This window comes from Aptenodytes patagonicus, unplaced genomic scaffold (genome assembly GCF_965638725.1).
Source record: "Aptenodytes patagonicus unplaced genomic scaffold, bAptPat1.pri.cur scaffold_82, whole genome shotgun sequence".
In the NCBI taxonomy this organism is placed as follows: Eukaryota; Metazoa; Chordata; class Aves; order Sphenisciformes; family Spheniscidae; genus Aptenodytes; species Aptenodytes patagonicus.
In genome coordinates, this window is record NW_027472030.1 from 149,441 (window position 1) to 221,529 (window position 72,089).

General features: G+C 45.6%; 1 non-coding gene and 1 gene segment (V, D, J or C); both read left to right on the forward strand.

The window, feature by feature from the left end:
* The first annotated feature begins 2,347 nt into the window (after positions 1-2,347).
* LOC143173460 (T cell receptor delta constant-like) lies at positions 2,348-33,364 on the forward strand. The segment is given in 5 exon segments: positions 2,348-2,516; positions 30,571-30,855; positions 31,535-31,597; positions 32,062-32,181; positions 32,650-33,364. Coding segments are annotated over 4 exon segments (540 nt in total).
* Positions 33,365-61,784: 28,420 nt separating this feature from the next.
* On the forward strand, positions 61,785-61,857 carry TRNAT-CGU (transfer RNA threonine (anticodon CGU)). The gene has a single exon. It is a non-coding gene; the product is annotated as a tRNA-Thr (tRNA).
* The last annotated feature ends 10,232 nt before the right edge of the window (positions 61,858-72,089 follow it).

Here is a 72,089-nt window from a genome sequence, read left to right on the forward strand (position 1 = left end):
AGCTTTGGAGGAAACTGGTACAGGGAATGCCCCAGAAAAAGCTGAATTGGTTGTGTCTCATTTATTGAGATGGAGATGCAGGATATGACCCATCCCTCAAAAAATTTAATCCTCATTCCCACAGTACCCTTCACCAACCAGATCTCCCTGAATCTGACCCTGCACCTGTACTCCCAGAGCCCTGCAGATCCAACTACCTACCACTGTCCAGACACAGGGTCAGGGACATAGAGTCCTGAAGGGCTGTGACAAAAAGAAACAACAGAGCAACCCTGCTCAGTGCTCTTAGAAATCTCCTTTTGTCCATGTGCCAGTGCGCTTCCCTCCAAAATGGCAGCCCATTACCCTTCTCTGGTGCAATCCATATCATTCCCCCTGCCTTGCTCCTCCCGGAAAGCAAAGGAGGAGCATTCTCCCTCTTTGCCAATCAAGTGTCACTCTAAGAAGGCAGGAAAAGAATGGAGGGGCTTCCCCTGTGGATTCATAGTGCACTGCACAAAGACAGTAAACCTGTAAACCCTGTAAACTATGAGGCATGCAAAAATATAATCTCCAGTTCATTGTCAGTTACAAGTCCTGGTTCAACCTGTCCTGGTATTTCTTTCTCTGCCTTCCCAACTACAGCAGAATGAAAGATCAACCTGTTAACCAACCAGTTAAAAAAAAAGCAGAAAAAATAAGTAGTTACATCTTAATATAGTTTTCTTATTTCATGGCCTTGGTTTTAGAGGAAAGCTGGAAATAACTCACTTCGGTTGCTCACAAAGAAATGCAGCCACACAGACCAAGCATGACAACAGAACCAAAGAAAAAATAGAGAAAGGAACAATTCAATGTATGTCAAGGTAGCCCTGCCCAGCAAGCTCTTTTGAAAAGCCCACCTAATTTTCTAGAAATATTTTATTCCTAATTGAAGGCCATAGCCTCTCTGGCTGAAGATTAGCATGCCCCTACACTGATGGCTGCTATTTCAGCTAACAGCTATGGGACACTCATCGTTGTTTTGTATAGGACTTTCTCTGACTACACAAGAATGTGGGAGGAGTATGCAGAAAGGTGACTGCATGTTTTAACCTGTGAAATTGAATGGTGGTATTAAATGGACATGAGTTCATCCTGGTTTATATCACACATGAGTGTGGCTGGAGATGATTCCATTACTGAGGCTGAGTCACAGATATTTTGTTTTGTTTTTCTCTTCCTTTCTCTCTCTGCACCTATGGACATGCTCAGTTAGCCCCTCCTATCGCTTCTTCAGCCCTTATAAACTCCTGATATCCTGCAGCTAGAACTGTGAGGAGGGTAGAGATCCACTGCAGCAACTGGGTCCTTCCTGGCTTTGCCTCATTCCTACACCAGGACCCAAGAGCAGGATTTAAGCAGCCTGAGGGGGATCTTCAACATTTTTCATGCCCCCTAAAGAGCTCCAAGTGCTCTGTGCTAACCCACGAAAGAGCTTGCCTCCAGCCCCTCTAACAGCTCTTCTTGCTGCCCCTAAATCCCTTTGGGTGTTTAAACCACCTGGAGCAGCTCTTCCTGTTCCTCTAGCTCCCCACTCAGCCTCTCTGTGCTGGGTGAAGTGGAGCAGCGGAGACAACCCTGTTTTGTTTCCGAATGAAATTCAAGTCAGCCTGCGCACTGAGCAGTATGGGCAATAAGCAGGTGACTGGGGAGCTCTCTGATGGAGTCACAGATCTGAGGCCTCTCGCATTTATCAGCATTAGTACTGGAACATCCCTGTGGGCCCCCACAATATGTGGTGGGTGACAGGATTCTCCCTCCTATGGCCACATGGCCCATTTTGCCCAGGGTTCCTCCCAGGTGGGGATCCTGCTCTTCACCACGCAGGAACAGGAAGACTGCCTGCTCAATTTCAGTGCTTTGGGCACAGCTCACAGTGATACAGACATAGAGCAGCCAGAAGTGAAAATCCTCCTGCTCCCTCCCAGATCTGGTAGCTGTGGCCCTTGGCTGGGGGTGGGGCAACAGGTCTGGGCCATGCTGAGGGAAGGAGGATATCACTCCCAGGGAGAAGACCCTCTCCACATTACCATGCCTGTCCCCTCACAGCCATCTACATAACCACAGCCATCTGCAGGGCCACAGCCTCTGACAGGAGGTTCAGAGATACTGGTATGAGGGGCCCTGGGGAGACAAGAGAGGTCCCTGTGTTTCCTGTGCAAGTTGAGCTGTACAGAAAAGGGAATGTGGTTTCCTGTCCCCACCCAGGCCAGCAGTGACGAATGTATCCAGCTCCCCAGTGTATGAAGTACCTGCAACTGCAAAGGGGTTGCTCAGAAAAGGCTGCAAATCTGCCTGGAGTTACAAGGAAGTCTGAGCCTTCAGCGCTGGAAGAACAGGGCATTTCTCTGCTGTCTCAAAGAGAGGAAGGTCTGAGCCCTTCCCAGCCCCACAATTTTACTTTCCTACTTCACGGTGCACCATGCAAATTCCTCTGGGGAAGCCTGCAATGCTCCTCTGGATCCTGGTCATCACCTTTGCTGCAGCCGTTAAAGGTGAGAGGCCCCCCCTTTCCTGGGAAGAGAACATGGGCATGGGTTTTTTGTGTTTCCCTCTGCCTGGGACCTGTATCATTCCTGAAATACTTTGCCCTTTCCTGCCCTCCCATAGGATGTGTGGAAGTTGGATGACCAATAGTAGGATGGAGATCTGACATAACCCTGCAGTACCCCACTGCAAGGCATAGAAGAGATGTTCACCAGCCCCAGGGCTGGAAGGGATGGGAGCCCAAGCTGGCTCTTCCTGACCTGGGTAGATCTGAGCTCTGTCCTCCCATGGTATCTTGACCCCTCTCTCCAGATCCCCAGAGCATCGCTCAGCCCTGCACTGTCCTGCTGTGGGTGGGAACGGGGGGAGCCAGGCTGGCTCTGGGCTTATCTCTGGCTGGAGAAGAAGGAGCAAGGGCAGGATGGTCCTGATGCTGTCACGTCTCCTCTTGGCAGCAACTGCAGGAGGTAAGGCAGGTCCCAAGAGGGGTCCCAGGAACACAGGGCCATTTCTGTGCCCAGATATTTCCATGCCCCTCTGTAATGCCTATCCCATGCATTCCTGCTCTGTCACATCTCATTTATCCACATATTGGGGTATCCAGCCCATGGAGAGAGAAAGGTTGTGTGGGGGAACAGGGACAGCTTTGGAACTTTAACTTCCCTCTGTAAAAAGGAGAGGAACAGGTTGTAGCCCCCCAGCATTCTCCTCCCCCGCTACCAAACACCATGCCCTGGCTGAATGAACAGTCTGTCAATGGTGGGGAACAACCCTGAGCGAGGGGCACAACAGGTGAAAGTGATAGGGGGCCTTTGGGCACCCTGAACCTATCCTCTTGTTGCTGTGACTGTGGCCATGAGTCTTGGCAGATGTGAGCCCTCAGGTGTGGCTTGTGGCAGGTCGAGAGGGGCTGACAGCACCCAGGGGCTCAATGCATCTCTCCTGCCAGGCCTTTGACCTTTGGGTTTCACTTGTACCAACAGATGCCTAGTGTAGGGGTACCAAGTTTGTCTCCTACATCAACCACAGTTCTTCCACATCGCAATATGGGGCTGCTGTGGACAGGCAAGCCACCACCTCTAGGAGAAGCTCCCAGAGCACATCTCTGGTCTTGTGCATCCTGCATCCTCAGGACCCTACCAACATCTTCTGCATGTGGTGACTTAGCATAGCTTGCAGGAGTCAGGCAGGGACCAGCCAAAATCCTCCCTGGGTCTCTGCTCACCCTGGGACTACATGTCCAGTGATGTCCTGCCTGCCCTCTACATCCAGCCCTTCCAGTTTCCACCCCAGGGCACTGATCTCGCCTACACAAGGGCCAGTGTGAAACACCACAGGAAAGAGGATGGAAAGAGAGCTAGACACTCCTGTGGATGCAAGAGGAGGAAGAGGAGGGGTACTGCTGGGGAAGAGGGAGTGGAGCCGGGGATGCCTCTCTTTCTGCTGAGCCAGGGCTGGAAGAGCCTAGCAGGGCCCAGGAGAGTCCCAGCTCTGACTCGTATTCCTGCAGGGCTGCAGGGTACATTTGGACCATGGTCCCACAAAGGGTGCAGATGAGCCCCAAAGATGAGCCCAGCATGCTCAGCCCACCTCTACCCATGCAGAAGCTGGGACTGGTTTGTCCCCTGGGCTGGTGTTCCCAGTGCTGCTGGGGGTGTGTGATGGGGCCAGAAGGGTCACAGCCTCCATCTGCCTAACCCAGGTCTTGCCTCTCCCTTCTGGGAGTCAAGAGTTGGGCTCTGCTCCTCTCTGTGCGCCTTTGGGGTTTAGTTTCTCTTCTCCCTGCACCAAAACAGAAGGACATGATCCCATAGAGGATGGGTCCTTGGCTCCTGACCTTGTCCTGCACAGCACTGCTGGGACGTGAGAGCCGTGAGGGAAGGGGAGAGAGACTGGGACTGAGTAGGCTTAGGCTGCCCCTGCACACCTTGGCCCACTACTGCCCAACTCTAAATGCCACTACATAAGATGAATCCTTGCCTGGAAATCATCTTCCCTTTTCAGGTGGGATGGGATGCTGGTGCAGTGCATCAAAGATTTTTCTGAGCATGGAGTAAGGGGAAGACATTCCTAGACAAAGACAATAACAGCCCTAAGGAGCTGTGCAGTCTCGCTCTGAGCAGCCTTGGGATTTTCTAGGGGCAAGCCATTTCCTGGGGAGGTTTAAGAGCCCTGTGCTTCTTGTCCCTCTGGGGCTCATGTGCAACTGACAAACCAATTCCCCATTTGTCCATGCCCAGCCTGTCCTCTGCACTTTCTTGTGCATGGGGGTGTGGGTCCAGGCATAGCTGGTGAAGGGAGCAGGAGGACTGCGAAGGGCTGGGGACTCCATGCTCTCCTTCTGCCAAGCTTTTGGATTCATATTTAAAGATATGGCATGTTTACCAGCAGTTACCCAGATTCTCATGGTTCTCCTGCCTCAACAGTCCTTTGGTTAGTACAAAGAAATATGGATCTGTGCTGTCTGGGCAAGCCACCTGCCTCCAGGGATAACTCCTGGAACTAAAGGCCAAAATTCTGGTTTTGTGCACCCTACAACCCCAGGATGGACTACTGCACCCATGAGCTTTCTCATAGACACTCAAATCTCACACCTGCCCTGTGTCTTTCCAGGTACCCTTTCCCCCATAAAGATGGTGGCATCTGGTCCCAAGGAGGGGAAGGTCTCCGGATCACTCCCACTCACCTGTACTATAATAGGAACACCTCTGAATAGTAATCGATATGACTGGAATTGTGTCCGTCAGGCCCCAGGAGGAGAGCTGCAATTTCTAGGCTGGATCTATCCTTTTGGGAATAACACAGGCTATGCCCCATCCTTCCAAGGCCGAGTCACCATCTCTGCAGATAAAGACAAGAGCAAGGTCTCCCTGCAGCTGAATGCCCTTACAGCCTTAGACACAGCCACCTATTTCTGTGCCAGGCAGCACACAGTGACATCAGTGGAGGGAGAGGCAGCACAAAAAGGGGGAGGACTGCTGGGGTGTGTCCTGTTTTCGGCTGGGATAGAGTTAATTTTCTTCCTAGTAGCTGGTACAGTGCTGTGTTTTGGATTTAGTATGAGAATAATGTTGATAACACAACGATGTTTTAGTTGTTGCTGAGCAGTGCTTACACTAGTCAAGGACTTTTCAGCTCCCCACGCTCTACCGACTGAGCAGGCTGGAGGTGCACAAGAAGCTGGGAGGGGGCACAGCCAGGACAGCTGACCCAAACTGGCCAAAGGGACATTCCATACCATGTGACGTCATGCTCAGTACATAAACTGGGGGAAGCTGGCCGGGGGGGCCACTGCTTGGGGACTGGCTGGGCCTTGGTTACCGGGTGGTGAGCAATTGCATTGTGCATCACTTGCTTTGTATATTCTTTATTATTATTATTATTATTATTATTATTATTATTATTATTATTATTATTATTTATTATTATTATTATTATAATATTTCAATTATTAAACTGTTTTTATCTCAGCCCACGAGTTTTCTCATTTTTACCCTTCTGATTCTCTCCGTGGTCACGCAGGTAAAACCATAGGGTGCCTCATGGTGTGTACCCTTTATATCATGTTGGGCGCCAAAAAAGGACTGTTGTGGTTTAAGCTCAGCTGGCAACTGAGCACCACACAGCCACTCGCTCACCACTCGCTCACTCCCCCCCCCCCCGGTAGGATGGAGGAGAGAATCGGAAGGGTAAAAGTGAGAAAACTCATGGGTTGAGATAAAAACAGTTTAATAATTGAAATATAATAACAACAACAACAACAAACAATAATAATAATAATTATTATTAATAATGATAACATAATATACAAAGCAAGTGATGCACAATGCAATTGCTCACCACCCGGTAACCAAGGCCCAGCCAGTCCCCAAGCAGCACCCCCCCCGGCCAGCTTCCCCCAGTTTATGTACTGAGCATGATGTCCCATGGTATGGAATGTCCCTTTGGCCAGTTTGGGTCAGCTGTCCTGGCTGTGCCCCCTCCCAGCTTCTTGTGCACCTCCAGCCTGCTCAGTCGGTAGAGCATGGGGAGCTGAAAAGTCCTTGACTAGTGTAAGCACTACCTAGCAACAACTGAAACATCGTTGTGTTATCAACATTATTCTCATACTAAATCCAAAACACAGCACTGTACCAGCTACTAGGAAGGAAATGAACTCTATCCCTGCCGAAACCAGGACAGGTGACAGGGCCCTTTCTCAAAATGACAGTTGCCTGTACTTACTCTGGGAAATATCAGTGAGGTTTGGGATTAATAGATGTTGGAACTCCCAATCTATCCATGGGCAACTGAATTTGCAGTAAAACTTGACATTTATAATGGAAGTTAGAAATAAAATTTCATGTGTGAATAAGTCCCATGGGCAGGTCAATCCCCAAACCTCTCACACAGCACAGACTTTTCACCTCCATTCACTTCCCCACAGGCTACCATCACCGCCTCTTCCTCACAGCTACACTGGTGCTCCTTCAATCCCAGGAGAATGGGGGCAGAGGGACCACCTCAGGGCATCTCTCTGGGCAGGGATGCTGTGGAGCCAGTGTAGGGGCTGCAGGAAGGCACATGGCTCCTTCTCTGTGCAGCACAAATCTGCCCCAAGTTGCCTGTTGAACCCCCTCCTGTAAAGAAGGGGGTTGTACCCTTGGAGGGTACGTACCCTCACAGCTCTAGGCATGGGGATGTGGATGGATGCTTTGTCACATGCTGGACCTGGGGTAGGGCCTGAGCAGTGCCAGTCTGCAGCAGCATGTGTAAAACCTCACTGCACAAGGGGAAAGGCTTTTGGGCTGATGGGGCTTTTTGGGTGAGAGGAGCCTGCAAGCAAGGGACCATCAGGAGAGAGGGTGGTGCCTCTGAGGGCACAGAGCTGGTGGAGGAGAAGAGGAAGGAAGAAGGCAAAGAAGGCAAATGGTATCTTGTGCTGCATTAGGCAAAGCATTGTCAGCAGATCGAGGGAGGGGATCTTTCCCTTCTGCTCAGCATCTGTGAGACCACACCTGGAGAGCTATGTCCAGTTCTGGGCTCCCCAGTACAAGAGAGACATGGACGTACTGCAGAGTGTCCAGCAAAGGGACACAAAGATGATTAAGGGATTGCAGCATCTTTCCTGTGAGGAATGGCTGAGAGAGCTGGGACTGTTCATCCTGACGAAGAGAAGGCTCAGGGGGGATCCTGTCAATATAGAAATACCTGAAGGGAGGGTGTAAAGAGGATGGAGCCAGGCTTTTTCCAATGGTGTCCAGTGACAGGACAAGAGGCAATGGGCATCTCCATACACACACATGTACACAGAATAGAGAGCCCCCTCACCTAGGAATATAGTTAGAAATGGATTTTAATAAGAAGGTAGGACAGACTGTGGAGATCACATGCAGGGCATGGCCAGACAAATGAACTGACCAGCCCCCAGTGCATACAACAGGTCCCTTTTATCCCTTTTTCCCTGATTCCCCACGTTTCTCTCTCCTGAATCACCTTGATCCCTCCTTTTTTCCATCTTTTTCTGTTCCCTTAACACGTCTCTTGCATATTCTCGCAATCCTCTTAGACCACTTTATAATAAGGTGTATTCAATCCCCGAATCCTCTTCCTGTTATCCAATAATAAGTCACTAGCTTATCATCCCCTTTTTGTTTGCAAGTCATCCTGGTAAGAGTTTCCCTGTTTCTTAACAAGGATGGAATGGAATGGAATGGAATGGAATGGAATGGAATAGAATAGAATAGAATAGAATAGAATAGAATAGAATAGAATAGAATAGAATAGAATAGGAGTAGTTCAGTTGGAAGGGACCTACAACTGTCATCTAGTCCAACTGCCTGACCACTTCAGGGCTGACTGCAAGTTCAAGTGTATTATTAAGGGCATTGTCCAAATGCCTCTTAAATGCTGACAGGCTTGGGGCATCAACCAACTCTTTAGGAAGCCTGTTCAGGGTTTGACCACCTTCTCAGTAAAGAAATGATTCCTCATGTCAAGTCTGAACCTCCCCTGGCGCAGCTTTGAACCATTCCCAGGCGTCCTGTCCCTGGATCCCAGGGAGAAGAGATCAGCACCTCCCTCTCCATGTCCCCTCCTCAGGAAGCTGTAGAGAGCGATGAGGTCGCCCTCAGCCTCCTTCTCTCCAAACTAGACAAACCCAGCGTCCTCAGCCACTCCTCAGAGGACATGCCTTCCAGCCCTTCACCAGCTTTGTTGCTTTCCTCTGGACACATTCAAGGACCTTCACATCCTTTTTTAATTGTGGGGCCCAGAACTGCACATTGCACTCAAGGAGAGGCCGCACCAACACTAAATACAGTGGGATAATCACCTCTTTTGACCGGCTGGTTATACTGTGTTTGATACACCCCAGGATGCAGTATCCTCTTGGCTGCCAGGGCACACTGCCAACTCACATTAAGCCTGCTGTCAACCAGCACCCCAAGATCCCTTTCTGCAGGGCTGCTCTCCAGACACTCCACTCCCAATTTATAATTGTGTCCAGTGTTACTCCATCCCAGATGCAGAATCCAGATGATGAGCTAAATGTCTTCATTGGGTGGACTCAGGGAGCAGTAGATTCTCTGTGCTCTGTTTTCACTGCTTAGATTACTATTCGGTTACTGGTTTCCTCTAATCTTCCCACCTTTGCTCGGTGTCTGTGTTCACAGTGATTAGACATTAAACAGATGACCTAACACTGGTCATATAGAGAGATTTATTAATTGTGCTGTTGGCACTGGCTCTGTCTTCTGCTTTCCAGGCTTTGGTGCCTAGCTGGGAGTGCAATGCAAGACTGTGCAAGTGATTGCTGGCATTTGGGAATATGTGTGTTGTGCAAGTATTTGCAGACCTTTCATTTTCAAAGTAAGACTGGAGCTACAGTGTCCTTGGCTTCATCACCTACCTGAACTACTGCCTGTGGGAAGGGATTGAATTCTTTATCTCCAACCTTCATGTCTGCCTTTGTCTTTCCAGGTACATTTTACCAGATACAGATGATGGTGTCTGTCCCCAAGGAGAAGTTCATCAGATCTCTGTCAATCACACCAAATCTGGTTTGTCCGGACATAGTGATATCTGTGTTTGGCACTGGGTCTGTCAGGTTCCTGAGGCACACTCAGAACTGTAGGTGGATCTGTCCAAATAATTTTGTATGTCACCCAGGCCAAGTCACCATCTCTTCTGGCAAAGGAAGAACAAGATCTCCTTGTGGATGCATGGTATAACAGCTTGCAGACACTTCTGTGCCACTCACACTGACATAGGGAGGATTGTATCAAATCAATAATGTTATACATTGGACTGTTCTGTTTCAGTTGGAAAAGTGAGCTGAAAGGGTGCATTTTAATAAGACACTGTATTTTCTTTGGCCAGGATGACTGGAAGGAATTAAGGTACTAGTATGTGTTGGACCTCTGAAAGGGAAGAATAGACCAAGATATTGAAGAAAAAAATTACACAGCAATAAACTATATACTTGAGTGTCTCACCCAGCTGTGCTCTGAAAACATGGCTGTGCCATGATCTGGTGTGAAACTATCCATTTATCTCCTGCACTGCACTGAGACTTGGCCATGTCACATCCTTCCCAAATGAAACTGCTGTCCCTGTAGAATAATATAGAACCCAGCCTTGTTTGTCACTGGCATCTGCTGATGCCACCTCCTAGACCATACTTCGCACATATTCAGTAAGTCCTGGGGTAGAAGAAAAAAAAGATCGCAAGGTTGAATTCAGTCTTTTCATTACTTTCTTGAAGCAGTCACAAATCAGAAGCTGGGAAGCTCTTACAGTAAAGGATGGAAGAGAGAGACACAGTTTGAAAAGTGAGAATTTGTGACACAGATTGAAGCTGTTCTTGGAAATTCAGAGGCTGTGTAGTGAAACACATATTGTGTGCCTCTCCAGCATGACCCAATTTCTTCTGATTTCTCTAGCTCTCCTGCCATATGAGTGAGCATCTGAGGATCCATGCCTCCTTGTGATTTTCTGTCATGTGTGTCTCTTTTAATTTCCACAGTAGAAATGTGTATTTATTAAAGTTGTGTGTTTACAAAGAAACATAAATTATTAGCTTTTTACTTTCTCTTTGTCCCAGATGTCCGTAAGTGCTTCAGTGTAGAAACATTTGTTCTCTGAAGAGTTTGGGGCTTTTCAGATGTTTTTAGGGTTTCTCTATTTTTTTTATTCTCCCTCATTCTCAGATGCCTATTCCCTGTCAACCTTGTAGCATTTGTCCATGAGTGGGGGAAAGTTTCAGAGTTTCTCACCCCAAAGAGTGCTGTTGTTACTTCCTAAGTACAACTCTCCCTTTGTAGACTGGAGACTTGAGACATAACTGATCAAGATGGTTATGATGTTTATGCATTAACCAACATACCCATAAGAAACTAGTAATAGCTTAAATAGGCTAATAAACCAACTACTATTACTAGTAGTATTAATACACAAGCAATACTGAGTTAAAATTCTATTATTTAATGTTAGTATTCACACACAAGTATATTACTATAAAGAAATTTTATAAATCACACACATAAGCACTACTAAATCTCAATTCTAATGCCTTTCTTCCTGCACATAATATTAAGGTAAAAGTCTCTCTCTCCTTACAAGTTTATCCTTTCTTATTTAAACTTCCCACACCGAGTCTTTTGACCACAGACCTCTTGGAGAGTCCAGCATTTTATTGAATGTTTTTCCTTACAGGATCCTGGGGGTCTTGGGTCCACAGTTCACCACCATCTGTAGATATCCTACTGCCGCAAGATTTCCCCTGCCTGAGTTCTTTGTTCTCCACTCAACTTTATACCATATGCCCCGTTTTTTTCTTTTCCTGAACATAGCTTTTAGCCACCTTTGCACCTCCTTTTTTTCTTCCCACACTCTTCTCAAATAAACAACCTGCTGTTAATTATCTTTTTGTCTCATTGGTCCCAATTCTATTACTTTCATACCTGAATTTGATATTTCTGACACTATTACCTAGCAATTTTGGACCAATATGGTATTACTGATACTGTTATGCAGATGAAGGCAGCTTTCCATCCCAAGACTCTCTTCTGAACCTTCAGCTTATGCCAGTTGCATTTCATTTATTACGTTATTCATTTTTTTGGACAGAATTATCTTACTTTAGCCCTGACTCGCCTACCTAATTCTAATTAAGCACTATCAGTTTCTCATCATGCACACAGACAGCTTGCATACCAGAGCAATAAAATAACCCATTTTGTGCTCACGGTATACCTTTGCCCTTGAACAGTTTTCATCACATGCCTGGTTCCTATCAGAGGCCTTAGATAGTTCTGAGGCCTGGAATCCCTGTGTGACCTCTTCCTCACAGCTGTCTACAGAAAGTCCATGGGCACTGGTACAAGAAAAATCTGTGAAAAAATCTGGGATGGAACTTTTTTAGGTGTGTGAATCCTTCCTTCCAAAACTGGATCAGCATCTCCAGACATGTCTAAGAAACAGTTCTCACCGGAGATGCGCTTCTTCACACTTGCAGTCACCTCTACCTGCCCCTGTGGTAGCAACACCAAGACAGAGATGCAAACAGGGTTAACACTAGAAAGAAAGGAAAGTTTCCCCGTAACCAGGGCCTATTCTGGAAGAAAGCGCAGGCCTACATTAGTTTTGCTGTTAAATTGCAGACATTAGGGAGAGAAGAAGAAAGAAATATATGCAGTAGATGTATCCTTGTGATGCACTGGGAGTACCTACCCAAAAGATGGATTTTGGCTGAGGGCATAGATGATCAGTGGTCCCTTTTCTGCTTCCCTTTTTCACCCTATATTTCAATGGCTGAAACAACAGCATCAGTCCTGAACATCAGGCAGAGGTTTTGGGGACAGCTTTGTGATTTGGAAACACTGTGGGATGATGCCTTTGTTTCTGCATCTTTCCTTGCAAGAGAAAGCCAGACTCTTAGAATCACCAAAGTATTCAATCACAGAGAGGTCCAGGCAGGAAAGGTCTCCAGGGCACCACCTGGTCCAAATTTCTGCTAAAGCAGGGCCTTAGATTACATTGCCCACAGTGTTGTCAAACAAAACCTTGAGTATTTCCAGCAAGGGGAAATTCTACCACCTCTCTGGGCAAAGTGTTCCGATGTTTAATTGTTCTCATGATAAAGATGATTTTTTTATAGCCAGATCAAATTTTCCTTGAGGCAACTTCTGCCAAGTGCCTCTTGCCCCTGTCCCTGGGCACCCTTGTGAAGAAAGTACATCCATCATTTCTGTAACTACCTTTTAGATGTTGAAAGTGACTAGGTCCCTTCAGCCTTCTCTTTTTCTAAGCTGAACAAAGCCAATTCCTTCAACCTTTCTTCATATGCCAAGCCCTCCAACCCTCTGTGCTGGTTTTGGCTGGGGTAGAGTTAATTTTCTTCACAGTAGCTGGCATGGGGCTGTGTTTTGGATTTGTGCTGAAAACAGTGTTGATAACACAGGGATGTTTTCATTATTGCTGAGCAGTGCTTACACAGAGTCAAGGCCTTTTCTGCTTCTCACACCACCCCACCAGCGAGTAGGCTGGGGGTGCACAAGAAGCTGGGAGGGGACACAGCCGGGACAGCTGACCCCAACTGACAAAAGGGATATCCCACACCATATGACATCATGCTCAGCAATAAAACTAGGGGGAAGAAGAAGGAAGGGGGGATGTTTGGAGTGATGGCATTTGTCTTCCCAAGTCACTGTTACGTGTGATGGAGCCCTGCTTTTCGGGAGATGGCTGAACACCTGCCTGCCCATGGGAAGGAGTGAATGAATTCCTTGTTTTGCTTTGCTTGCATGCGTGGCTTTTGCTTTACCTATTAAACTGTCTTATCTCAACCCACAAGTTTTCTCACTTTTACCCTTCCAATTCTCTCCCCCATCCCACCGGGGGGGAGTGAGTAAGCGGCTGTGTGGTGCTTAGTTGCCGGCTGGGGTTAAACCACAACATCTTTAATCTTACTGGTGGCCATTTGCTGGACCCTCTCCAATTTCTCGATGTCTTTCTTGAATGAGTGGGACCAACGCTGGACACAGCACTCCAGGTGTGGCCAAACAAATGCTGTCTACAGTGGAATAATCATATCCTTTGATCTGCTGGGCATGTTCTTGGTGATGCAGCCCAGAATATGGTTTGTTTTCCCTGCTGTCAGGGGAAACTGATGACCCATGTTCAGGACCCCTGATCTTTTCATCAGAGTTACTCCTAGCCAGCCAGCCCCCAGCCTGTGCTACTGCTCGGGATTACCCTGTCACAGGTGTAGGACTTCCCTCTCTACCTCATATGCTAGCCTTTTGTTACCAGGTGTCCTTTTCCAGCCTCAGACAACACCCCTTGGGATGGAGAAAGTCACCAGATCTTCTTCCTTTGTCTGTATTTCTCACGGGTATCCTATCTCCAGAAATAACCACAAATGGCACCAGAACTCTCAGGCTTCAGAGGAGCAAACAGGAAAGGCAGAGAATCTTCTGATATAATAGGGGTATTACTTTCCATCCTTCAGTAACCACAAGTCTGCACACTGGTGCCTGCTGAAACCTTGGAGTATGCGCATGTACTTGTCTTGGCCTACTTGGCTGTCAGTACTAGAATAATTAGACTGATGTCAGAGGTCCACAGTTTGACCTTCAGTGTGTTGCTATGTCCTTGTTAAGTATGTAACTTTTGTTAAACAAAAGCACAATTAGGCAGATGTTATGAAAAAACACATAACCAGCAGAAAGAGCAGAACAAAACTTATGCAAGAATATTTGCCTGGTGACTTGCTACACCAATCAATGAGTAACAACAGCTCAGAGTGATCCACCAAGTAAAGATCAAACAATCTGGATGATGCTCTCCACCTCACAAAACTCAGCCATCTGAGCCTGAAGTGGTGGTGGGAAGACTCTACCTTCCATGACATCTGACTGTGGAGGTCCTTCAGGGACACCCTGAACCAAGCTCGTGTGGTCAGAATCACTGTACTTAACAGCCTGCTTCTCTTGACCACTGCCACTGAAAACCATCGCTCCTATCAGCAAGGAAAGTGAAAGTAGAGATAACAACTCTTCTATAACTTTCAGTGTTCTTTGCACTGTTAATTATTCTTTCACAGAGGCAATAAAATCCAAACTCCTTCATGTATTGCATTGTAATTAATGTGAGTTTAACCCATCGTGACCGAAACCATGACAATACCTGCCTCTCTGTATTTGCAGAAGAGAAAACAGTTACACACTGTAATTAGAACATTAAAAACCCATGCTGAACAGTGCAGTTAAGTCCTAAAAGACCTTCTTTTTTACTCATTCTGCACTACTTTCAATTCACTTGCAACTTTTGGTCTAAGTATTGGCATTAAAACTTACAGCAAACACAGGAACAGCAACACAGGCTTCCATAAGATCAGCAAAGTATAGCTTTACGTTGTTAACTTGCATGATAAAAAGGTCATCTCTACACACAAAGGAACACAGAGGTACAATGGCAGGTAGGGGAACCCAAGTAATACCCTGATCCAGCTTCTCCCAGGCCATCACAGGTGATTGGCTCATGAAGGGCTTATCTCCACAAACATGAAGAAACAGAAGAGGCGCAATGGCAGGTAGGTAGGTGATCTCCAATAACATATTCAGAAAAAAAGGGGCCCCTTCATCTCCTCCCAAGGCTGTCCCAAAAGAGCCATCAGCCCCATGATCCAGGTGTGAAACTCATCAGTATGAGTCAACAGGAGATGCTCTCTGGAGCATCTTTCAGACTGAGGGGAGTATTACTGCCTTGGGAGTACGAGGCACATTATGGGATGCTGGGAACATCTTAGAATGTTTACTGGAATAAACAAAGTCAGGGAAAGGGAGGGATCGAGGTGGTTTGGGGAGGAACAAACATAGGAAAGCAGAGGGAAAAAGGGATAAAAGGAGCTGGTCACATGTAAATAGATGCATATTCAGTAAGCTTGTCTGACCATGTCCTACACCTGATCAGTGCAGCCTCTCTTGTCTTCTCATTAAACTCCAATGTAAACTGGAATCTGGGGAGAGGTTGAGTAATATTTTTCCTTGCTTTTGCAATTCAATGTGAACAAGCGTTTCTGACAATGTGTGCTTGCAACCCCAACAGTCTATGCATCCCATATAAGAGAGTTTATGAAAGAAGTAAGATAGAAAAATCGATTCCTTGGTATCTTACCAACGGTTCAGTTTAGCCTCTCTCATTTCCAGATACCCTTTCTCATGTGCAAAGAAATATACGGGATGGAAAAGATCTCAGAGTCAGTCACCTGCAACATCCCTGTCATACCCCTCACTGACAGCAGCTGAGATTGGGGCTGGATCCAACATACTGCTGGGAAATACCTAAAACCTGGCTTTACTATATCCTTTCTTTAGAGTCCAATGCAGCGCTTCATCCTTTCAAAGCCAAGTCATCAGCTCTGCAGATCTTTCTTCTGGGAAAAGCAGGGCAAAAAAAGGGTGAGGAGGTTGAAACGTTATTAAAGTTTTTGATAGTTGTGTACAGAACCAGTTTCTACCCAGTCTTCTCAAAGGAAGTTTGGCTTTCTGTGAAATGGCTGAAGGGTAGCTTCATGTTCTTTAGGGAATCCCACAAGTAGCATAGACAGCCACAGTAAGTCAACCCCCATTCCTTATCTCTGCATATACCACTCAGGCAGTGAGACCATATTGGAAGCTGAATTGGAGAACAGTTTTTGCTTTGCAAAATGACTAAAAATGTCATATCTATATTGTTAGTTCTGTCTCCATGTGACTATGTATGTCTGTTTATTCTGGGGGATCAGCATACATTTCTATGTTTGGAAGGCCTTTTGCATGTGGGCTTTGGGGTCTGCCCACACAAAAACATAATACACACCCACTTCTTCAAGGGATATGTCATCTTCAGTTCAGATGATGTTGACTGTTTTTACAAATGAAAACTGTGGACAAATCCAATTATTGTTGTGGTATGATGGATGTGCTAGGCTCAGGGTAGACTGCTACAGAAATATGAGTGTGTGTTAAAGTAAGAGTAGAGACTGCCTGGGGACCAAGAATTATACTCGGGTTTTTTCCTGGAAAGAGGCAGCTGAGCTTTTCTAGTGTGGGCTCGTGGTAATCAAGCAACCATGCACAAAGAAGCCATCTACTATGTCTCCTCCAAGTCCACCCTTTTCCTCCTGGGATGCCATCCTGGAGGCAAAATTCCTTCATCTCCTTCTCACTTTCCTGTCCTTACTTCCGAGTTTCAGGATTCAATGTTTCCTGCAGTTTCCTTTCAGCATTAACTAAAGTTATCAAATAAATTTGTAAAACTCAAATGAAAATCAAGCTAGCTACTTTAGCAAGAGATATTCCCCAGACACTCACACAAAATGAAAAGCAGGCATAAATAAACAATCTAAAACATAGTTAGCCAGGTGATCAAATAGTAAGGCAAACAAGATTAGAGAAAGTAAGAAAACCATCATGAAAAGGGCTTATGTCTGAAAAAAATAATCACAAAAAAAAAGGAAAAAACACAACAGTGGCAGTAACCAATTCAAAAGTCAAGTACCATAAGACCCCAGAAGTGGGGCATCCTTGCTTTAGTGACCATGGGATGGTGGAGTTCAGGCTTCTGAGAGGAGGGAACAAAGCAAATAGCAGGATCACAACACTGGACTGCTTTGGCTTGTTCAGGGTCCTTCCTGGAAGAATTCCATGTGTCACAGACAAAACAGTCTAATCTTAAGGAATTTCCCTTCCTTTCATTTACTGCCTAGTAACATAAGTTTTTAATTCTGATTTAGATACTGAGAAACAAAGAAGACATAGACTACTAAGCAAACACTTAGGGAAACACCCTTCCCCAGGTTCAAATTGAGTCCAACACGTCTCCTCCCCCCTTGTCATCTCAGTGTCCCGTTTCCACCACACGATATATTCAGTCCTTCCCAATTCCATTGGTGTGAGGCAAGGGGAATCTCAGGAGGTTGAGATGATGTTCCTCATATTTTCTTTCTGCTGTGCCTTGCTTCTTGTTCATTTTCTCTGCTGCTCCTTGCTTCTTACCTCTTCCGCTCTGGCATGGGTCTTCTGCACAGGCCACAGTCCCTTCAGGGTTTTCACCTGCTCTTGCATGGGAAAGTGGCTCTTCCACAGGCCACTCTCCTTTTGCGAGGGTTCCTGCTCCATCATGTGTTCCTCCATGGGATGCACTCACTTCAAGGGTTGTACTTGCGCTGGCATGAACTGCCTCTTTCCAACAGAGCAGCTCCAGTCATCTCCCCAACGATGTCCCCTTCCATGTGTCTTTTTTTTGTGTCTCTACTCATGTCTTTCCTTTCCTGTCTTTTGTGTGTCCTCATATGTATATTCACATGTCTCCTCCTGTGCCTCCTCTTAGGTCTCTGTCGCAGGTGAATTATTAAGAGAAATCATCATTGTGGGGTGAACTAAAAGGATTTTATTAATGATTATACAATGATCAAATGGTAACTAAACAATGACTGGATGAAAATTGAATGGTAATCAAATGGTGATTAGGCAATAATTGAATGGTAATTAAACAGTGATTTGACAATGATAATTTAAACAATATTTTAGACGGTGATTAGATGGTGGTCAAACACTCTACTACTTACTACATTTCTAAGAATTAAGCTATAGCTGGATATATAAACGTTGCTAGCATACAATATACTTTTAGGCCTAATGTAAAATGTTGCTTACCTCCTTATAGATATCAGATGCCGGGTAAGGGGTCTCTCAACCTTAAGGAGTAACCTTGAGAGACGTCCCTGCTCAAGACAGAGATCATTGCCATGCAGCCTGCTGCCGTACAGGAGAACTCAATGGGCTTGGGGGATTACAGATATTTATAGCATAAAGTGATTGACTTGTCGTCAAACTCCCCCCCTTTGGTGTATGTGCAGGAGTGCAGCCGTAGCTGTTATAGGTTTGTCTAGTCCCAGCTCAGGCTGGTACTGGTAAGACATGGTTTAGATTCCTTAGCTCCCACGAAGATATGGCCTAGCACAGTTCTCATGGTTTGCACAGCAGGGCTGATTTCAGTCAGGTCTACTCGTTGGTGATGCCTGAACCAAAGTACCGTTCACTCAATCAGAATGGGTGCATCATCACAGTGTCCTTTTTGTTTCCTTTACCCCAGCAGCTAGCAACCTCCCTTAAATACATTTGAGCAGAGATGCCATATGCTGCTCTGATTGGTTGAGGTTTTGACACCTGGTGGGTTGGTTTTATCTGTTTCAGCGCCAGCTGGAACCAGCTGTGACAGGCACAGAGCAGTACATGGCCTCCTTCCACAAAAGACACCCCTGCAGCACCTTGCTAGTGAAACCCTGAAATTTATGCCAAATAAACCGTGAAAGACTGTCCTGAACAGAAGAGAGGTCCAGGAGAACTGGTTGATTTTCAAGAATCATCTCCTCCAAGCTCAAGAAACCCATGTACAGGGTTCATCCCCATGTACAGGAAGCCAAGCAGAGGTGGCAGAAGGACTACACGAATGAACAAGGAGCTCCTGACAAAACTCAGACATAAAAAGGAAACATACAAGTACTGGAAGCAGGGTTGGGTGACCTGAGAAGAACATAGAGACTATCAAAGCACGCAGGCATGGGGATAGGAAAGCCAAAGCCCACCTAGAGATGAATCTGGCATGGGATGGGAAAGGCAACAAGGAAAGCTTCTACAGGTTTGTCAGCACCAAAAGGAAGACATTGGGAAATGGTCCTGCTGCTAAATGGGAATGGGATTTGGTGATAATGGGCACAGAAAATGCTGAAGTACTCAATGCCACCTTTGTTGCATTTTTTTATTAGTAAGATTTACCTTCAGGAATTCCAGGCCCCTGAATTCAGTGGGAAAGTCCAGACCAAGGAAGACCAAGGTCCTCCTCAGCTGATGAGGATCAGGTTGTAAGAACATTTAAACAAACTGGATGCACACAAATCTTTCTGACCTGACAGGATGCACCCACAAGTGCTGAGGGAGCTGAGCAATGTCATGTGAGGCCACACTTCATTATCTTTGCAAGTTGATGGGGATCCAGGCATGTTCATGAGAACTGGAAAAAGCAAATGTCACTTTTATCTCCAGGAAAGGCAAGAAGGAGGGTATGGGGAATGACAGGCTGGTCAGCCTCACCTCAGTCCCTGAGAAGATGATGGAAAAAAGGATCCAGGGAAATATTTCAGGAGTATGGAGGACAAGATGATTGGGAGTAGTCAGCGTGGATATAAGAAGGAAAAATTGTGTTTGACCAATATGATAGCCTTCTCCAATGAGATGACTGGCTTGGTGGAGGAGGGGAAAGCAGTGGATGTTGTTTATCTTGATCTTAGGAACGCTTTCAGTGCTGTCTCCCATAATATTCTCATAGACAAACTGATTACATATGGGCTAGATGAATGGACAATGAGTTGGACTGAAAACTGGCTGAACTGTTGGTCTCAAAGAGTTGTGGTCAGCAGCATAAAGTCCAGCTGGAGGCCATCACTACCTCAGGGATCAAGAATGGATCTGATGCGGTTTCACATCTTCATGAGTAAGTTTGATGATGGGACAGAGGGCACCCTCAGTGAGCCTGCAGATCATACAAAACTGGGAGGAGTTGTGCTACCATTCAGAAGAATCTCAACAGGATGGAAAACTAGGCAGACAGGAATCTCATGAAGTTCAGGAAGGGAAATACAAAGTCCTGCACATAGAGAGGAATAAGCCCAAGCACCAATACATGCTGGGGAGCAACCTATTGGAAAGCAACTTGGCAGAAGGACCTGGAGGTCCTGATGGACAACAAGGTGAACATGAGCCAGCAAAGTGCCCTTGTAGCAAAGAAGGCCAAAAAAAAAGCTTCCTGGACTGCATTAGAAGGAGTGTTTCCAGCAGGCTGAAGGAGGTGATTTTTTCCCCTCTGCTCAACGCTGGTGAGGCCACACTGGAGTGCTGCGTCCAGTTCTAGGCTCCCCAGTACAAGAGAGACAGGGACATACTGGAGAGAGTCCAGGGAAGGGCCACAAAGATCATTAAGGAATTGGAGCATCTGTCATAGGAGGAGAGGCTGAGAGAAGCAGATTATTCAGCCTGGAGGAAAGGTGGCTCAGGGGGATCTTATCTATACAAATACCTAATGGAGGGGAGTAAAGAGGATTAAGCCAGACTCTTCTGAGTGGTACCCAGGGACAGGAGAAGAGGAAATGGGCACAAACTGAAATACAGGAAATTCCACTTAAACATAAAAAAAAGGTTTTCACTGTGAGAGTGACTGAGCACTGGAAAGGTTGCCCAGAGAAGTTGTGGAGCGTCCATATTCAAAACTCAACTAGACATGGTCCTTAGGGACCAGCTTTAGCTGACCCTGCTTTGAGCAGGGGTTTGGGACTTGAAAAATCTTCTAACATCCCTTCTATCCTCACCCATTCTGTGATTCTGTGTTCCTGGTACAAAAATCACCACACCTCTCCCCTGCCCCCCCCAAATTTTAGCAGATCCACACAGAAAAAGAGGCAATGTTACCAAGCAAAATTAACCTCTGAAGAATTTGTTCATCACAGACTCATTTTCCTAGAGCATGAAAATATTAGAGATATAAATAATTTTAGGTCCAGAATAGTCCTAATATGTAAGAAAAAAATTAAACTGACAGTTAATGTGTTTGGGACAGATGGTTCCTGACATTCTTAAGAAAATATTCTACCTTAAAACTCTAGAAGTTTATTAAAAATATATCTGGAATCAAGTAATTTGAGTTAAAAGGGCTCTTACAATCCAAATGGATCCATATTCACTGTCACCAAGTACGGGCAATGTTTCAGTAAGAAAGTTGTATTATTACCTTAATCTACCATAAAAGTGATGCTGGCAATGCTATTTTTAATTTATGGCAATTGCTGTGTGGTTTGTTATCCAGCAATAAAAGAGTAAAGGAAGACAAAATGCAGCATTGAAAAGACATCAAAGAAGGGGTGTCACCTGACACTGAAATGAAAACACAAATGTTTTTGTATGACTATTCATCACTGTGTGGAGTAGGTACCACAGTGGTTGAAGGGGACTGAACCACCCAACACAAACTGACTTCCTGAAAAGCCTGACGGTGCAACATACACCACTTCCTCACAACATCATCTTACCACAGACAACTGCATCCTGAAGAACGCATTTGATGCTGATTGTGATTCAAGCTATAGGACAATCATTATATGCCATGCCAGTTTTTCTTGCACTCAAATATGGATGTTGGGTTCAAGACCATTTGATTTTGAACCTATAATTATCAACACCAGTTCAGCAGATAGGTTTTTACCTGCCACAGTTTAGAAGTTTCCATCTAAGTTACTCATTGTGTGCACTTTGTATCCATTACAGAGAAACAAGTGGTTCTAAGAAATTTGGCACTTCCCCAAGGTATTTTAGACAGACAAAATAGCTCAGTCAGTTGCACATAGGGCATGACTCTCTCTCCACATCATTCAGATGACCGCAGATGCAGCCCCTGGAAGCTAGGTGAGAAGACTCTAACGACATGTGGCTGGAAGACAGCTCCAGCTTTCCCTGACCAGCCACACAGATCATGACCCTACACTCTACTACTGAGCATCATCATCGAAATGGGCCCCTCTATCTTCATCTCAACTCACAGCAAACTATGCCCCTCTATCTACCACCTCAATCTAGTATTACAATTCTCCCCACCTTCACCCCTTTTCCACATCTGTTTCTTCTTCAGCTCAATTATTTAAGAGATCATGCATTAATTCCCTCTTGAACTGCATGATTAGTATTTTTCTCCACGGCCCAGATCATGATCTCCTTGTCTTTGCCCATAATAGCTGCAGTTTCTTCCCATTCATCTTCTCCTCAAGGATGACTTCAAGGAACATTTTCTGAGTTTCTGTCAATACCAGCTTACCTCACTGTCATAGGAAATCTAAGCTAATGCATTCATCCTTAAACACCTTCATGAGCTATAGATTGCTGTGGGAGATGGGAGCTGCAGAGTCTCCATTGCTGCTAAACTCTAAGGAGGCCTTAGAGCTTGTCTGGAATCACTCAGGCAACTAATAGCTTCAGGAAAGAGAGCGAGGCCCATCCACTCTTGGGCCGTTTCCAGCCATGGCCTCTTTATGCCATGGTCAGCAGCTAGACGTCCCCCTCCCACCCCTTTTTTGTGTATGTTTGTTAGCTCTCACTGCCAACTTTCAATACCACTTTGGTAGATGATTATACTAACAGTTTTGCACCCTTTCCCTTTGCTGTCCCTTTCACTTGGGTAGATCAGTCCTATACTAGCTCACAATTACCTTATTGTCTTCCTGCACGTCATTTTTATCTTTTTTTCAGGATGTTAATAAATTTCCCTTCCTTCCTGCCCTCTTCCAGCTTGACAGCAGCTAGAGAGCAGTATTAAATCATATTTCCTTGGCACACCACCTGCTCCCGTCTTCTGCTCCCAGGTCTTCTTTTTTCCCTATAAAGCTGTTAATGTGAGGTTAGCTTAGTTACTACCTCAGGGTAAGGGAACCATGCCATGTCCACTTCCAAGGATTGTTCTGTTTAAACACTGTCCATGGGGGAGAAAGTACTCATACACTTCCCTAGTGCAAATACCAAGTGATTAATGTTTCAATTAAAGGTAATTTGCTTCTATGATGTGGCTGTGTTTACATCCTTGCATTGCAAGGTTATCTTTTGTAGCATCTTCAGTAACAGTCAGACAATATCTAGCCACCACAGCTCTGCTTCCTTAGTAATAACTGAAGTGGCAGCTGCTTTGCTGTCCAGCCTATACATGAGGAATGTATTCAAACAAAATTTATCTTTGTCTGCATATTATGCTTCACACAAGTTTGAAGAGGGCTTTAAACTAGAGATGCCAGGGGAGGGGAACCTCAATCCATCCCACTCCTACTGGTTTGATGCCAGGGCCAGCAATAGATGCCCAGAGCCTGGGGAAGGAACACAGGTCAGCAGGAGACAGCCTGAAGAGCAGCACAAAGGAACTCCAGCCAGTAAGACAGCTTCATCGGGGGCCCAACTTCAATGCCTTTGTGCAAACGCACGTAGCATGGGGAATAAACAAGAGGAGTTAGAGACGTGTGCACGCCTGCAGGGCTACGACCTTATTGGCATCACAGAGATGTGGTGGGATGGCTTCTATGATTGGAGTGTTGGGATGGAGGGATACAGGCTCTTTAGGAAGGACAGGCAGGGGGGACGAGGAGGGGGTGTCACCCTCTATGTCAATGACCAGCTGGAGTGCATGGAGCTCTGCCTGGGGATGGATGAGGAGCCGACCGAGAGCTTGTGGGTCAGGATTAAAGGGAAGGCAGGGACAGGCGACATTACGGTGCGGGTCTGCTACAGGCCACCTGACCAGGAAGACCGAGTGGATGAAGCCCTCTATAGACAGATAGGAGCAGCCTCACGCTCACAAGCCCTGGTCCTCGTGGGGGACTTCAACCACCCTGATATCTGTTGGAGGGACAACAGGGCAGGGCATAAGCAATCCGGGAGGTTTCTGGAATGCATCGATGATAACTTCCTTCTCCAAGTGGTAGAGGAGCCAATGAGGAGAGGTGCTATGCTGGACCTTGTTCTCACCAACAAGGAGGGGCTGGTGGGGAATGTGAAGCTCAAGGGCAGCCTGGGCTGCAGTGACCACGAAATGGTGGAGTTCAAGATCCTTAGGGCACTGAGGAGGGCGCACAGCAAGCTCACTACCCTGGACTTCAGGAGAGCAGGCTTTGGCCTCTTCAAGGATCTGCTTGGTAGAGTGCCATGGGACAAAGCCCTGGAGGGAAGAGCAGCCCAAGAAACCTGGGTAATATTCAAGGATCACCTCATCCAAGCTCAGGAGCGATGCATCCCAACAAAGAGGAAGTCGGGCAAAAATGCCAGGAGGCCTGCATGGATGAACAAGGAGCTCCTGGACAAACTCCAACACAAAAAGGAAGCCTACAGAGGGTGGCAGCAAGGACAGGTAGCCTGGGAGGAATACAGAGAAATTGTCCGAGCAGCCAGGGATCAGGTTAGGAAAGCTAAAGCCCTGATAGAATTAAATCTGGCCAGAGACGTCAAGGGCAACAAGAAAAGATTCTATAGGTACGTCGGGCATAAAAGGAAGACAAGGGAAAATGTGGGCCCTCTCCGGAACAAAACGGGAGACCTGTTTACCCGGGACACAGAGAAGGCGGAGGTACTCAATGACTTTTTTGCCTCGGTCTTCACCGGCAAGTGCTCGAGCCTCACTGCCCAAGCCGCAGAAGGCAAAGGTGGGGACTGGCAGAATGAAGGGCCGCCCACTGTGGGAGAACATCAGGTTTAAGACCATCTAAGGCACCTGAAGGTGCACAAGTCCATGGGACCCAATGAGATCCATCCACGGGTCCTGAAGGAACTGGCGGATGAAGTTGCTAAGCCACTATCCATCATATTTGAGAAGTCATGGCAGTCCGGTGAAGTTCCCACTGACTGGAAAAGGGGAAACATAACCCCCATTTTTAAAAAGGGGAAAAAAGGAAGAGCCGGGGAACTGCAGGCCAGTCAGTCTCACCTCTGTGCCTGGGAAGTTCATGGAGCAGATCCTCCTGGGAGCTATGCTAAGGCACATGGAGGACAGGGAGGTGATTTGAGACAGCCCGCTTGGCTTCACCAAGGGCAAGTCCTGCCTGACCAACCTAGTGGCCTTCTGTGATGGAGTGACTACATCAGTGGACATGGGAAGGGCTACAGATCTCGTCTATCTGGACCTCTGTAAGGCCTTTGACACGGTCCCCCACAACATCCTTCTCTCTAAACTGGAGAGGTATGGATTTGATGGGTGGACTGTCTGGTGGATGAAGAATTGGTTAGATGATCGCATGCAGAGGGTAGTGGTCAACGGCTCAATGTCCAGATGGAGGTTGGTGACGAGTGGCGTCCCACAGGGCTCTGTATTGGAACCAATACTGTTTAATATCTTCATGAATGACATAGACAGTGGGATCGAGTGCACCCTCAGCAAGTTTGCAGATGACACCCCGCTGAGTGGTGTGGTCGACACGCCAGAGGGACGGGATGCCATCCAGAGGGGCGGGATGCCATCCAGAGGGACCTGGACAATCTCGAGAAGTGGGCCCCTGTGAACCTCGTGAGGTTCAACAAGGCCAAGTGCAAGGTCCTGCACCTGGGTCGGGGCAACCCCCGGTATTGGTACAGGCTGGGGGATGAAGGGATGGAGAGCAGCCCTGCTGAGAAGGACTCGGGGGTACTGGTGGATGAAAAGCTGGACATGAGCCAGCAATGTGCGCTCGCAGCCCAGAAGGCCAATCGTATCCTGGGCTGCATCAAAAGCAGCGTGGCCAGCAGGTCGAGGGAGGGGATTCTGCCCCTCTACTCTGCTCTGGTGAGACCCCACCTGGAGTACTGCGTCCAGCTCTGGAGCCCTCAGCATAAGAAAGACACGGACCTGTTGGAGTGGGTCCAGAAGAGGGCCATGAAAATGATCAGGGGGATGGAACACCTCTCCTATGAAGAAAGGCTGAGAGAGTTGGGGTTGTTCAGCCTAGAGAAGAGAAGGCTTTGGGGAGACCTTATGGCAGCCTATCAGTACTTAAAGGGGGCTTATAGGAAAGATGGCGGCAGATTTTTTAGCAGGGCCTGTCGTGACAGGACAAGGGGGAATGGCTTTAAACTAAAGGGGGGTAGATATAGACCAGATATAAGGAAGAAATTTTTTACAATGAGGGTGGTGAAACACTGGGACAGGTTGCCCAGAGAGGTGGTGGATGCCCCACCCCTGGAAACATTCAAGGTCAGGTTGGACGGGGCTCTGAGCAACCTGATTTAGTTAACAATGTCCCTGCCCACGGCAGGGGGGTTGGACTAGATGACCTTTAGAGGTCCCTTCCAACCCAAACTATTCTGTGATTCTATGATTCTATATGTCTTTAGGTGCAGGTGGCACTAAGGATGCAGAACTTGTCCATCGTACAGGATTTGATCAATCTGCTTTGCACCATCCAGAGCAAAATCCTCATTTAATAACTCCTCCCATGGAACAATATATCTCTACCTATGTCCTGGTTTCAGCAGGGATAGAGTTAATTTCCTTCCTAGTAGCTGGTACAGTGTTTTGGATTTAGGATGAGAACAAAGTTGATAACACACCGATGTTTTAGTTGTTGCTAGGTAACGCTTACACTAGCCAAGGACTTTTTAGTTTTCCATGCTCTACCGACTGAGAAGGCTGGAGGTGCACAAGAAGCTGGGAGGGGGCACAGCCAAACTGGCCAAAGGGACATTCCATACCATGTGACGTCATGCTCAGTACCTAAACTGGGGAAAGCTGGCTGGGGGGGGCCGCTGCTCGGGGACTGTCTGGGCATTGGTTGGCGGGTGGTGAGCAATTGTACTGTGCATCACTTGCTTTGTGTATTATTATTATTATTATCATATTATTATTATTATCATTTTATTTCAATTATTAAACTGTTTTTTATCTCAACCCACGAGTTTTTTCTCACTTGTGCTCTTCCAATTCTCTCCCCCATCCCACCGGGTGGGGGGGAGTGAGCGAGCGGCTGCGTGGTGCTCAGTTGCTGACTGAGGTTAAACCACGACAACCTAATTAAACCACGACAACCTAATAAAGAACAATAATTTCTTTTTTACTTTTAAAGATAGCAAAAGCATGATAAAGACTTCCTGAGGCACCAAATGACCCTAAGCACTGGCCCATCCAGAAAGATACCAACACTAAAACCCCAGATTGAGCATATTCCTTTTCTTCCTGGACAACAAAAAATAGTTCAAAGTGAAAAAAAAAAAAAACAAAAACCAGAACACTTCTGCAACTCTGGAGTTTCATAAATTGCTATAGAAAAATACTCAAACAACTTTTGCTTTTTCATTAGACCAAAATCTGAGCCTTCCCAGAGCAACATTATAATCCAACAGGTCCCAAGCAGGCTCAAATCCCCTCTTCTGGCCAAGCTTCAGGTCCTTATTTTAAAGTCTATGTGATTTCTTCATGTGGTATATAGCATATATGACTACCTGTCTCATATGAAATACTGTGCAGTAAAAGGGAAGGAAGAGGCGTTTTTTGTAACTAAGTATATCACTGTGTGGGGAACTTGGAGTAGCACGGTGACACAAACACTGTAAGGTCTCATACAAAAACCTGAGACTGCAAAAGGAACAATATATTTTGAGGAAGAAAGGAAAAAGGGAATGTGTTGAAGAAGAGAACCGCAGAATTCCTATGAGCATTTATTCTGGAAGTATATTGCTTACTGAGCTAATAGAAGAGAAAAGGGTTTTAAAGCTTTGGCCTGGATCAAGTTGTTTGAAATCACTCTGCTAGGAAATCATTGTTTTCTCCCATCACAATTTTGGAAACAATGGTGACTTTGGAGCACTTTCATGGCAGTCCATGTATGGATCCTTTGGACAAACCGCTGGCATTTTATTCCCTGATTTTATACACCTTTAGAGTGTGGTGAGAAAAGTGGGTTTATTTGACTACATGCAAACAGTGTGGCAACAGACAAGCTCGTATTTGGAACTGGGATCACTTTTTCAGTTGAGCCAAGTAAGTTCCACTTGTTTTATTACTAATGTATTTCTTAAGTTTGTGGTGGGGTGGAAAAAGGGATTGTGTGATGTGACAGCATAATGAGAAATTTCTGCTGCCACCAATCTCTTGAACATGCATTCTTCAACCAGGTGTTTGAGTCCTTAGCTCATATTTAGTTAACAAAGCTTTTTCTGGAAAAACAAGGATAGTTTCCTAACTATGTACATCAGCATTACTCCACAGATCCTCACCCCCTCCCATAGCTGCACTGCTAAATTTAAGACTGTTGTTTATACCCAATGCAGATGGTGTCTTAGCCCAGCTTCAGTATGAGGTGAAAGTAGTTGCTTACTTTCTTTTGTGTAACACTAAGGTGTGTGGAAAGGAAAAAAGGAGATGTAAAGAGTTTCAGAAGAAAGTAGTTCCCGTGGAAAGACAGCGCATATTAGTTTTTGCAGCAACTGCTTGAAATGCGAGCAAGCCTTTTATATTTAGAAATGGCACTCTTCTGAATGTGGTCTTTATAAGGATGGACCATCTTCCCCAGCTTTTGTGTGACAGCATGAAAGTTGGGGCAATGGGTGAGTTTGTTGGGTTGATTTTTATTGTCCTAAAACATTCAGTTGCATACCACCACATGAACACACACACTCCCCAGACAGGCATGGGACTCTCTTAGGTGCTAGCTCACATCTGCAAGCCCAATACAGATATACGTCTGCCTTCAAATCTTTAGGGCATCTTATATGCCTATTCTGGGGTAGATGAATGCAGCTCCAGTTCCTGTGGGAGTAGGGAATCCAAAGATACTATTTTGAAAACATAATTTGTGAAAGTAGGACAGCAAGATACTGCCAGCTTCCATCAGCCCAACCTCAATCTACGCTAATATAAACTTGCCAGTTATCAGTACAAAAGGTATTCTACCATGAACAATCAACCAGCAAAAGGTGTTGGTGGGTGAAAGTCTAAGTAATGGTATTGCCTTTTCATACAAACACAGCAGCCCTAATGTGAGGTTCAGTTTCTACACAGAAAGTATCTTGCATGCTTTTTAAAACAAACTGAATTTCAGACCTGTTATATCAGTAATTGCTGTGTCATGACTCCTGTTCTTCAAGAAAGAAGGAAAAAAAATTCTTTCCCCAAACAGTAGGCTTTAGAAACTATTGGTTCCTCCAAAGACAAGAATAGATTTTCCAGGTTTCTAGAATGCTGGTATCCTGACTCTTTTTAGTGCCCCTTTTTTTTTTTTTTTTCATTTCCATGGAAGATATTCAAAAGGACTTAAAACAGCTGAGAACACCGCAGGAGCTGGGCCTCCTGAGAATCTCCAAGCACAAAAGACATAGAAAACATCCTTTAATCACTACAGAGTTTTTAAGACATCTCCTCCTGAGAATTCAGTAAGAGAATAGCTAAGGAATTATTTGGTTCATTCCCTGTATAATTCTCATTGGAGGAAGCCAAGATCCACAAGAGGATGGAATATATAGCCAGTTCTGTGCTTTTGTAAGATTAAGAAGAAAAAGAAGTACAATTGTTTGCATAAGTATATTAACCGCTTTTTGTGTGCAATACAAATATAACCACTCCCCCCTCCCCCCACCCCCAGTACAAAGATGCCCTAAGGATCTACAAAAGATCTGTTTCTTTTGGAAGGGACAGCCAGAGAGAAGACAGAATAAATGGCGTGTTTGGAATGGCACTAAACTCCTCTGTTAGACAGCCCAGTGTTGTTCTTTAGGATGGCTCAGCATTATGCAGTGAGATGGTATCATGACTTGGAAACATCTGCAGAGCTCCCATAACACTATTCACTTGTTAAGAGAGGTTTATATGGCTGGGTCAAGTGCAACATAGAAATATTACAGAAACTTTCAAAGAATGGAATTTGGAAAGAAAAACTCCTTGGAACTGAACATTTGTTAATGAAAGATTTAACATAATCTTCCATTTTAGCAACATTATTTTGTATCTGCAAGTAATCCCACTCATCAGACAGCATTGTAGAGCGGAGTAACAAACTGTCTTTTCTCCCTATGTGCTACGGTTAATCCTTTTAGCCTCATCAGGTAAAGGGGTTTTGGGTAATAAAAAAAGGATCTTTTAATATACATCATGTTACAAGCATATAAGGCTACCCTTGAAGTAAAGGTTCTTCTTAGTATCTAAATTCGTATGAATTCAAAATTAATATGATCATGTGTGTTGTATTCTTAAAAGTCCCCTTCCTCATTTCAAGGTCCCTCACTTAAAGGAATCCACATATATATATATATGTATGAGTTCTGATAAAAACAAGCTTAGGAGCCCAAGGGATTAGAAGCTCCAATGAAAATCCCACCCTTATACTCCCTTTCTGTCTTTGATCTGCTCTTTGGGAAACAGGAGGAAGATATAAACACAGAAAGACACTCAGCTGTCAGGGGGCAGACGTGGCTGGACTATATCTCAACTGTAGATGATTTAGCTCTCAGAAAAGTATGCAGAAAATAAAGTCATCACAAAATGATGCTTCTTTTTCAGAGAGTCAAGAAGAATCTGCCCCAGAAGTCATTGTGCTTAAATCAAAGGAACCCAAACAATATGACAAGAAACTGAACATGGCTTGTTTGGCAAGGACTTTCTACCCTAAGAACATCAGCCTTGATGTGCCCAGGAGTGAGATTGTATATGATCTGAAGGCACCTCTTGTCACATCTGAGGGGATGTATAGTACCATGAAGGTAGTTGGAGTGGAACCAGATGCAGAGGTGACCTGCAAGGCTATGCATAAGCGGAACAAGACTACAGCCAGCATAATTCTGCCAGGTACCGTGTTGTGGTCCAAACACAATAGGATTCTAGGAGATGCATCTTCCAAAATGTTTTCTTACCCTTTGAGAACCTAGCAGGAACAAGTAAGTACAGTCAGAAAGATATTTACGTGCTTAGTTAGGTGAAGAAGAGATATTCAAAAGCACCTAGCATACATGACCTTAATTCAACTATTTAAGCACGTAGAGTTTTCTTCCCAAAAAAGAAAAAAACAAACAAACAAAAACCCTACCCCCAAAAAAAAAGACCTCTAATATTTGCAAGTCTAGCTTTATCTAAGGCAAAATAGTTCAAGGGACATGAGTATACATGCCTGCTAGAAGAAAGTTTGAAATAACTTTTATGAAAACACAAAATAAAAAAAGGACATGTGATTTTTTTCCCCAAAATCTTTTGGTTATTTTTTGATCACTTTTTAAATTGTTCTGTTCCTATTGTAAAGTTCATTTCGAAAGGGAGAGAAAATAAAACTCAACAATCCTGGGGTTTTTTTCTGCAATCATGTGTAAAAAGCTAATTTTTCTCTTCAAGTTAATCTCAGAATTAATGACCTCCATCTGATTCTCCAATACTGCTTATCTACTGCTGGGAAAAGAGTTATAGGTATGTTTTGTGTAATTTTTGTTTTATATAGTTTAGATACAATTTATAGTGTCTCTCAATCATTCAACAGAAGAGAAAACTGAAGAATTTGAAACAGTTAATGCTTGCAACATTACAGATGCCTCTACAAAAGGTTAGTTGCCTAAAGGAACAATAGAGTATGATTACTTTATTGGGGATTCCGTAAGAATGCATGAAAATGCATTGTCTTTGGTACAGAAATGTCTGAATTGTAGATACTTATTAAGCAATAAGCTGCACTTTTTGTGGACTCAATACCAAAAAATGAAAAATCGCTTTCTCTGGTACAGAAACATCAGAATTGGAAATACTTGTTGAGAAATAACCTGCTGTTTCAGGTTAACAGACTAAATAGCTGACAAATTTCCATGGGATAAAACAGCAATGGGAAATAAATTTTTCACTGGGCAGACATCTCCTCTCTTCCCTGCACTTCATATATTCCTCTGTCATCTTTTCCTTTGTTCCTGCTTCCCTCATCTACCTAGCATGTGTGGATTTTCCTTCTTTTTTTTGAGGGGGGTGGGTGGGGATAATATCAAGACCACAATCTCTTCCCTCTTCTCCTTTTTAAAGCAGATGTCAAAATGGAGAAAGTGAATATGCTGTTCATGGCTGTTTTGGGTTTGAGAATCCTGCTGGCAAAAAGCATCGCCTTCAATATAATCATGAGTATCAAGCTGTTTCTCTTCTGAGGTAGGAAACACGTCATTCAGTCCCTGGGAACAGAGAAGGCAAGTACAAGGAGTGACCAGTTGCCTTTGCATCCTTCTGTAACCCCACAAGGAGTGACATCAGTTCAGCTGTTCCTGTTTCCACTGGATAAGTTAATGTAACCCCCAAATTGCACCTCATCCCCAAACTGCCTTTGCATCAGGCTAGTCCAGAGCATCTCAGGTTCTATCAGAAATCTTCTGCTGGTTGTTTCAAGTGGCAGAGCACAAAGTCTGGATGAATGTCCAGATCAGCAAGAACTATAAAGGGAGAATCCCAAAAGCCAACAAATGTGAAAAGGGGGATGAAAAAAGGAGGGGGGAGAATTCTGAAGATCAGGTAGCCAAAATGACAAAAAAAAAAATTGTCCAATACATTCCAGATTAAGAGAAACTCAGCACCACTGTATTAAATGTGAATAAGAAATTAAAACAAACATTGCTCTTTCAGGTACTGGGTAAGTGAGCCAGCAATAGGCGGAAGAAGAACAGGAAAGAACACACAGCAGCATAATTTAAACACCACGGGTCAGCTTTGCTACCAATAAACATCTAAAGAATCAACAAACCACCCAGTTCCTGTAGATCTATGAGTCCCTTTACTTCATCAAGGTGCTCTTTAGTTAACACCATCTGGAAGCCTTCTTAGACAGCTAATACTGCTGAATTCTTGTCTAGCTTAGTTTCATTAATTGTTAGAATAATTTTTGTTATTTCTGATTTCCATAAGAAATTTCCCTCATCCCTCTGCTAAGCAGGAATAGTTAGCTCTCTTACTCCTGTATTGCATTGCACTGAAGCATCCAAATTGTTTAGATAGTTTTGAAAACTTTAAATTTAACTTTATACTTACTATGCTTTAAAAATACCACCTCTGGTCATATTACATTATTGTCTACAGAAGTAATGCCTTTCTGCTTAGGGATCCCAGGCACAGAAGAAGCATTGTATAGTTTTAATTTTTAGAAGCTTTTATTAGTGGCAATTTTCTAGTGCAGGTAACTAGATCTCCACTGGACCTGAAGGAATTAACTTCAGACAGGTATACAGTAGTATTTTCATTTCCATCTATTCTTTAGAACATCTTTCTCTTTTGTTAAGTATATGGTACCTGCATTTTAGGTTTCCTTAATAGACACAAAAATAAAGTTTTATCATGCTTGGTTGCACTGCGCCCTTTCTTCTGAAATTTGGGTGGAAATTGTTGAAATTCCACTGTCCTATCCAGTGACCACTGAGAACTAAAAAACCACCTATTACAGCCTAGATTTCCTTTTTATTAAATTTGTCTTTCTTGGGGTTTCCACAGGGAAAGAGAGAGACTCCTTGGCACATTTAAGAGACTCCAGGAGGGCTATGAATTCTGGCCCTATTGGGTTTAAAGGAATTTTAACTATTCATGCCCCTTTCAAATTACTCAGGCTCAAAATTGTGGATCATAACAAAAAGAGATGGGTCTAAAGAGAAAACAGTTAAGACAAGGGGCAATATGAGCATTAATGTACAGACTTCAGAAGGTGAGAAAACAGGCTGCTGATTTTCCACTCACCAATACTAGGAAGGGGCCAAAAGGAAACACTGTAGGGTGTTTTGATAGATAACCTAGCCGTTTGGTTGGTAGTCAAAAATCCCAACACTGACTTTTGTCTCACAAGCTGCAAGCTGCTGCCTGCTTGAAACAGGATACTGTGGTTAAAACACATGACTAAATCACGCTATGCAAGACAAATTCCCCCTTGCTTTTAAAAACATGTTAACCACTTCCTGGGGGGCAGGGCCCACAACATTCTTCAGATGCTGAATGAACTGCTGGCTCCAAAACGGCCCCCAGAAGGGTGCATGGCAAAATGTATTTAACTAACCTTGACAAGTTTCGTTGTTCAAACCCTCATGCCTGCCCAGAAGATGTGACATTTCTATGGTGAAACCACTGTCTCTAGGTCCTGCAGCTCTGTGGTTGGGTCCCAGGAGCACACACTTAGTGTGGAAAACCATGGTGGTCATGTTTTTGTTTCCTAGGCATCCCAAGGGCCAGATGGACATGTGGAGCCAGCTAGACCATAAATGTTCCTTGAAACAGCCTCCTTCCTGTCCCAGTTAAGCAGGCCATACTCCACTTGTGGAGTCTTAGTGATTCAGCCACACAACCAGGCCAGGCTAGTCTGCTCTCACAAGCACCTAGCTTCTACTGTATTGCTTCCTTTCCATTCTGGCTGCTGACCCTGAGTTAATTTCCCTGTAGGTAGGGCCCAGCACTCTGGTCCCTTTCCATCCCCAAGCATGGTGCTGCCCCCAGCAGCTCTTTAACATCCTCCTGCAAGTGAGGTAGCCCCAGACCAAACTGGTCCACGTGACATAGAGCCTGCAGAAGCAGAGAAGCAGAGAGCTGCTCTGCAGCATCCCTTGGTTGTCACTAGAGCCCCAGGAACTCTGCAGCACGGTCTTTTCATGGTGCAGATGTTACGTATCTCATCTCATAGGCAGCTTCTCCTCATGACTATTTCTCACAAGGGCAAACACTGACCTTTTTTGCTTCTGTGGAGCAGGTGCACACTCAGAGGGTTGTGGGCTGAAAGATGCAGCTAAAAACATCTGCCCATAGGAGCTGCCTTTGAGTGGTAGGCAGGATTGCCAAACGGGAACTTCCTTCCAAGCTTCTCCGTGTTGGCATTGATTTGCTTTAACAGAAAACCTTGCCTTCTGAATACGGAACAAAGGACATGAGGTTTCAACATATCACATATACCCACTCCTCCTCCTGTTAGTCCAACAGGAAAACAGTCTATAGGTGCAATGATATGCATATGCCTGATGAGGAAACATAATCAGTGAGTAGCAAAATTTATGCAGAGTATTACTAACCTTTGTCCCAGATGAAAAAGGTGCCTAGGCTGGAAATTCAGCTTGACCTTGGCACTGGCCTCCTTGCAAGACCTTCAGAAACTGGTGCATGCTATAGGTACCAAACATCAGAGCTCAGTTATAGCTGCCAACTTGTTTGCTTTCCTCTCAACCTCCACAGACCAGACATTTCTCAAGAGAACGGACGAACAGCAGAGCAGCTTCTGGGATGTGCCTGGGACTCTGGGGCTGACCTGTGCTTGTGGGGTGACCTTTGAGACCTGGGAGAAAAGAGTGAGGTGAAGGCACTTCACAGCGGAAAAATGTAAACAGAGATTTAAGAGGACAGGGCTCCAATAGTACTTTGATGAGGACAGGAGTAGTTGGGCTGGGAAGAAAGGATTTGGACATGTGTTGGTAGCGACTTCTCTCTCAGGAGGGGTTACATCTAGTGAACACCTGCTATTTGAAAGCTGAGCATCAGCTGTGTTCCAGAGAGGAGGCTAACTTGTTTCTCAGTTTGCCTGTGCATTTTCACCCAGGGTTGGCAGGAAAGAACGGACTGAGCTCCAGCTAACTCCAGCTTGGGACAAGTAGCAGGAGCTGCAGGTGATCCTCCCTGCCCCCAGGGGAAAATATGAGCCTTCAGCAGCAAATGGCAAAGGCAGACCAGGAGAGAGAACTCTGGGCCTCAGGCAAGTAGAGGACTTTGTCATTTCTACTGGAACTGGAAAGATGACAAAGCTGGAAAGGGCAGGGGGACAGCATGTGGAGGCGAACTGAGCAACTGTGGGCATGAGACCTGCTATCAGAGCAGTGTTTCTTCTTCAGCACAGAGCACATTTCTCCTGGGGTCATCTGTGTGTATTGTCTGGGAAATCATCATTCACTAAGCATTTCTGTTTTGGCCAATTCACCTCCTCTTCCAAAGAAAATTCCCAGGGATGGAGGAGTGAATCCTTTCAAACTCATCCCTCACAGACAACATTTGCCTTATCCAGCTCTGGGTACAGCTGGACCCTGCCCAGCCCCTCTGAGATGTTTGGTCCCGCAGGAGAGGGAGAGGTGGAGCCCAGTGGGGAAGGAAGGAGGGAGGGCAGATGCAGAGTTGCCTGTCAAAAGGGAAACTCTTCTTGTGCAGGGATCAGAGAATTTCTGCAGCTCCCTCACCCTGCTGCTCTTTTGGAACAGACCCTCGGATCCCCATCTCCTGCCAGACCTGTTCTGTAGCACTACACAGTGAGCACCTCATGGCCAGGCACTTCAGGGCTTTGCCCACTGCCCTGTAGTGCTCTGGCCAGGGACAGTTCTTATGGTTGTGGAAGCCCTGGGCTCATGTCCTGCTCCACTCCATGTTTGTGCCTCAAGGGTGTAAGCTAGGCAAGGGGGCATGGCTCTTTCCTGGCTCCCCAAGGCACAGCAGGCTGGGGGCAGTCACTAGCAGTGTGGGATGGGACATGGGTCAGCCTGGCCCCAGAGCCCAGCCCCAGTCTCACCGTCAGTAAGAGAGGAGCACCCCTTAGCCTGTGGGGCCAGGGTGTGCTGGGGGTCCTGGGCCCAGACTGCAGAGCTGGGCTCTGCCTGCATTTCTTGGTGTCTAAGAGTCTGCCTAACTCCTGTCCCTATTTGTCAGAGGGGTGATTCTGAGTAGTGTCTCCAGAAGCATCTGTTTCATGGGACAGATCAACCAGTGCCTCAGAAACAGACCCTCTGAGAGATGAATGCAGCTCCTCCCAGACGTGAGATGAGGCCTCAGCATGGTGATCCCTGTAGAAGAGGGTTGGGAGTCCTTCACCCAGCTGTCTGACCATGAGCACTTGGCTTTTGTTGTGTTCCTGGCTCTGGATTTCTGGTTTTCATGCCCAGCCAGAGGGGTTAAGGAGATGCTCTTGTTGTGAACACATGTTTTGGAGGAATTGAGACTGCCCTGGAGCAGGGCTGCTTGAAGGACCTATAACTTTGTGCCCAGGATGACAAATGAGTACTCAGTCCCCTGCAAAGCTGCTCGGCCTGACTGTGGTGCTTATATTCGTCTGCCATGTAGAGTAGGGGTATGAGATTTGATGCTGGCTGGCTGGGTCAGGATGTAAGGTTTCACTTCCAGAGACATCTCTCTCGGCAGAATCAGTCACTATACATTGGTCCCAGAGTCTTTTCCTGCCTGTTTCTTATCTGGTTTTAGCTCTATGATGGATGAGTCAGTTTATGGAGGCCTGTTGGAGTGGGTCAGGTGTCTGCTCTTTTCCTGGACACAACATGAATTTTTTTCTTCTGTTCATAGAAAGGACTTTAACAGTATGTGGACTGTGAAGGGCCTTCCTTTTCTGGAGAAATGAAAGAATTGTCAGTCATACTGGAAGTCTTGAGAGTGCTCAGCCAGTATGGAGGGACACAAAGAGGAGGGTTGCCTTCATGGAGTCTTCTTGCTGTTAGATCAGCCGAGGAGAAGCAGCATCCAGCCCCTGTGCCTTGGGACAGACTTGTAAATTGCTTACCTGTTTCCCGGCTCTGTGTACGACAACGGAAATGCTCTGCTGAGTGGTGTGGCTGGGGGGAGAGAGGACAGAGAACTTCCTCATCTCTCAGGAGGTTGAAGCTGTGCTGTAGAGAGTGCTGTTAGCACCAGTTCCTCTTCAGAAAGACACTGTCCTTCCTTCTGCTTCTAGCAACGCTAATATTTGTTCCAAATATTAGCTCTTCAAACATCAGATCCAGGCTTTCTGAGATGCCAGTAGAGGACTGCGCAGGAGGGCAAAGGGTGGTACTTGGTGTGGCATATTGAGTTTTGAGGATGTTGGCCTTGTGGTGAAATAATGTATCAGAGTCTTCCTTTCTTAAAACTATGATAGCCCTAGACAGCACATCTCTTGTGTAGCCACCTGTTTACCTGAGCAGCTTGGATTTAAATGTAGATCTTAAAAATGCTTGTGAATGGAAAGCAAACCCAAAAAAGCATGCAACGTTTCTGGGTTGGCACATATTTTTCCAGTTTTCACCTCTCATTTACTTCCTGTTACTTTCTTTTCCCCTCATTCTCCCTTCTCCACCTCTTTCCGGTCCTTTTTAGACAGAGGCAACTTGATCTTATGGGAACAAAACTCCAGGGAAGGGTCGTGTCTGCCGGGCATGGGAGGAGAGAGAGCTGGGGCCACAAACAGGCAGGCATACCCAATGCATTTCATTGCACAAGTATGTTGCAAAGGCCCAACTAAACTGGGCTTCTCTTCCCTCACTGGAAGGAGGAACCAAATCCTTAAACTAGTTTCTTCTTTCCTGTTGAAGAAACCGTTCCCTTTTAACATGTGTATCTGGTATGATTCATCTCTCTCCTTTAAATGTGTGTGAGCTGTGTTCTCCATGGTGTGTCCTCTCCTGAGCATTCCCATGAGGGATTCTCTCACTGCACCCACTCTCTCCCAGCTGCTGTTCTATCATCACATCTGCTTTTGGCCTCCTTCCTCTGTGTGTCCCTCCTCTTTGCCTGTTCTCCCCATCACAATATTTTGGGACTCCCTCCAGCAGAGTTTCCATATCTCCTCAAGGTAGAGAGACTTTCCAGAGTTCAGAAAAGTTGTTCAGGTAGCACACTATTGCTGGGATAAAGGAGACAGGACTTCTGGAGAGTCAGATCTCTGCAATATGGAAAAGTGCTTCTCTCCCGGAACAGAAAGACCTCACACTGGAAGGCTGAACAGGGTCCTCAGGAAATCCTGCAAACAGGATTCTGCTCTTGAGGGAAATTAATCATTCTAGTGAACACTGTGGCCATGGAAAAATCCCAACAGTGAACCACTCCTGGTAGTTGCAAGTGGAGATCCACTAAAACAGTAAAATATATTCTCTCCAGGCAAACTGAAGAGCTTGACAGAGTTGTCTGCGCAGAGGTCCCTTGCGCCAGCTGAAAGCCCTTTCTTTATCTTCCTCACTTCCCAGTTCAGCCCAGAACCACACAGGTGGACATGCTTTGTACTGTAGCAAAGTTTCAGGAAGGTCTCGGGCTGTTAGCAGCAGACAATAGAACTGGAAGACAAGAATAACTCAGAAACACAGAAATTCAGAAATCTTACATCATTCAGCAATGGAAGTTTTACTTAGTTTTTCCTGCCTGATGTCACAGTAAGGGAAGACAGCAATACTGTGAATGCGCTGAAGATTTATGAAATGATCTATTGAACTAATTCAAGAGGAGATGGACCCTGAAAGCAATGCACGGAGGCTGGGCAATTAAAATGGCCATGCTAGTCCACCAGAGCAAGAAGAGGGCAGCTTGACAGCAGAAAAATATAAAGATGGTAAAAGAGTTTTTAAGACATTCTTTCTTGAGAAGCTTTGGAATGCTGCCATGAATACACAGGGCCTGCACTTCATTTTAGATTGGCAAAATAAGAATTTCTGGAAAATGGCTCCATTAGACTACTGTGTCTTTGAGAAATATCCCAAGCATAGGAGATGTCTAACAGAAGGCAAGAATGTTCCAGCAGACCTGTTTGCCAGAATATTCTTTGCCCTGCAAAGGTGCATATACTGTCCACTATGATTAGTTGGATTGAGCTTGCTGTCTTGCTCTCTCCTTCACTGCCCTTTCTCTAACTTTAAGTCCTGCAACCAGATTATTGATAAATATATTGAACAGAACTGGCCTAGAATTGAGCTTGAAGAACACTGCTAGTGGCTGTCCACAAGCCATATGTAGCCCCATTCACTACAACCCTTTGAGCTTTGTCATTCAGCCAGTTCTTTACCCAGAGCACTGTGTAGCTGCTCATCTCAGTTGGACAACTTGTCCAGAAGGATGCTGTGAGGGACAGTATCAAAAGCCTTACTGAAGTCCGGAAAAATACATCTACTGCATTCCCTTCATCCATTAGGTGGGTGACCTTATTGTAGAAGGATATCAAATTGGTTAGACAGGACTTTCCCTTTGTGAACCCATGTTCACAATATTCATTATATCAATGTATATAAATACATGAAGGGAGGGTGCAAAGAAGAGGGAGCCAGCCTCTTTTCAGTGGTGCCTACAGGAATAGAGGCACAACCTGAATCACAGGAGACTCAGTCTGAGCATAAGGAAACACTTTTTTACTGTGAGGGAGAACCTTACTGTGTAGGTGACCTTTACTTTACTGGCAAAGGTCTCGCAGGGAGGTTGTGAAATTTCCATTCTTGGAGATATTCCAAAGTCATCTGGACATGTTCCTGGGCAACTGGCTCCTGTGCTTCAGCAGGGGGGCTGGACGAGATAACCTCCAGAGATCCCTTCCAATCTCAACTGTTTTGTGGTTCTGTGATTCTGTGAATGACTTCTCTAAGTATATGGGCGGTATAAGGAAAACTAAATAAAGTGTTCTAGTGTTGAATGAGCTGGGGAGCCTAGTGACAAAGGCCAAGGTACTCAGTGCCTTGCTTATCCTTGATTTTTCACTGGTGAAATCTATCCTCAGGTCTCCCAGACCCATGGGTATGCTGGTAAGGCATGTGGAAATGTGATATTTCCTACCATAGAGGAAGATACAGTTAGGCAGCACTTTAACCGTCTGATCATACGGGACCGTGGAACCACATGTAATGCATCTGAGGGTACTGAGCTGGCTGGCCAACATCGCTGTGAGGTCACACTATCATCTTGGAAAGGACACGGCGATCATGGGATGTTCCTCGCAACTGGAGAAAGAAAAACATCACACCCATCTTCAAGAAATAGAATGTGGTTCTGTTGAAGGATCTGGGGGTCTTGGTAGATCTCAAGGAAGGACAAGAAGCTCTGCTGAAAATGACCTTGGAGTCTTGGTAACACACAAGCTGAACAGAAGTCAGAGTGTGCCTACATAACAAAGGTGGCTAACAGCATAGTGCACCATATTTAAAAGGAGCAAAGGAAGGAGATTAAGTGAAGTGATTATCCCCTTTTACTCAGTGCATCTAGAATACTGTGTCCAGCTTTGGGCACCCCAGTACAAGAAAGACCTTGACAAACTGAAGTGGGTTCATTGGAAGGCCATGAAGATGGTCAGGGAGCTGGAGCAGCCAGCTCTCCAATGAGGAGAGACAGAGGGAACTGAGCTTGTTCAGCCTGGAGAAGAGAAGACTTTGTGAGGACCTGGTAGCATTATAGGTCCCCTCCTAGTAGCAGGACGTTATTGACTGGATAAAGTCAGGCTCTTTATAGTGGTGCCTGATGCGACAATGAGAGACAATGATGATAGGTTGAAACAAGACAAGTTTAGACTACATATGAAGAAAAACTTTCCCACAATTGAGGACTGTCAAACATTGGAACAGTTCATCCACAGAATATGTGAAATCCCCATCCTTGGATGTGACTGAGCAACCTGGTCTGACCTCTTAGTTTACTCTGCTTTGAGAAGGAATTTGAATTAGGTGAACTTCTGAGATTTCTTCCAACATGAATTATTCTATAATCCTATGATCATAAGGAGAGTGCAAGCCAGTCAGCCTCACCTCAGTCCCTAGGAAGGCTATGGAGCAAATCAGCCTGAAAACCATGTCCTGGAGCATGAAGAAGAAGGTGATTAGGAATGGTCAGCATGGATTGACTGACAGTAAATATCCTGTGACCAACCCCATTGCCTTCTACAGTGGGGTGACTGGCTCAGTGAACAAGGGGAGAGCAGTGGATGTTGTTTGCCTTGATTTTAGCAAGGCCTTTAGAACAGTCTTCCAAAATATCATTGTAGCAAAATTGCTGAGATAGAGCTTGGTAAGTGGATGGTAAGATGAACAGAAAACTGGCTAGACTACTAGGCTGAAAGGTTATTGATAAGCAATGTGAAATCCCACTAAAGAAGACTGAAGGTGGCATCCCTCAGGGATCAGTACTGGAGTCAATACTGTTTAAAGTATTTTTTAACAGTTTGATGAAGGAACAGAATGTGTTCTCAGCAAGTGTGAGGATTGTTAGGAAGTGATTGGCAGGATGCAGATGCTGTCATGTCTGAACTACATACTAGCATGGCAACTCCAAAATGCTCAGTCTGTCTGTCCTGAGTGTTCTTTGCTGGCTATGTAAAGCACTGACTCCCCCTCAGTCTCCCATCCCTAGCACCCCCATTCTTCTCTGGTCCTTCTGATTGCCTGAACAATAGCTTTTGGTTATTTTCCTGATTCAGGCTGTTGCGATCAAGTGCAGGGCTGAGCAAAAGGCACCTCCAGACAACACTAATCACATGACTTACACATCTTATTAATGCTTTTCCCATTTCTTCACCCTCCGTTTCACTGCCATTTTTCCTCTCTTTCCTGTTCCCGTTCAACTCCCAATTCGTAATTACTTTTTCCCATCAGTCTCTGTTTTGCTACATACATCTCCAAATTCAGTATTTCTGACACTGATGCAATTTCAGCCTTAAATGTTATCACTGATATGGGGACCTAAATGCAGTTGGCTTTGCAAGACTCTACTCCCCAAAAGGTCCCCGAAGTTCTGCTCCAGTTATCTGTGAAGTTCAGCTATTTCTCACATGACTATCATTTAACTATATATGAAATCCAGCCATCCAAGTCATGAATGTATATTTTTCCAACTTCTTACACTGTTATCTATCATGCTGAAATTTCTATTTTCACATCCAGTAGCTCATCCTGTTCAGTTATATAAACCTCTGGCCAGGGCCTATTCGCCAGCTACTTGCCTGCAGCACTAACATGAATGGTATCAGATAAGGAAGCAGTCAACACACTGCAACGTAGGGTTGCCATTCAGAGACACCTCATCAAGCTAGAAAACTGAGCAGAAAGGAAGCTCAGGAAGCTCAGTCAAGGCAAGTTCAAAGTTCTTCCCCTGAAATGAAAACAAACAAAAAAACCCCACCCAAAAACCAAAATGAAATAAAAACCCCATACACTGGGACTGGCCGAGGGCTGCCTGGCTAGAGAGGAACTCTGCAGAAAAGGAGATGGGGGTGCTTGCTCAACAACAAACTAAGAGGAATCAACAGTGTGCCCTAGCAGCAAAGAAAGCCAAACACATACTGGGGTACATTAGCAGGAATGTAGCCAGCAGGTAAAGGGAAATGATTCTTCCCCTCTGTTCAGCAACTGCAGACCTCATTTTGAGTAGTGTGTCCAGTCTGGGCTCCACAGGACCAGAAAGACATTGACACACTGGAGAAGGTCCAGAAGAAAACACTGAGATTTTCAGGGTGCTGGAGCATATGGCATATGTGAGAACTTGGTATGTTCAGTCTGAGGAAGAAAAAGGTGAAGGGTGGATCTTACCACTGCACTAAAATAGTACAAGGGGCAATGGCCATAGGTTGCAAGGAGGGAATTTCCATTTAGATGCAAGGATATTTATTTATTTATTTACTTACTGGTATCATGAAGGTGGTAAAAGACTGTAACAGGGATCCATAGACGTTGTGACATCTCAATTCTCGAAAATACTCAAATCCTGAAAGTCCATGGTCCTTAGAAATCCCATTCTAAGTTGGCCCTGTTTGGAGTATGGGATTGGACTAGATGACCATGAGAGGTCCCTTCCCTCCTATATCACTCCATGACTCTGTAGTTCCCTCTGTGGGATAGTCAGAGTACTGCACTGGCAGGTGTAATTGATACCTGCTTCGGTCCAGAAATGTTTTACTGGCTTTGTCACTCCCCTTCCCAGACAGCTACATCCCATTCCTAAAACTATCACTCAACATCAACCTCCTCTTAAGATCCCTATTACTGTAAGGATATGAACTATTTAGAATTAGGTCTTTGCTTATGCATGGAATAAGACCTGAGACTGGAAGCAGAAAGCTCTTACTTCCTGCCTCCCAGGAGAGAGGAATTAATTTCTTAAAACCATGGGGGACTTACTGTGGACTTTGGTGGTTTGTGTCTCCTTGCAATGGAAAGAATGCTGTGCAATGAAGTCTCTCATGCTGAAGAAGGCCATTGGTAGGCAAGGATTAATGGGTCAAGGATCATTCCTAGAGCTACTGAGATTCTTTCTTCAAAAAGACAAAGGCTTGCACTGTGCTCTGTGGCTAAGGTGATTATAGCAGAAGCTTCACTTTTTTTCCCCCTGAGCTGAGCCCGCTCAGGTCTACATACTGAGCTTATCCTGGTGGAGCATTGTGTGAGTCATTAATGCATAAAAATCTTTTTTTTTTGTGCAAGGGGCTTTAGGTGGGTGGAGAGGCTCAAACTGTTTCTGGCAAAGGCTCAAACTGTTTCTGGCCTTTCTCTTCCCACTGCCCTCCTCTGACAAACTGGGGACAGTGAGAGCAGCAGGCAGGGAGCAGGGAAAGTAAGTTTAAAAATATATGAAAGATAAGGATACCTGGTTTATGAGAATATCTGGTTAAGGATATCTGGCTCCTGTTCAGGAGAAGGATTGGGCCTACAGTGTTAACCATGTTTGTGTGTTTGCTACTGGTATTTATGTGGGTGCTGGTAAAGGCACTGCTTTCTGAGTGTTGGTGTCTGTGGCTGGCCATGTGTGTACTCTGGGGGGGAGGGGGGGGACAACACCAAAGGTGACAGGTTTCAGCCTTTTTTAACAGAGGAGTTATGGGTATGGTGGCCAGTTGGGAGAGGGGTGTTTTGGGGACAGTATTGTCCCGAATGCAGGCTTGTTACCTGGTGCGCAATGCCAATTTACACACCGAGGCAAGGTATTTCCATTTCTTTTATTCTAGTTTGCACAAAGTAGGGAGCTAGGTGGTAGCCCACAAAAGGCTAGCTCTCCGATTATCAAAACTTCACACTATTTATATTCTATCACCTATTGGTTAAATTATTCTCTCGCTTCTTATGTTAATTAGTCCACATGCTCAGTCTTTCTCTTCTTTTGGATGGGAGGGTTTCTTGAGTCGGTGGGCTGAGTCAGTGGTCATGATCTCCCCTTGTCGGAATTAGCCCTCCTTCACTTTTAGTTTCACGCTTCAGCTGTTGCAGCCAAATTCTTATGGTTTTGCTCATAAAACAAGTTATCTCCTAACAGCCTGATTTATACAAGCCAAGATGCCCTGTTTGTCCAGGATGTTTCTGATTTACCTCCCTTGGGATTAGATGCCATGCCAAGTATTTACTTTGAACCTCCCCAGCCTTGAATAGTTAAGAAAGCACTGGACAAAATAATTGCAACATTAATCAATGGCAGCCTTCTGAAAACTTACATCAGTATGACGTGCTTCTCTTTGTTGTTCAGGACTCTGGGGTTTTAGGCAAAAGGAAATATTTAAGGTAGATTTTAGATTCTTCTTCTTTCCTTCTTCTCTCCAAAGGCTCAGCAAATATGGACTCAGTGAAGAAACTCATTGGGGTCTGGCTCACCTAAGAAAGATCAAGCCCAGCCTGAAAAAAGGGTACATCTTTTAAACAGGACTTTTTGCAGCCTAGGTGTCAGGCCTCATGGCTCTGACGCTAGTGTAGCACATGGGTTAAAAGTTAAGAAGGGACCAAATAAATGTTTGATCCATTTTAAGGATTGTCCCTTAATGCCAGTAACAATGCTGAGCATGTGGGGCCTTGACTGGCCACACAGTCTCAGGGCAAATCATGCTCAGGACAATAGGATCTGAATTTTATCCAAGTGCCGTTCAAATAGATCCCCCTTCACGATCCTATCTGAGTGGGGAAGGAATCAGAGTGCAAAAGGAAACGGGACAGTGATGCAGCAAGCAATGAGCATACGGATGAGTCCAGGAACTTCCTTCTTTCATACTCCAGTGATTTGGAGTTTAGTGGACTTGCGTCAGATGCCAAGAGAGATATTTATTCACTTTCCATGGCTCATTTATAGGGATTTGTATACTCATGGTGCTTTCTGTAGGTTTGTCTGATTTCACAGTTCTCAAGAGCATCATTTCTGTCTCCATTTTAACTATATATTTGTCAAGGATGATGTTTGTACCACTATTGCTGAATTCAAATATAGTTCCTTTTGCACTGTGACATCATTCCTTCCTGTAGTCAGTGTTAATCTCAGACTATTGTCCAGTGATCAGGGCCAGTGCAGTTCCCAAGGATAGTTCCTTTGGCTGAGCTAGAAAGACTTTTCCCCTCTTCTGTGGACCTTCTGGTTTTTCTCAAGAAAATTATGTAGGGGGCCATGTAGGTCCCAGGATGCCCACAGAAAAGTTGACCCCCAAGGTCCAGAACAGGACTGCAAGAGATAGTGGAGGGATTAAACAATTTCCACACGAATTGGAAGCTTCTCTTTTTCTGCCATGCTATTGCTTTGTGTGTTGTGAGGTTATATTTGAGAGGCATTCCTAAAAGAAGAAATGCAGATGCATGGCATGCAGAGAAGAACATTTGTACCCATTAGAGTATAGAGAAGTTTGGGCCAACTAGCTGTGCCAAAAGATTTATGTGGGAGGCATCACCCCAAAGAAAGAAGCTGAAGGAAAACTGGTGAGCAATGTTGTGTAGGAGGCCACCTACAAAGTGTGTGAGGAGGGAGAAGTTAGTGAAAAGTCTTCTGTAAGCTGAGTGGAAGTGCTGAGCTTTTGGCAGTTGTCCACTCTTCCAAAAGGTGAAAAAGCAAGACGTGTAGAAAGCTAGAGGGAAGCCAGGAGCAGAGTATGGAGAGGATCATGACATGGCTAAAGAGTGGGGAGGAGCGGGAAACTAGGTGAGGAGGAAAAGCTAACAGAGTTATGAGCAGGACAAAGCACAGTAAGAAGAACAAGGTGCAGGGAGACAAAAATGGGACATGGCTAGCAGAGGTAATTGATGGATTCAAGCAGCTCTGAAAAATCAGCCACAACAATCAGGTTAGGTCAGCTTCACTGGGCTTTGATCTCAGCAAAGCTTAACATCTTAACCTACCAGTCAATACAGGAGGGGAAAACCATCCAGCTGTCCCACCATGCAGGAGGCAGTACATCAAGAAGGGTTGTAACAGCTGAAGAGGTTCCCGCAATCTCCAGATAGCCTCTTCCCACATTCCTTCTTAGTCAGAAAAGGGGAAATTATGACAAGCCTGCATCTGCTGGTTTGGGGCACTTGAGAGCACCACCACTGCTCTTAGAGTGACCAAATGATCGATGCCTGTCTGGAAGGTTCTCTACAGGAGGAATAGTAGGACTTGACTTTCCTCCAGAACCTTATCTATGTGGAAAAAACATAACCAAAAGAAAGTCCTCAGCCCTTGTGGTGGGTTGACCCTGGCTAGCTGCCAGACACCCAGTCACTCTCTCACTCCCCCTCCTCAACAGGACAGGGGGAGAAAATAAAATTAAAAGCTTGTGGGTCAAGATAAAGACAGGGAGATCACTTACCAATTACCATCATGGGCAGAACAGACTTGATTTGGGAAACATTAATCCATTTTCAATTAAAATAGAGTTCAATGGTGTGAAACAAACACAAAATTAAGACAACACCTTCGCCACTGTGAGTCACAGTGGGTTCCAGCCAGCTCAGCAATGAAAAACACTGACCCACCACGTGACAAAATTTGAACCAGTCAGAGGAACGTATGGTACCTCAGCTCAAACTTACTAAAGAAAGGGTGGTAACCACTGGGGAAGGGGCGCACAAGTGGAGGTGCAAAAGGAGGCATATGAAGAAGCACAAAGTGAGAAACAGCACAAGGTATAAAGGGAGATTCAGGAGGAGATGTCTGAGGATGAATGTGAGGACAAATATGAAGACATACAGAAGAATATAAGTTGCAGATTCAACTTGAGAAGACTGTAGCCTGTGGAGGAACCCATACTGGAGCAGGTGCAACTCCAAAGGGATTGTTACCCATGGAAGAATCCACACCAGAACAGCTGAAAATAATAAGAAACAAGGAGCTACAAGAAAGGAAACCAGTACACGCTAATCCAAATCAACACCTATTGCCTTGCTGAGCAACTGGCATGGCAGCATGAGAAACAGAAAAAGGCCTTCATGCTGTGTGCTGTGTAAGCACTGTTCAGCAATAGCTCAAACATGAGTGTGTTATTGTCCTGGTTTCAGCTGGGATAGAGTTAATTTTCTTCATAGTAGCTGGTATAGTGCTGTGTTTTGGATTTAGTATGAGAATAATGTTAATAACACACCAATGTTTTAGTTGTTGCTAAGCAGTGCTAGCACTAATCAAGGACTTTTCAGGTTCTCATGCCCTGCCAGCGAGAAGCTGGGAGGGGGCACAGCCAGGACAGCTGACCCAAACTGGCCAAAGGGATATTCCATACCATGTGACGTCATGTTCAGTATATAAACTGGGGAGAGTTAGCTGGGGGAGGGGTGACCGCTGCTCAGGAACTGGCTGAGCATCAGTCAGCGGGTGGTGAGAAATGGCATTGTGCTTCACTTATTGTGTATATTCTTTTATCATTATTATTATTATTTTCCCTTCCTTTTCTTTCCTATTAAACTGTTTCTATCTCAACCCACTAATTTTACTTTTTTTTTTTTCCATGACTCTCTCCCCCATCCCACTGGGGCGGGGGGAGTGAGCGAATGGCTGTGTGGTGTTTAGCTGCCTGCCGGGTTAAACCACAACAGTTATCAACACTGATTTGGTCACAGATACAAAACATAGCACCATATGAACTACTATGAAGAAAATTAACTCTATCCCAGCTAAAACCAGTATAATCTCCACCCCTTATGCCATACCATTTACATCATGCTCAGGTCCCATACTGATGTATCCAATCATAGAATCATAGAATCATTGAGGTTGGAAAAGACCTCTAAGATCATCGAGTCCAACCGTCAACCCAACACCACCATGCCCACTAAACCATGTCCCTAAGTGCCTCATCTACATGTCTTTTAAATACCTCCAGGGATGGGGACTCCACCACTTCCCTGGGCAGCCTCTTCCAATGTTTCACCACTCTTTCAGTAAAGAAATTTTTCCTTACATCCAATCTAAACCTCCCCTGCCGCAACTTGAGGCCATTTCCTCTCGTCCTATCACTTGTTACTTCGGAGAAAAGACCAACACCCACCTCGCTACAACCTCCTTTCAGGTAGTTGTAGAGAGCGATGAGGTCTCCCCTCAGCCTCCTTTTTTCCAGGCTGAACAACCCCAGTTCCCCAATACATCCTCATTAACCAAAACCCCTTCCCATCCTTTGATTTATACAGAAATCATTCCCTTAGTCTATGGGCCACACTGTAAAATGTCAATAAAATGTCCATTGAGTTCATTTAGTCCATGACTTTGGGCTCCATCTGTTATGGTGGTCATTCATGACAGGAGAGGTGGTGTGTTATGTGGAGTTACTGGGCACCAAACCCAGCTCAGGTCAGGTCATTGCTGCACTTGCACTGCTTCTTGTGATGCTCATTCTCCATTGGTTCAGGTGGTTCCTTCTATAGTGCTTCCTACAACATACAACTTCAGTCATGGGTTAAAACAATTTAAAGGTATATCCATTACAATCTCCATCCCTGGACCAACCTTCCTTTGGACCAGGTTATAGGGTTTAACATTGCAATGAACTTCTCCCCTTGCCCCTGCTCCAGCATGGACTTATCTACAGACCACAGTCCCTTAGGGGTGTACTTGCTGCAGCATGGACTTATTCATGGACCAGTCTGTTCAAGGGTATACCTGCTGCAGAGTGGACTTATCCACAGCCACAGTTCATTCAAGATGCACCTGCTCCAGCATTGCATCAAAAGACCTGCATTAAGATCAGTGCCGAGAAGAAGCAAAGAGTTATGGTGTCCTGGTTTCAGCAGGGATAGAGTTAATTTCCTTCCTTGTAGCTGGTACAGTGCTTTGTTTTGGATTTAGGGTGAGAACAATGTTGATAACACACCAATGTTTTAGTTGTTGCTAGGTAGTGTTTACACTAGTCAAGGACTTTTCAGCTTCCCATGTTCTACTGACTGAGAAGGCTGGAGGTGCACAAGAAGCTGGGAGGGGGCACGACCAGGACAGCTGACCCAAACTGGCCAAAGGGATATTCCATACCACGTGACGTCATGCTCAGTATATAAAGCTGGGGGAAGAAGAAGGAAGGGGGGGACGTTTGGAGTGATGGTGTTTGTCTTCCCAAGTAACCGTTACGCGTGATGGAGCCCTGCTTTCCTGGAGATGGCTGAACACCTGCCTGCCCATGGGAAGTAGCGAATGAATTCCTTGTTTTGCTTTGCTTGTGTGTGTGGCTTTTGCTTTCCCTATTAAACTGCCTTTATCTCAACCCATGAGTTTTCTCACTTTTACCCTTCCGATTCTCTCCCCCATCCCACCGGGGGGGAGTGAGCGAGCGGCTGCGTGGTGCTTAGTTGCCGGCTGAGGTTAAACCACGACATATGGTCATAGGTGACTCACTCCTGAGAGGAACAGAGGCACCCTTCTGCAGACTGGACCCTCTTTCCAAGGAAGTTTGCTGCCTCCCTGGGGACTGAATCAGGGATGTGACCAGGCAACTGACAAACTTAGTACAGCCTTTGGATTATTAACCACTCCTGCTCTTTCACGTGGGTTCTAATGATGTTGCAAGAAGTCCAAGGTCAATCGAAAGAGATTTCAGAGCAATGGGAAGGATGCTAAAGGATTCAGGAGCACAGGTATTGTTTTCCTCAATCCTCCCAGTAATGGGGAGAGACGTTGGAAGAAACAGGTGTGCCCAAGACATCAATACTTGTCTCCAACACTGGTGCCTCCGCCAGAACTTTGGTTTTTATAACAACAGAAGAGCCTTTGAGACACAAAGTATGCTAAGGCCTGATGGGATCCACTTGTCCCAATGGTGGAAACACTTCTTTGCTCGTAAGCTGGCAAGACTGATTGAGAGGGCTTTAAACTAGAATCAATGGGGGAAGGGGATACCATCAGGAGAGCTGAAGGTAAGCCAAGAGTTGGCATGGCACCACCTGAGTGTGGCACAGCTTCACGGACACTATGGGTTTAGGAACACATCTAAAATGCTTGTACACCAATGCACGCAGTATAAGAAACAAACAGGATGAATGGTCTGTTCCCAGAGCTGTGATGTCATTGGTACTAGTGAGACTTGGTGGAATCAGTCCCACGACTGGAGTGCTGGGATGGAGGGCTTATAGGCTGTTCAGGAGGGATAGGCAGGGCAGGCAAGGTGGAGGAGTTGCACTGTATGTAAGGGAGAGGTTTGACTGTATGACCCTTACAGTTAGCAATGATGTGGTTGAGAGCCTCTGGGTGAGGATTAGGGGGACGGAAAACAAAGGAGATGTTGTAGTGGGTGTCTACTGTCGATTGCCCGGCCACTGATGATTTATTCTATAGGCAATTGGGAGAAATCTCTGGATCGGTAGCCCTTGTGCTTATGGGAGATTTCAACTTCCCAGACATAACTGGGAGTACCATACTGCTGTGACAAGCAAGTCTGGGAAATTCCTGAAGTTTGTTGAAGATAATTTCCTGTCACAAATACTTAGTTAGCCAACTAGGAAAGATGCCCTCCTAGACTTGTTATTTGTGAATAGAGAAGGACCGTGGGAGATGTGATGGTAAGTGGTTGCCTTGACCACAGTGATCATGAAATTGTTGAGTTTAAAACTGTCGGTGTAATGAGAAAAAAGGACAACAGAGTTACTACCTGGACTTGTGCAAAGCATTTGACACTGTCCCACATTATATCCTTGTCTCTGAATTGGAGAGACATGGATTTGACGGATGGACCACTCGGTGGATAAGGAATTGGCTGGATGGTCGCACTCAAAGAGTTGCGGTCGACAGCTTGATGTCCAAGTGGAGACCAGTGATGACTGGCTTTCCTCAGGGGTCGGTATTGGGCCTAGCGCTGTTTAACATCTTTGTCGGCAACATGGACAGTGGGATTGAGTGCACCCTCAGCAAGTTTGCAGATGACACCAAGCTGAGTGGTGCTGTTGACATGCTGGAGGGAAGGGATGCCATCCAGAGAGACCTCGGCAGGCTTGAAAGGTGGGCCCGTGTGAACCTCATGAAGTTCAACAAGGCCAAGTGCAAGGTCCTGCACATGGGTTGGGACAATCCCAAGAACAAATACAGGCTGTGTGGAGAATGGATTGAGAGCAGCCCTGAGGAGAAGGACTTGGGGGTACTGGTTGATTAGAAGCTCAACACGAGCCAGCAATGTGCGCTTGCAGCCCAGAAAGACAATCATATGCTGGGCTGCATCAAAAGAAGCATAGTCAGCAGGTTGAGGGAAGTGATTCTCTCCCTCTACTCTGCTCTGGTGAGACCCCACCTGGAGTACTGCGTCCAGCTCTGGGGTCTCCAGCATAAGAAGGACATGGACCTGTTGGAGCAGGTCCAGAGGAGGGCCACGAAAATGATCAGAGGGCTGGAGCACCTCTCCTATGAAGACAGTCTGAGAGAGTCAGGGTTGTTCAGCCTGGAGAAAAGAAGGCTCCGGGGAGACGTTATAGCAGCCTTCTAGCACCTGAAGGGGGCCTACAGGAAAGCTGGAGAGGGACTTTTTACAGGGGGATGTAGTGACAGGACAAGGGGTAATGGTTTTAAACTGAAAGAGGGTAGATTTAAATTAGATATAAGGAAGAAATTCTTCACTATGAGGCACTGGAACAGGTTTCCCAGAGAAGTTGTGGATGCCCCATCCCTGGAAGTGTTCAAGGCCAGGTTGGATGGGGCTTTGAGCAACCTGGTCTAGTTGAAGATGTCCCTGCCCATGGTAGGGGGGTTGGAACTAGATGATCTTTAAAGTCCCTTCCAACCCAAACCATTCTATGATTCTATGATTCTACTACCCTGGGTCTCAAAAGAACAAACTTCAAGCTACTCAGGGAGCTACTTAGCAGTATCCCCTGGGAATCTGCTTTTGAGGGCTTAGGCTTAGGGCTCTCCAAGACCATATTCCGTTGGATTCTTTCAAGCAGAACCATAAAGAGGCTGAAGTTTGCTCTACTGAAACCTACGGTTATGATCCTGGTTTTTGTGCCCTACTCCCTGCTCTTACGATCCTGAACTTCACCATCCCATGGTCAGTGCAGCCAAGGCTGCTTCTGACCTTCATGTCCCCAGCCATTTCTTCCTTGTTTATAATAATTGGGTCCACCACAGCATCTGTCCTCTATGACTCTTCAGCCACATCTGCTAGAAAGTTGCAATCAATGCACTCAAGATATCATCTGAATTGCTTATGCCCTGCTGTGCTGTCCCTTCAGCAGATACCAAGGTGGTTCAGGTCCCCAGGAGGACTAGGACCTGTAAGTATTAGGACCTGTAACTGCCTTTTGCAATTATCTCAAAGGGGGCCTCATCTCCTTCTTCCTGTAGGAAGGAAAAGCACAGGCAGTGGAACCAAGGTTGTGTATCCTGGGAAGAATATAGGGATACTGCCCAGATGTGTAGGGATGGGACCAGGAAAGCTGAGGCACAGTTGAATTTGAATTTGGCAAGGGATGCAAAGAGTAGTAAGAAGGGCTTCTACAGGTATGTTGAACAGAAAAGGAAGATTAAAGAAAACATATCCCCCCAATAAATAAGACAGGAGAACCAGTGACAACAGACATGGAGAAGGCTGAGGTACTCAACTATATTTTTGCCTTAGTTTTCACTGGCAATCACCCTTTCCACATCTGTCAAGCCCCTGAACCTGCAGATGGGGACTTGGGGAATGAAGTCCTTCCCATCATAAGAGAAGATAAAGTTCGAGACCATCTGAGGTCTCGAACACACACAAGTCCACAGGACCCGATGAGATGCATCCCAGAGTCCTGAGGGAACTAGCAGATGCAGTTGCTAAGCCACTCTCCGTCATGTTTGAAAAGCCATGGTGGCCAAGTGAAGTTCCCAGTGACTGGAGAAAAGGGAATATCGCACCCATTTTTAAAAGGGTAATAAGGAGGACCCTGGGAACTACCAACGAGTCAGCCTCACCTCAGTAAGACCATGAAACGTATCCTTCTGGAAGTTACGTTGAAGCATATGGAAGACAAAGAGGTGATTAGGGACAGCCAACCTGGCTTCAGCAAGGGCAAATCGTGCTTGACCAATCTAGTGGCCTTCTATGATGGAGTGACTGCATCAGTGGAAAAGGGAAGAGCTACTGATGTTATCTACAGGGACTTCCATAAGGTCTTTGATATGGTCCCCCACCACATCCTTGCCTCTAAATTGGAGAGATGCAGGTTTGATGGGTGGACTATTAGATGGATAAGTTTTCCAATCAATGGCTCAATGTCCAAGTGGAAACCAGTAATGAGTGGTGTCTCTCAGGGGTTCTTACTGGGACCAATATTATTTAGTATCTTCATCAACAGGATAGACAGTGGGATTGAGTGCACCCTCAGCAAGTTTGCAGATGACACCAAGCTGAATGGCGCTGTTGATATGCTGGAGGGAAGGGATGCCATCCAGAGAGACCTCGGCAGGCTTGAAAGGTGGGCCCGTGTGAACCTCATGAAGTTCAACAAGGCCAAGTGCAAGGTCCTGCACATGGGTTGGGACAATCCCAAGAACAAATACAGGCTGTGTGGAGAATGGATTGAGAGCAGCCCTGAGGAGAAGGACTTGGGGGTACTGGTTGATTAGAAGCTCAACACGAGCCAGCAATGTGCGCTTGCAGCCCAGAAAGACAATCATATGCTGGGCTGCATCAAAAGAAGCATAGTCAGCAGGTTGAGGGAAGTGATTCTCTCCCTCTACTCTGCTCTGGTGAGACCCCACCTGGAGTACTGCGTCCAGCTCTGGGGTCTCCAGCATAAGAAGGACATGGACCTGTTGGAGCAGGTCCAGAGGAGGGCCACGAAAATGATCAGAGGGCTGGAGCACCTCTCCTATGAAGACAGTCTGAGAGAGTCAGGGTTGTTCAGCCTGGAGAAAAGAAGGCTTCGGGAAGACCTTCTTGCAGCCTTTCAATACTTAAAAAGGACTTATAAGAAAGATAGGGAATGACTTTTTAGTGGGGCCTGCATTGACAAGGCAGGGGGCAATTGTTTTAAACTGAAAGAGGGTAGCTTTAGATTGGACATAAGGAATAAATTTTTTATGATGGGGTGGTGAGACACTGGAACAGGTTGCCCAGAGAAGTTGTGGATTACCCATCATTGGAAGTGTTCAAGGTCAGGTTGGATGGGGCTTTGAGCAAATTGATCTAGTGATAGATGTCCCTGCACATGGCAGGTGGGTGGACTACATGATCATTAAAGGTCCCTTCCAACCCAAACCATTCTATGATTCTATGATTCTAATTCTGCAGTGCAGTGGCTACATGGGGTAAAATGAATCTTTGTTAGAACTGAATCTGAAGATATGATTTGTACCAGGCCTTTTCCTAAAACAGGCATCTCAGGGTTATAATAATCTTAGAATCTTGCTACAGTTCGTAGAGCAGAGAGACATCTTCAGATGGAAACAGTTTTTATGTGGGTTTAATTACCCTTGAGAGGGACTATAAGTGCTATACAGGAACTACAAAGGAGTCTAGGCTGATAGGGTTACAAACATCACTAAAACCTTGAAGATAAATGGATTTAATCCTCCATGCTTCCATACAGTTACACTCTGTGAGGATTATGCTGTCAGTCAACATGGTTTATTTCTGATAGACAATGTAATTTACATGGGTGAAGGTGCAGGAGAAGTTTAAAAAAACCTGATTCTAGCATTTTGTTAAGATGCCTGGGGAGCAGCAGAATTTTATTAGTGTTGTAGTGTTGTCATCAGGAGCTGAATGTGATCTTGAGCATTCCCACCTCTCTGTGTCTGACTTTATCTTTCGCAGGCTTCAGAAATTATTACATTGTCATGTCTTTCACAGCTTCCAAAAAGTTCCAGTAGAAACCAAAGGACAAGATATTTGCTCAGGTGGAGTACAGCAAAGTGAAAAAGCTGTCTGTGCAGAAGCAAGCTAAATGAGAAGAAGCCCTTTTCCTGGTGTTTGTTTTCCTTTCCATCATCAGTCCCCTCCTGATACCAAGCTGTGATGTGGTGAAGGCACAGTTACCATCTCATCAGACCCTCTATAGCCTCATCCTCTCTTTTAAATATTTCCTTATTTAAGCTCTGGGCTTTGCTTCCCTCTCAGTTTCTCTCTCTTGTGTATTTTTTAGCCTTCCCTAGATCTTAATTCCTGTCTACAAAAATTGAGTTCTTAAACCCTACAAATGAGAAAAACTTATTTTGCATCTACTGGTCATAACATACGCTTCCTTACAGCTTCCCATATCCCTCAAGACTACAGTAGACTATTTTTTGTGTTCCTTTCTATCCCTTGCTGATGCATGTGATATTGTTCTGTTTTTAACTGCGCAGTATATGCCAACTTTCTATGAGATCTCCACCTTCATTTAAGTTACTGTGTGCGTATCATGACTGGTATGGAAATGTTATCAATAAGATAAGGAAATGTGCATCCAGCCCAATTCCTTTCCCTGGAAAGGATGAATGGATTTGAAGCATAGCTTGAAACCTATGTAGGCAAGTCTATACACCTTGGATCATGTTTTCAGCAACACAGAACCTCCAAAAGACCTTGAAAATGCAACCATCCGTGGGAGGAAGCAAATCACAGAAGCTTATTTGGATTGAAACTTCTGCTTCCTTTATTTAATTATCTTCTGCTAACATTTCTGAATTATTCATGCTATTCTAATGCAAGTAAAAGGACAGTCTGAAGGTACAATAGAAAATGAAACACATTCTTTTCTGGAGCCGTTTGTCCCCTACTTTTGAACATAGACAGAAACAAAAAGAGTTACTTCCTATTAACATTAAACTTACTGATGCTGTAATTCAATAAAAGAAAACACTAATCTTTTTCAAATTCTTGAAGAGAAATAGATATTTTGCTTGACACATATTTCTGATCCCTGAAAAGCAGTGGGTTTTATGTCCACAAGCAGAGAATGAGATTGGCAAGAGGAAAGAGTGCTGAGTTCAACACCACATGGGCAGGTGCTAGCTCTACAGGGATTGCTGGAGTCAGTCTTTCACAGCCTAGTTAAAAGAGCACAAGAGAATTTGTCTGTGCCTTTAAGAACATAACTGAGAAGTGGATTCTGTCACTCAGGAACCAGATTGTGATGGCTGCGATGACTGATGCCACAGATGAGAGAGTTTCAAATGCCGCTAATAGCATCAAAATGCACACATACTTAGGCCCCTGGAAATACCCCTGGCATACAAAATATCTGCATGGTGATGAGACACAAGACTAAACTATGAATAAGGGAGCCAGGTGCCTTCAGCAGTTTAATAGAGAATACTAACTTTTGGGTCTATGGGAGGAGACTGCTACATCTCAAGGCCAGTCACATTGAAGATAAGCCAGTAAAGATAAGCCATTTGCATGCTTGTGTTAGCAAGCTGATGACTTGTTTAGATCTGGAACATTGATGTTTAGGTTGTGGATGTTGAGTGTCATGGGCAAGGCAGAGTACACAATGAGTAGAGGATTTGGATTCCAGGGTTTGTTTAAGAATGAATGAGTTTTTTTACTACTTGATTATTTCACGTACCTCTCATTCCCCCACAATCCCAGAGCCATTCACTTGTTCTTAACATCTCTTCCCATCAGGGGGATTGCTGCTGGCCTGGGAAGGTCAGCAGATAGTCATGACAGTTGTGTGCCATTCAGCTGCTTGCAGTTATCAGTCTTCAGTGTTACCAGTGGGGTCCCCGGGCACCCCTAGGCATTTGATTCATATATCTCCTCCTTTTCTGGGGTCTTCTTTCTCTGACTAAGCCCATTTTTCTCCATCTAAATAGTTTTTATGCAAAGCACAATACATGATCAGTCTACTAATCAGTGGTTTCAACATTTCTCTTCATGAGTTGGAGGATTCAGCATGTGTGACTTCAGTTTAGTCCACGTGTTATCACAGTTTACAACGAGCTTGTACCAGCTGTAACTAGCAACTAACACGCTTGAACTTGAGAGTTCAAAATCTCAGTCTAGGACGCTAATGCCTATGCACACAAACACACATGTATACATACACACTTATCTGCTGCCCATTGGCATTCACAATCTGTTGTTTCTCATCTACCACAGGGAGCTGAGCAGCAGATAGGAAGGAAGGAAAGCTGAGGCACATGCAGTGGGCATAACACCATAAACAATCCCCCACTTCATAACGCAGCTTATGAAGTTAGTCAGTGTGAATAACCGACAGTTTCTTCCTGCTCACTTCATTTTTCTGGTCTGTTTTCTTCAGAGAATTTTGATAAGCTATTGTCTTCCACGGAAGTGCTAATTCAGTACTTTACCATTTCTGTCCTCCCAAAGATGGGGTTTATGCACTGTCCCCATCCACTGCCAACATGTCATGTCGGTCCCTCTGCTTACAGTAGGATTTCAACTTGGGAAACAGTTGTGTTAAGACTGTACTCCTAGCTTTTGAACTAAAAAAACCTCAGAACACCTAGAAAGCTACAAAGGGAATATAGAATATTGTCTTGTCATTTTAATAAGATGATTTCTAAATCTTCTCCATGGTCTTCCTGCCTGCTGTCTACACTAAACTCCTAAAAGTAAGATTCAGTTCTTCCACAATTCTGTCTCCAGTACACCTAACCACAAATACAGTCTTTCAAGTTATCCCTCCAAAAGTGAGCTCTTAATATTTTCCCCATAAGGCATATATTTTCTATCAATTTTCTCCAGCTTCCTGTAGCTTTCATTTTCTCTGCCCACTTTTCTATTTTCATTTCTGAGATATCCCTTGTGGGTGATAAAAAGCTTAGTTCACCCCTGCTGCCTGGATGCCATGCGTCAGATAGAAATGGGAGAAAACAAAGCAGCAGAAATGAAGCTCATCATATCATAGAATCATAGAATCATAGAATAGTTTAGGTTAGAAGGGACCGCTAAAGGCCATCTAGTCCAACCCCCCTGCCGTGGGCAGGGACATTGTTAACTAAATCAGGTTGCTCAGAGCCCCGTCCAACCTGACCTTGAATGTTTCCAGGGGTGGGGCATTCACCACCTCTCTGGGCAACCTGTCCCAGTGTTTCACCACCCTCATCGTAAAAAATTTCTTCCTTAGATCTAGTCTAAATCTACCCTCTTTTAGTTTAAAACCATTCCCCCTTGTCCTATTGCAACAGGACCTACTGAAAAGTTTGTCCCCATCTTTCCCATAAGCCCCCTTTAAGTACTGATAGGCTGCCATAAGGTCTCCCCAAAGCCTTCTCTTCTCTAGGCTGAACAACCCCAACTCTCTCAGCCTTTCTTCATAGGAGAGGTGTTCCATCCCCCTGATCATTTTCATGGCCCTCTTCTGGACCCACTCCAACAGGTCCGTGTCTTTCTTATGCTGAGGGCTCCAGAGCTGGACGCAGTACTCCAGGTGGGGTCTCACCAGAGCAGAGTAGAGGGGCAGAATCCCCTCCCTCGACCTGCTGGCCACGCTTCTTTGGATGCAGCCCAGGATACGATTGGCCTTCTAGGCTGTAGCGCACATTGCTGGCTCATGTCCAGCTTTTCATCCACCAGTACCCCCGAGTCCTTCTCAGCAGGGCTGCTCTCCATCCCTTCATCCCCCAGCCTGTACCAATACCGGGGGTTGCCCCGACCCAGGTGCAGGACCTTGCACTTGGCCTTGTTGAACCTCACGAGGTTCACAGGGGCCCACTTCTCGAGATTGTCCAGGTCCCTCTGGATGGCATCCCGCCCCTCTGGATGGCATCCCGTCCCTCTGGCGTGTTGACCACACCACTCAGCGGGGTGTCATCTGCAAACTTGCTGAGGGTGCACTCGATCCCACTGTCTATGTCATTCATGAAGATATTAAACAGTATTGGTTCCAATACAGAGCCCTGTGGGACGCCACTCGTCACCAACCTCCATCTGGACATTGAGCCGTTGACCACTACCCTCTGCATGCGATCATCTAACCAATTCTTCATCCACCAGACAGTCCACCCATCAAATCCATACCTCTCCAGTTTAGAGAGAAGGATGTTGTGGGGGACCGTGTCAAAGGCCTTACAGAGGTCCAGATAGACGAGATCTGTAGCCCTTCCCATGTCCACTGATGTAGTCACTCCATCACAGAAGGCCACTAGGTTGGTCAGGCAGGACTTGCCCTTGGTGAAGCCAAGCGGGCTGTCTCAAATCACCTCCCTGTCCTCCATGTGCCTTAGCATAGCTCCCAGGAGGATCTGCTCCATGAACTTCCCAGGCACAGAGGTGAGACTGACTGGCCTGCAGTTCCCCGGCTCTTCCTTTTTTCCCCTTTTTAAAAATGGGGGTTATGTTTCCCCTTTTCCAGTCAGTGGGAACTTCACCGGACTGCCATGACTTCTCAAATATGATGGATAGTGGCTTAGCAACTTCATCCGCCAGTTCCTTCAGGACCCGTGGATGGATCTCATTGGGTCCCATGGACTTGTGCACCTTCAGGTGCCTTAGATGGTCTTGAACCTGTTGTTCTCCCACAGTGGGCGGCTCTTCATTCTCCCAGTCCCCACCTTTGCCTTCTGCGGCTTGGGCAGTGAGGCTCGAGCACTTGCCGGTGAAGACCGAGGCAAAAAAGTCATTGAGTACCTCCGCCTTCTCTGTGTCCCGGGTAAACAGGTCTCCCGTTTTGTTCCGGAGAGGGCCCACATTTTCCCTTGTCTTCCTTTTATGCCCGACGTACCTATAGAATCTTTTCTTGTTGCCCTTGACGTCTCTGGCCAGATTTAATTCTATCAGGGCTTTAGCTTTCCTAACCTGATCCCTGGCTGCTCGGACAATTTCTCTGTATTCCTCCCAGGCTACCTGTCCTTGCTGCCACCCTCTGTAGGCTTCCTTTTTGTGTTGGGGTTTGTCCGGGAGCTCCTTGTTCATCCATGCAGGCCTCCTGGCATTTTTGCCCGACTTCCTCTTTGTTGGGATGCATCGCTCCTGAGCTTGGATGAGGTGATCCTTGAATATTACCCAGGTTTCTTGGGCTGCTCTTCCCTCCAGGGCTTTGTCCCATGGCACTCTACCAAGCAGATCCCTGAAGAGGCCAAAGCCTGCTCTCCTGAAGTCCAGGGTAGTGAGCTTGCTGTGCCCTATCATTAGATCATTATAATGATATATATATATCATTACATATCATTAACTGCATAGATGTAAAGAGTAATGTATATGTACTTTTGTTACAATGGGGGATGACTGCATATCTTGTTCTCAACCCCTATTAGCCCATGAGCTGCTTGTGACTCAGCGGATGGCTATGATGATTTCAGGGAAGTTTCTCACCCCAAGGGGAATCTTGCTCCAAGACATCAGGACCTGGAAGTTGTCAGAGCACCAGAGGGAGGAGATAGACTTGGGCAGGCACACAGAGATGACAGTGAAATTCAGTGCTGCCAATTCCGGGGGTGCCATTCCCAGTGTCAGGATTGTTGCTGTATTACTGATGGCCTAACTTTCTGGGAAGTGGGGGAGAACCTCTTCTACTCATGGAAGAGCTAGAAAGGTTTATTGGGCTGAAAATGCCTGAGGCCTGGGGAGAAGAGACAAAAAGTGATCTAGAGCACATTCCCTGCTGAGTGTGGCAGGGCGTGTAGTGACACTGTCTGGGACTGTAACCTGGAGCCTCCCTGCCGGCAGGCCCCCCTCAGATGGTCCCGTTCCTTCCAGCCACTGGGCCCTTCCCTCTCTGCACCAGATGTCTGGTTTCAGCTTGGGACCGCTTGGAATTCATGTTTCCTGCAGTGATGGAGGGAATCATGTCTGCATTCCCTGTGCACAGGACCCACCGCTGTAGTGCTCTTGTTCTGGGAACTCTCTTCTCCCACTGTCTTCCTACAGTGAGGGAGGAGAAGGGAGGTATTTTCCTCTGCAGGCTCAGTGGAAGCTCTGGGTAGATCAAAAAGGAAAGGAATGGAAAAAATTTGTATTTGTCTCAGGAAGTTGCCCTTGGGTGGGCCCTGTAGCTCAGTGGTTAGAGCACTGGTCTCGTAAACCAGGGGTCGTGAGTTCAAACCTCACCAGGGCCTCGGCACAAGCAGCTGGGGTGTCTCTGCCTCCCTGGCTGCCAGTATGGCTGCTCTCTGTCTGTGCACTCTTGGAGTGGTGAGCGCTAACTCAGCCAGGCCTTGGGGTGCTCAAGCCACTTATTCCTCTTCGTCACAGGTTATTCACCCTGCCAGGCAACAAATGCAGCCTTTTCTCAGACTAAGTTACATTTTTATAAAGACTGTTTCAGCCTTGGCCTGGCCTCTGCCAAAGCCTTTGAAGAGTCAAACAGCAGCACAAGGGAATCCTGCCTCCTTCCCAAAACCTTAAGTGGAGCTTGCAGTCATGATCTGTGCTTCAGACGAGGCAGGCACCAATAATGCAGCTACTGGCACTTTGGAAGTTTTAACAGAGAAGCACTGTCTTGTACAAGTAGGCCAGAAACATGACTTACTTTATTCATGTTATGGGCATTTGGGAGATGTCTTTTCTCCCTCTCTTTTCAAAACATCCTGTGATGAACTCAGTGGGTGTGGGACACTGATGCATTAGATAAGGGTATGTGAAACAAGAGTGTCTACGCCTTTAAGGGTATTATGGTTAAAGACATTTTCAATGCAAAAAGGGGCAATGAGAAATGGAGGAAGCCATAAAAAGAACATACAGAGACACAAACCTGACTGACAAGTGATAAGGAGGCAGTGATGAGAAGCAATCCTGATCAGTCACAGTAATTGATAATGGTATGTGAGACTGAGAATGTTTATTCCAGAAAGGTTATCTGACCAAGGACCTTGTCAAATGGGATACTAAGGAAAAGGGGGAAACCATAAACAAAATGTACAGAGACACAAACCTGATAGGCACACATGATGAAGACAAAGACAAGAACCAAGCCTTGCCACTCACACTAATTGTTGGGCTATTAAGAAACTGAAGGCAAACCAGGACTTTGCAGGTTGTAAAGGTCCTGTAAAGGACCTGAAGGTCTTGGGCATTGGAGGGGGTTGGTGGGACTGTGCAAACTGATGAGGGACTGTGCAGGGGAAATGAACTGAGGAGAAACAAAAGAATAGGCAGAAATAGGTGTTAAAGGGGTCAGTGACTTGCAAAACAGGGCTAGTCGGTATGCTTGTCTGACCAAGCCCCGTGCCTGATCACTCCAGTCTGTCCTATCTTCTTACTAAATCTTTTCTTAATGATCCCTCTGTGTAATCTCACTCTCTACCCCATGTGTATGTGTGCTGCAAAGACTAGGTGCTAGCTACCTGGGTGACTGGCATGAGTGGATTTGGTGCCAGCTACTGGAGGCAGACCCAGGGTGTGGGCAACCCCAGCCTGTGGTGTCAGCTACTGGAGTGAGTGGGGTCTCGGCCACCAGCCACTGGGGCGTGAGCAGCGTCCATCCCAAAACCCAGCTCCTGGGGCAGGGGGCAGCATGAGTGAGGCAAGTGAGGGGTTGCGCAGTGCCAGTGGCTGGAGCAGGACCATGGGTCACAGCCCACATGCCCAGTTCTGACCGCTGGGGATGTGGGGGTATGGGAAGGGGGGAGTTTCTGTGTCTTCCCCAAACCTGGTGTGCATGGGGGCATGTGTGTGTATTCACTAGCAAACGTCAAGCTGGACCAGCCAGCAAGTAGCGGGGCCTGAGGTCCAGGCCAGGGTATCAGGTGAGCAAGGGTCCATGCTGTTATCCAGAGGGATGCATAAATGTGGGATAACTGTGGGACCAGTGTATCAGTGCTGCATGTTTGCTAGTAAGCGTCAAGCTGGACCAGGTGGTGAGTAGGGGATCCGTGGGGTTAGTAAGAGGGGTGGAATCTGAACAGGGGTGCCAGGCAGACAGAGGGGCTGTGCCAGTACTCAAGGGATCTGCAAATGTGCACAGAGAATGACATGGGCGTGCTTTTACTATCTCTATGAGCCAAAGAGGAGGAAGGGGACTTGGCCATCTGTGCCTGAGTTTTATGTGGGTCCTGTATGTAGGTGCTGTTGAAGGCAGCGCTTTGTCTGCAGCAGTCTGTGTGACTGTCCATGTCAGTGTCTTCTGTGAGTGTGTGTGTGTGTGTGTGTGTGTGTGTCTGTGTGTGTGTCTCTCAGATACATGCTCAACTTCATTACTGGTTGAACCTGTAAATGGGAAAGCAGCAGCCTGGGTAGGGACCCCAGGTCGCCGGGCACAGGGCTGGGCTCCAGCAGCTGAGCAGGAGAGTCCTGAGCCAAAGCAGCAGGAGGAGGCAGCCACTTCTAACTTCCCTTAACAAATTAAATCATCCATTACCAGTGTTTCCTGTGTCTGGTACTGTGGGCTTGGAGATGCTGAGAAAGCCGAGAGCCATACCAGAGATACATTTCAACCATACACTGGTGAGACCAGAACTTAATGCCAGTGATGAGGGGCTGTGTGATGCAGTTCTCATGACAATGGTGATCCAGGAGGAGTTGGCAGCAGTTGTAGCCTGTCTAAGCCAAGGACCACTGGCTGCTCCTTGCTGTAATGAGGCAAGAAGAAATCACTTGGGAAGAAGTTAACAGTGATAAGCAATAATAATCAGTAGAAAGTGGGTTTTGGTGGGTTCCAGTCCACATTTGCAAGCATGCCCTGGTGGAGCAGTGTGAAGCACTTACAGAGCAGAACTAAGCAAAACGATGCTGAGGTTGAGAGTCTCACCTGTGGCTTTTGCTCATCCACAGCCTGCTCTCCTCTTGGTTGGTGCAGGTGATGCCAGTGTCCATTCAGCCTTCTGGGACAGCAAGCCACTAGAGGCAGTTCCCAGGCCATGTGAGCAGTGCCAGGATAGGAGTCAGTGTCCACCAGGCAGAACTCTGCTCTCTTCCCTTCTCTGCTGCAGGCAACTCTCTTCCCTAGAAGAGCAAACTTACCTGCCACGCTCATCTGCTCTCATTTTTCTTTGGCTCTACAACACATTCCAGTACACAGATACTCTCACAGCAGCTCCCTGCGCAGGGTCACTGTAACACATTCTCCCTACTCAACCTTTTCACCTCCAGATGGAGCACAGGGAGACACTTTTTTTTTCTGAGCTGAGCACTGTGCGGGGAGCCACAGGTAACATCTCTTTGGCCTTGCAGGTCTCCTCACTCTGCAGGGAAGGAAGGCAGTTCAACCCTTCCAGGCAGTGTTTGCCTCCCAGCGCAGGCTGACAACTCTTCCAGAACAAGAATACAAATATTTTCCACCACTCTTCCAGAGAGGGCAACAAATACCTTCCAGCTACTCCAAAAAGATAGGGTTTTTTAAGCCATTTCTAGGCAACTGTTCCCATCGCCGAATACAAATGCCAGTGCACAGACACCTGGTGTTCAATTTCAGAACTAAATCTGGTGGCCAGTGCCACCAAAGGGTATAAGCTAATTGAGTGAGGCAGTACTTTCTGCTTTCAGGAAAATCACCAAGGGCAGCTCCTGATGCTGCTGGCATGAGGCCGTGACCTGGACTGTAGCAGGTGCCTGTGTGACACACACTTGCTGGTACGTGGATCAAAATGGTCCTCATTGTTTGATCTCTGACAGCAGAAATACAGAGCCACACATGCCCTTCACACACACACACACACACACACACACAGAGAGACACATGCACAGAGATCTAATCACTCCCTACACAGATCCACAGATCCCTGACACACACAGACACACAAACAGTCCCATAAACTCCTCATTCACACACACTCAAATACTCATGCATCTCTTACAGATGCACACACACACAAACACAGACCCTTGCATCCCTCACATATATATTCACACACACAGAAAAACAGACCAAACTGGGATGCTGCTGCTGGCAGAAGCAGTACTGTCAATGGCCCATTTCCTGAGGAAGATGCTGTGTGATCACACATAGGGGATCTGCGTGCTAGAGACGCAGCATGCATCTCAGACCTGGCAGACAAAGTCCAGCTTAAGTTGTTGTGACATTAGGTACCAAAATTTATCAACCAGTGCCCCGGACACCAGGACTCTCAGCTCTTCTCCTGTAAGTGACTCTGGGCACAGATGCACTTGCCAGGCCAAAGGACTTGCTCTCTTACAGATGTTTCCAAGATCCCCTGGCTTACACTGCCTCAGCTTGCAATTTTTCCCCAAGGAGCAATTGAACACATGATTCTTCTGGAGGGCTAGTGATCAAGGCTCTATTTTCTGGAATGGAAGAAGCGTGGCCAGCAGGTCGAGGGAGTAGATTCTCCCCCTCTACTCTGCTCTCATGAGACCCCACCTGGAGTGCTGCACCCAGCTCTGGGGCCTCCAGCATGAGAAAGACATGGAACTGTTAGAGCAGGTTCAGAGGAGGGCCACGAATATTTTCAGAGGGCTGGAACACCTCTCCTATGAAGAAAGGCTGAGAGAGTAGGGGTTGTTCAGCCTTGAGAAGAAAAAGCTCTGGAGAGACCATATTGCAGGCTTTCAATATATAAAGGGGGCTTATAAGAAAGATGGAGAAATACTTTTTTCCAAGGCCTGTGATGACAGGACAAGGGGCAACGGTTTTAAACTGAAAGAGGGAAAGTTTAGTTTGGACGTAAGGAAGAAATGTTTTACGATGAGGGTGGTGAGACACTGGAGCAGGTTTCCAGGAGAAGTTGTGGATGCCCCATGATTGGAAGTGTTCAAGGTCAGGTTGGACGGGGCTTTGAGCAAGTTGATCTAGTGAAAGATGTCCCTGCCCATGTCAGGTGCATGGACTGGGTGATCTTTAAAGGTCCTTTGCAATCCAAACCATTCTATGACTCTATGCTAACGTGCTAATGTTTGTGTTGAGCAGGGGGCTTTAGCCATGTTGGTCCATCTGCCCGGAGGTACAAAGGAGTCTGTGATGTGTGTGTGCTGCAGATGAGAAGAACCAGGTAATCACCAAAGGAAGGTCTTGAGAAAAAGTCACCAGGAACGTCAATGATCTGCACCTATGCTCAAGCAGAGGACTGCAGTAGAATCCCAGTCTCAGTTTTACAAGTTTTCTGATCTCAAAATGGCACCAAGGACTTGAAAATGTGACCTAAATGGGACTGAGATGGGATGCCTACATTAGCAGACACTCTGCAGTGATTCTTTGCAGTTGCCTGTAGAACTGCACCAAAGAACTGGGTGGGGCAGGGGGGGGCCTGGTTCCTGATGCCATTCCCATATATAATGTGCTGCTCCCTGTTAGTTCTGGCTAATGTTACATAAGAAAAAGCTACAATGTAAAGATGGCTTCACAGACCTGCACAATAGAACTTGACCAACAGTGACCTTGTCTGTACAAATGGGTCTGCTGTTAGAACCCAGACCAAACCGCCTGAAAGTGGCAAAGTTGCAACCAAAGAGTGTAAACTCAGCTAATAAATATGCATTAAGCACAACTTGCATGGGGGGTTCACATGTACAGATACTCAAAAGTGAATGGTAACAAGCGATATCATGGCCAAAGCCAACAGGTATGTGAATTGTAAAAATGAATAAGTGAGTTCTTAAAATTGTATATAGGGAATCGAGTGTAACACGAGGTCCTTCTCAGGCTGTCAGCCAAAAAATAAAAGGGGTTTTAGCTAGTGTGTACTGCTGCTGCCTTCCTTCTGGTAAGTGCATACAAACTAGAAGAGAAGAAAAATACAAGCAAATCCATTTTGCTAACTATTTGGTGACCCGGGTGGGACTCTGCAGGTTTCTGATCTGGTGAACATGGCTACCGCATACGACACAGTCAGTACTGGGTGAGTTCACCTGCTTGTCTTTGCAGGATCCGTATTCAGTGGGATGGTACTAAAACCAGGGCAGTCATGGGGGGTTCGATAGGTAAGGTCGAATGGGGTTCGCCACTGGTGGAAATTCTGGAAAACTGGAAGAAAATTGATGGTGCTTCAGAGCTCAGTAAAGGTCGAGCTCAGTAAAGCACTCACCTCTGTCAGGATGAGTGGCCAGCTGAAACTTGGGAGGGGACGTCCTCCAAGCAGTGGTCCCTGGGAAGTTCATTTGATATGAACAAGCTGACTTTCCTGCATCAATGCTTGGAGGATCAGAAACCTCAGCAAATAGACTACTGGTTTGTCTGGGATAACTGGGCTTTCAACCAAGCAGGGGGATACGGATTTGGCTAAGGTAAGACAGTTGCTAACACAACAAATGCTGGGAGACCCGAGTCTAAACTCTGTCCCGGCTTTGCTTCACCCTGTGCCTGCTCCTGCAACTTCTCAGACTCCTATGCTGTACCTGCCACTTCCTCCTGAAAATCATGCTCCTGCTTTGCAGGCTCCTATGATTGGGACAGTGGTCGCTACTCCGGCTGCAGGAATGCCTGTGGCAGCAGGACAGCAACCACCCCCTCCACTATGTTTGTCAGCCATGGGCTCCATGAGATTTGACTCAATGGCACAACAGATGCCCCGGGTACGGGAGGACCTGGAAAAGACTGCCCAACTATTCTCTACAATAATAAAGGGACATCACCCCTGTTGGAGGGATGTTCAAGTGCTGTTGCAGCAAATATTTCAGTCGGGAGATAAGAGATTGGATATTGGGAAAAGATAGAGAATTAGCAAATCATGATGGAAACAGATAGCCTTGGCCAAGAGCAGACCCTAATTGGGATTGTAACAATGCAAATGACCAAGTGGCATGTGAAACAGCTTGCCATAACATGGTCATGCCAATAAAAGGCTGCAGGACAAACAAGTGTTAACTGGGAAAGAATTCAGGAGGTGAGGCAAAGATCAGACGAACACCTGAGTGACTTTAGGAAACACTTGAGGCAAGCACTATTGTGATATGGAGGGATGATTGAGGAAGACATTAATGACAAATTGGCAGTGAGTGAATTCACTCAACAGGCAGCCCCAGACATTCATAAATACTTTGTAAAGCATGCTCCAGGATGGCAGGGAGAGAATCTACCAAAAATATTGTCTCTGGCAGCATATGTATATGACAGCAGGACAGAAAAAGAAAAGAGAGAAAAGGAAAGAAGAAAGAGAGAGGAAGTAAGTACTGTTGGCAGTAGCGCTGTGATGAACTCTGGTAATGAGAGAAAGAGGAATGAATTTGAGAGGACAGGGCCAAGGAGGAAGAGGTGCGGCAACAGCAGGAGCAGTAAGAAGAGGACAGTTGGACCCAAATCGTTGTGCACATTGTAAGAAACCACACCACTGGAAGAGACAATGTCCAGTTGGGCCACAAATGACCAGAGGATTTGGGAATTGCCCTGTTTGGAAACCACCGAGCAGAGAAAATGCTGAGGAACTGGCAGAATTCCCTCAGTATGACTCTCAACAAGGAGGCGGGAGAGCCTGGAACCCTCACGGCTTGCGAACTAGTGGTAGGAGATTGTGCTTGAATCGTGATAAAAGTCCATAATCACACTTCAGAATTTCTAATAGACACGGGTGTGACCTACTCTATGTTAAATCAATACTCAGGTGAATTAAACCAAGAGAAAGTTCAAGTGCAGGGAACTGAGGGGCACCCGGTGACATTGGGGATAACAATCCCTTTATTAGTAGAAGTGGGTCCACATTTATTATACCATCAGTATGTGATAATGGAAGGCAGTCCAATTAGTTTATTGGGAAGGGATTTACTTAAAAAAAATACAGGCAGGAGTTATGTTTAGAAGTAAGGGCATGGTGCTGGAACTGCCAAAGTAATTGGTCAGATAATGATGGCTGAGGAGTTCCAACTGATACCCCAAGAACTAAAAGATGTCCCTAGGCAAGTACAGGCTATGTCTGGAAATAGATTATTAAAATCAGCTACTCCTGTAAAAATTTCAGTAAAACATTATGATTGGCCATCAGTAAAACAATACCCCCTTCCTCGAGAGGCTGAACAAAGAACTGAACATATAATTAATGACCTAAAAAAAAAATGGAATTTTAGTCAGATGCACATCCCCATGCAACACTCCTATACTACGTGTTAAAAAGCCAAAGCTAAGCCCTGGTGGAAAACCTGTGTACCAGTTTGTACAAGATCTGCATGCAGTAAATAGAATAGTAGATTTCCCACACCCTGTAGTACTGGATCCAATTCAGGTATTCACTGAAATATCTTCCAATGCCAATTGCTTTACAGTTTTAGATTTAACCACTGTGTTTATTAGTATACCTGTTCATGAAGAATCACAATTCCTTTTTGCTTTCACCTGGAAAGGACAACGATATACCTGGACACGATTGCTGCAGGGATTCACCAGTTCTCCCACACTCTTTTCACGAATACTAAACAGACAATGACGCTGTCGAATGATACTGTATTATGCAATACGTAGATAATTTGTTAATTGCAAGCAAAGACTGTAACATTTGTTTTGCTTTAGCAGAAAAGGGTCATAAAGTCTCCCTTGCCAAAATGCAGCTGTGCAAGCAACAAGTAAATTACTTAGGGATGATAATTTGGCCTGGGGAAAGGATAATATAATCAGAATGAATACAGGCAATACAAGAGATATCTTTGCCTCAAACAAAGAAACAGGTGAAAGCATTTCTAGGTGCAGTTGGATTTAATAGATATTGGATACCTGGGTTTGGGGAAAAAGCAAAATCCATAATAACATTAACTAAAGATGAAGAGCCAGACCAAACTGTATGGACTCCAGAAATCCAAAAGGCATTTAAAGATCTAAAACAAGCAGTCATGGAAGCTCCCTCATTAGCCCTGCCAGACTATAACAAACCTTTTTATTATATTTACATGAACAGAAAGGAATAGCCAGTGGTGTGTTGGTCCAGAAAACTGTCCAGCGCCTGCAAGCTGCAGCATGTTATTCAGCACACCTAGACCCTGTAATTCAAGGCATGATTTCATGCACCAGGGCTGTTGCGGCAACAGCTGTGAGCATTGAGAAAGCAAGCAATATTGTCCTGGCGCTCCCTCTAGTGGTAACGGTGCCCCACGCAGCGAAAGCTGTATTAACTGGGAGGGGACATTCCTCATTTATCCACCACCATCTACATCGTTATGAATTGATACTACTAACCTTATAACAGTGTGACATGTTACATCCTGCAATGGTACTACCAGGAATATTACAGCCGGAATGACGATCTCTTCACAACTGCCTAGAAACTCTGGAATTGAAAACAACAGTGTTGCCAAATGGAAAGGAAGAGTCCCTCGATAACCTGGACTTGGTGTTATTCTGCGACAGATCATCCTACTACAAAAAGGGACAATGAGTTATAGGATATGCCATCACCACACAATTTTTGGTGCTGGAAGCAAGAGCTCTTCCAGGATACCTCAGGACTCAAGCATGTGTTTTAGGAGAAGATCAAACTGCTAACATCTACATAGACTCCAAAAATGCTCTCAGAGTAGTGCTTGCAACAGGACTGATCTAGAAAGAAAGAGGGTTTCTAATGTCAGCAGGACATAAAATAGTTTGAGAAAAAATTTTGGATCTTCTACATGCTCTAGAAAACCCAAAACAAGTAGCAGTATTATACCATAAAGCCCAACAGCGAGATACTTCTGATCTGACTGAAGGAAACAATTTTGCTGACAGTGCAGCTAAGGCTGCAGTCTTACAACCTTTACAGGTCCAACTGAAAATACAAGAAAAAAAATGCTAATGACCATAACTGAAGAAGACTTAAAAGGATAAGATTAATCCTTACCCACAGAATAAATTGAAAAATGGAAACCTTTAGGAGCAAAACGAGTAAATGGAATCTGGACATTAGAAGAAAAACCTTTTCTCCCCAGGACTATGCTGATATCTTTGGTAAGAGAACTTCACTATCGGACACATGGAGGAGCATCTTATCTAAAAAATCAAGTCTCTTAATCATGGGTGGCATCTGGATTGACCCAAGCAATATTATAAGTAAGTCACAAAAAGATGATTGATATGTACAGAATATGATGCAAAGACCAAAATAGAGGCAAAACCAAAGGGAGGGCACCCTTGGACTTGGATGCCATTCCAGAAACTACAAATTGAATTTGCAGCTATACCTCCAAAAGACGGACAAAAACATGTACTGGTTTTAATTATCCCATTGGGTAGAGGCATTCCCTACCCGAAAAGCAACTGCTCAAGTGGTGGTTAAAGCTTTACTGAAAGATACCATACCACATTTTGGAGTGTCTGAACAAATAGACTCCGATAAAGGATCACATTTTACAGCTGAAATACTAGAAAACCTGTAAAAAGCTTTAGGAATTCGACAAAGACTGTATATACCTTGCCACCCCGAATCCTTGGGTCAAGTAGAGAGAATGAAACGTACTCTAAAGAGTAAACTGGCTAAAATCTGCACAGAAACTGATTAAAATG